The 72,089-nt window shown below is 42.9% G+C and overlaps 2 protein-coding genes and 1 long non-coding RNA gene across 6 annotated transcripts; 2 read left to right on the top strand and 1 right to left on the bottom strand.

Moving 5' to 3' along the window:
* Positions 1-13,911: 13,911 nt before the first annotated feature.
* fam13c (family with sequence similarity 13 member C) lies at positions 13,912-32,418 on the top strand. The gene is made up of 10 exons (XM_071393351.1): positions 13,912-14,600; positions 15,084-15,297; positions 15,490-15,631; positions 17,864-17,945; positions 18,204-18,409; positions 18,604-18,687; positions 18,807-18,914; positions 30,803-31,005; positions 31,120-31,221; positions 31,813-32,418. The coding sequence occupies exons 1-10, from the start codon at positions 14,408-14,410 to the stop codon at positions 31,934-31,936; spliced, it is 1,458 nt and encodes a 485-aa protein (XP_071249452.1). The 5' UTR covers positions 13,912-14,407; the 3' UTR covers positions 31,937-32,418.
* LOC139570968 (phytanoyl-CoA hydroxylase-interacting protein-like) lies at positions 31,243-69,250 on the bottom strand. 3 transcript variants are annotated; one of them, XM_071393352.1, is made up of 5 exons: positions 68,965-69,250; positions 41,449-41,645; positions 38,497-38,671; positions 38,226-38,343; positions 31,243-34,191 (listed from the first exon to the last, which is right to left on the bottom strand). In XM_071393352.1, exons 1-5 carry the CDS (start codon positions 69,068-69,070, stop codon positions 33,654-33,656), a joined length of 1,134 nt encoding a protein of 377 aa, XP_071249453.1. In that variant the 5' UTR covers positions 69,071-69,250; the 3' UTR covers positions 31,243-33,653. The 3 variants fall into 3 exon arrangements, with proteins under 3 accessions (XP_071249453.1, XP_071249456.1, XP_071249455.1); XM_071393355.1 differs by lacking the exon at positions 68,965-69,250 and adding an exon at positions 51,789-52,029; XM_071393354.1 differs by lacking the exon at positions 68,965-69,250 and adding an exon at positions 50,983-51,076.
* On the top strand, positions 50,154-54,289 carry LOC139570969 (uncharacterized). 2 transcript variants are annotated; one of them, XR_011674206.1, is made up of 3 exons: positions 50,154-50,391; positions 53,818-53,948; positions 54,029-54,289. It is a non-coding gene; the product is annotated as an uncharacterized lncRNA (long non-coding RNA). The 2 variants fall into 2 exon arrangements; XR_011674207.1 differs by lacking the exon at positions 50,154-50,391 and adding an exon at positions 52,111-52,571.
* Positions 69,251-72,089: the final 2,839 nt, after the last annotated feature.

Below are 72,089 nucleotides of genomic sequence, written 5' to 3'. Positions count from 1 at the left end.
CATCTGCTAAATGACAACATTTTTAATGGGAATTACATTTGACATTTTAGTTATGTAGCAGACACTCTTATCCAGAGCGACTTACAGGAGCAATTACACATACATTGCTCAAGGGCACATTGACAGAATTTTTGACCTAGTCGGCTCGGGGATTCGAACCAGCGACCTTTAAGTTATTTGCCCGATGTTCTTAACCGCAAGTCTACTTGCTGCCCCTAAATCTAAAATGTTTGATAACATAGTAAGGCTGAAGCATCTTATAAATGTATTGTGGCATCTGCAGTAAGAGATATTGGGGAGTAACATGTGTCATTGTTGTTCTGGCTGTAGCAAAGACGTGGGGGGTTCTCCCAGCATCTCTCGGTCAGAGGAGAGTAACAGTGTGGGAAGGTTTGACAGACACAGCACCACGTAAGAGACCAGAGGTCTTACGGCCAACACACCTAGCAAGGCATGGACATCATCCAACCTGAACAGGTGCAGTCCCCTGCATAGTATCACCTGACAGTCTCTGAAAGAGCCCATATGGGAGCCATTAGAGAGGTGGAATAATATTAAAGCATTCAGCAACAACAAAAGTGGTTATATGTTAAGAACAAGGCCAACATATACTCAGTATGTACAAAATTCCTTTCTAAATGGCCATGCCAGGAATGTACACTTGTGCAGTAATGTACGGCACAATCATGCCACATTCTCTATTCAGTGTTCTGGATCATTCAGTCACATGTCAGGTTATGCAGTAAATTAAAGCTTATAGCTTGTAAAGATCACACCTCTTAGAACATATAATTGGTGATAACTTGTCACTTGTCGGCTGAATCTCAAACATTGTTATTAGCAATAACTGTAAACAAGCATTTCTGAACTTTGACCTGACCTGAATGCACACTACGAACTGTAAAAAAATGTTTTGCTCATCCTTTTATGAAGTGATTCAATTTATGAGGACTTGTCCCAGTTCAGTTATGTACATTATGTAATTTCATGATTGTTTTGATAACTTTATTAGTGCAGTGTCTGCAGAAACCGAAGCCACTGCTGACCCTTTGTGTGTGTGTGCCTGTGTGTGTTTGTGTGTTTGTCATCACCAAGCTTGTTATGATGTCTGATGAGCAATCTGACTTTGTGGCCACACAAACTCAGTGAAACATTTGTGTGGTGTCAGTTGACTTGCTCTGACGTTCATCACAGAACATTTTAGAAATCCCGAACAGATTCTCTTCTTGTTAAAAATCCCTGAACAGATTCTCTTCTTGTTAATAGACAGTCATGCACGAATACAAGATGATAGCCAGGAATTAAGGACACTCCCTGCAGGGATGGGAGTACTGCCTCTGTCTGGACAGCTGTACTGTTCCAAGACTCAAGACATACAGTAAATTAGCCACAATGTGTCCCATTATTAGAATCCCAGGCAGTCAGTCCTCAAGTCCACGTCACAGTGGTAACTGAAAATGACACGCCACTCTGTGCAGTTCCAGAAACCAAGAGTGTGCAAAGCTGTCATCAAGGCAAGGGGTCACTACTTTGAAGAATCTCAAATATAAAATATATTTTGATTTGTTTAACACTTTTTTTGGTTACTACATGATTCCATGTGGGTTATTTCATAGTTTTGATGTCTTCACTATTATTCTACATTGTAGATAACAGTAAAAAATAAGAAAAACCCTTGAATGAGTAGGTGTGCTTCACTGTAGGGATGGTGCCAGGTTTCCTCCAGACATGACACTTGGCATTCAGGCCAAAGAGTTCAATCATGGTTTCATCAGACTAGAAAATCTTGTTTCTCATAGTCAGACTCCTTTAGGTGCCTTTTGGCAAACTCCAAGCGGGCTGTCATGTGCCTTTTACTGAGGAGTGACAGGTAAACAAAGTCAGAGTAGTCAATCCCGTCCACACCTGCGCTGGCCAACTGGTCGCCAGAGCCCTGCTCAGTGAAGAGGATCTGGCCACTCTACCATAAAGGCCTGAAAGGTGGAGTGCTGCAGAGATGGTTTTCCTTCTGGAAGGTTCTGAATACTTTTTTAATTTTACATTTGTATAAATTTGCAAACATTTCTAAACCCTGTTTTTGCTTTGTCATTATGGGGTATTGTGTGTAGATTGATGAGGAAAAAAGTAATTCAATCCATTTTAGAATAAGGCTGTAACATAACAAAATGTGGAAAAAGGGAAGGGGTCTGAATACTTTCCGAATGCACTATAAATATGAAGTCTTTACCTAATGACTGTTGGCTTTAGTTTTAGTGAGAAATCTTTTTGTGCTACAACACATTTATTTATAGAACTTTATAATAACTCCATGTTAATAAAGCATTTATAATAGATTAGTAAATAGTTGATTCATTTATTAATCATTACTTCCACATTTGTAAATGCTACTAACCTAGCTATTCACACGCTTCGGAGGTGGAACCTAAATGAGAATTTACTCTCTAGGACAGGAATTACTGTACGTCAAAATAGGGGCGGCATTGCGTTCCGGTTGGGGCCTTTTAAAGGTTATACATGTAACATTTCTACCTCAATCACATCAGTAGTAAAGAAGGAATAAAAATCCACTAGAGAAACACTGTCCGGTCCGGAATCAATGGGTATATATAATTAATTTGAAAGTCCTCAAGTATTTTGGATGCCGTGAGAGAGGTTCATTGACTATACTTATAATTTCTTTCCCCATGGCTCTGCATCGGACTCCTACGTGATTAATACACTACATGGCCAAAAGGATGTAGATAACCCTTCAAATTAGTGGATTCTGCTATTTCAGCCACACCTGTTGCTGACAGGTGTATAAAGTCTAGCACACAGCCATGCAATCTCCATAGACAAACATTGGCAGATGAAGGGCCCCTACTGAAGAGCTCAGTGACTTTCAACGTGGCACCGTCATAGGACGCCACCTTTCCAACAAGTCAGTTCGTCAAATTTCTGCCCTGCTAGAGCTGCCGCGGTCAACTGTAAGTGGAAACGTCTAGGAGCAACAACAGCTCAGCCGTAAAGTGGTAGGCCACACAAGCTCACAGAATGGGACTGCCAAGTGCTGAAGTGCATAGCGTGTAAAAATCGACTGTCCTCAGTTGCAACACTCACTACTGAGTTCCAAACTGCCTCTGAAAGCAACGTCAGCACAATAACTGTTTGTCAGAAGCTTCATGAAATGGGTTTTCATGGCCAAGCAGCCGCACACAAGCCAAAGATTACCATGTGCAATGCTAGGCGTTGGCTGGAGTGGCGTAAGGTTCGCAGCCATTGGACTCTGGAGCAGTGGAAACTCATTCTCTGGAGGGATGATTCATGCTTCACCATTTGGCAGTCTGACAGACGAATCTGGGTTTGGCGAATGCCAAGAGAACGCTACCTTCCCGAATGAGTTGAGCCCTGACCTCAACTCCATCGAACACCTTTGGGATGAATTGGAATGCCGACTGTGAGCCAGGCCTAATCGACCAACATCAGTGCCCGACCTCACTAATGCTCTTGTGGCTGAACGGAAGCAAGTTCCTGCAGAAATGTTCCAACATCTAGTGGAAAGTCTTCCCAGAAGAGTGGATTCTGTTATAGCAGCAAAGGGGGGACCAACTCCATAATAATGCCCTTGAATTTAGAATGAGAGGTTTGACGAGCAGGTGTCCACATACTTTTGGCAATGTAGTGTAGCCATGTGCGATTTTGGGAGCGTGTGCGAGTGGTGGGAGAGAGACCCTTGTTGTGTGTTTGTGCGTGTGCATAAGAGAGAAACTGAGGGAGTCTTTCAGCCTCTCTCTCACTCTCTCTCTCGCTTGCTGACATACATTGTGAGTGGATACAGAGGAGTACCACGGTTCAGTGCCCTCTTACTGAGGCCTTATAATGACATTATCCGATGGAAGCTTTACTCATAACATAGTTCCTTGTAGGGCTCTAATCGTCCTGTTGTAAAGACAACCGGTATGTACAATTCAATGTGCTACACCAGCGATGGTTCACTGATGGTTCACCTCTCAACTTGTGCCAATGTCAAAGTATTCACTGAAATCCCCTAAATCCCCTTAGACATGTTTTGGCAGAAATGTACAATACAAATATGTTGTTTATTCCCAGAAGAGATTATAAACCCTGTCATCGAGGATTTGATTTGTTTCTTAACTAATGTCTTCCTAGTAATAAGGCCAATTAAAGCCACATGTTTGTGAAATCATGTGTATCAGGGGCAATGTTCCCTCTAATCTTTTGCGTCACTGAGCAAATCTCAGGTCTGCTGAGTGCAGACTTGAACGTTGTGAAAATTCTGTGCAACTTCCGGCACACGTTTACTGTGAACACAGGCTGTACCTGCTTTAAGTTAGTTACTGGTCAAGTAGTCTACTGTGGCTATTTTATCATAATGTAAGGCTACCAGAGTGGCATACCATCAAAAACAATGTAGAAAATGCATCCCATAACATGTTAACATGGAAATAGCTGTTTTATCATTCAGTCTACAGTACAGTAGCAGCCAATGTGGGATGTTCAATGTAGGCCTACATTCCATGACACTTTTGAAAGAAACATGCAGGGCTTGACGTCCACATTATCCACTTGTCCTTCAGACAAAGAAGTGACTGAAAATGTTGTTGTTATTGTTTGATGCAAGAAACCACTTTACAAATTAAAATGCATCATTATTCCCATACCATTACTACAGAGAATCAAACTAATTATTCAACGCTCTGCCTATTGGCTACTTAGCTTATTCAAGCCTGTCTCAAAATAAAAAAACTGCCCCTTTAAGACAAAAGAAGCTCTTTACTTGACTGCTTTTCAAAGTTGTCTAGAAATGCACACTTTTTATGCTCTTGTAGGAAGCAATCTCTCCCCCATTGCTGACTACAAATGATCTACAAATGGGCTAATTACTCTTTAACTAGCAAACGATATGAACAAATGCACACGTCGCTACATGTAGCTCTCGCTTTGATCTCAAAACAAGCACCTCTACCCACGACGCTGATGCTGTAAAACAGTCCAGTTCAAAGTGAATGGCACAGAGCCATGCAATCTCCATAGCCAAACATTGGCAGTAGAATGGCCTTACTGAAGAGCTCAGTGACTTTCAACGTGGCACTATCATAGGATGCCACCTTTCCAACAAGTTTGTTTAACAGCAAGGGGGGACCAACTCCATATTAATGTCTGTGATTTTGGAATGAGATGTTTGACGAGCAGGTGTCAACAAACTTTTGGGCATGGGGGGGGGGGGGGGGGGGGGGTCGGCTGTCCAAGACCACTGCCACCTGCCACCCTCTGAGCTGGTTGGGGATCAGGTTGTCAAAGGACAATTTAGAGTCAGACAACACCGTCTGGATCTAGCTGGAATGACTCAGAGCTTGTGTTTGTGCTTGCTTGTTTGTGTGTGTGTGTGTGTGTGTGTGTGTGTGTGTGTGTGTGTGTATTTCCTATTGGCAAATCAGGGGATTTCACAGATGCCCCTCATTACACTGCGGAGAGAGGTTTTATAAATAGACAAAACATGTGGCAAATAAGATGTTGTGATGATGTGGATTTATGCCCACTCGTCACGAACCCGAAGACTGTCTAATCTACCACCAGGCCCTGTTTTTAGAATAGCGCATTACATTACCCTTATGCATTTATTTCTAGAAGGTATTTTGTATAATCGGTTCCACACATATAGAAATGCATTTAATGCTGCTATTAACTGTCTTTAGCCTACGAGAGTGAAATGTTGTTTCGGTACACAGAGTCATCGTAACACTCACGAGTTAGAAACTCTGTTTCATTCTGTTAATGCTTTCCTTTGTTCATTCTTCCCACGTTGTGACTAAGCTCCATGTGTCCTATCTTGTCTGTCATTTGGGCTGTGTTTTAGGATCGAGCACACCTTTGCGCATCGCGATATGCTATTGGGTTGCCGTCATTCGCCGGTTCGATTCATGTAAGATGTGCCCAATTTAAAGTGTACATGGAAGTGGTCACGTCTGTTTTAGACGGAATGTATACTGAATAAAAATATAAACGCAACATGTAAAGTGTTGGTCCCATGTTTCATGAGCTGAAATAACCAAAGTATGTTGCATATGCACAAAAAGCGTATTTCTCTAAAATGTTGTGCACAAATTTGTTTACATCCCTGTTAGTGAGAATTTCTCCTTTGCCAAGATAATTCATACACCTGACAGGTGTGGCATATCAAGAAGCTGATTAAACAGCATGATCATTGCACAGGTGCACCTTGTGCTGGGGACATTAAAAGGCCACTCTAAAATGTTCAGTTTTGTCACACAACACAATGCCACAGATGTCTCAAGCAATTGGCATGCTGACTGCAGGTATGTCCCCCAGAGCTGTTGCCAGAGAACTGAATGTTCATTTCTCTACCATAAGCCGCCTCCAACATCATTTTAGAGAATTTGGCAGTACGTACAACAGGCCTCACAACTGCAGACCATATGTAACCACGCCAGTCCAGGACTTCGGCATCCGGCTTCTTAACCTGCGGGATCGTATGAGACCAGCCACCTGGAAAGCTGATATTTCGGTCTGTAATAAAGCCTTTTTATGGGGAAAAACATCATTCTGATTGGCTGGGCCTGGCTCCCCAGTGGGTGGGCCTGGCTCGCAAGTGGGTGGGATCCCAGGCTCAACCATGGCTGCGCACCTGCCCAGTCATGTGAAATCTATAGATTAGGGCCTAATGATTTTATTTAAATTGACTGATTTCCTTATATGAACTATAACTCAGTCAAATTTTTGAAATTGTTGCATGTTGTGTGTATTTTTGTTTATATTTTTGTTCAATATATGTAACTGGGTAATTATGAGGAGGACAATTTAATTTGTATACCAGTTATGTGGTTACTTGTCATTGGACAAGTAACCATGTCCCAGGGAGGGGCTTAGAGAATATACAGATGAAGTCGTAAGTTTACATACACCTTAGCCAAATACATTTAAACTCAGTTTTTCACAATTCCTGACATTTAATCCAAGTAAAATTTCCCTGTTTTAGGTCTGTTAGGATCACCACTTTATTTTAAGAATGTGAAATGTCAGAATAATAGTAGAGAGAATGATTTATTTCAGCTTTTATTTATTTCATCACATTCCCAGTGGGTCAGAAGTTTACATACACTCAATTAGTATTTGGTAGCATTGCCTTTAAATTGTTTAACATGGCCCGGGTGGCACAGTGGTCTAAGGCACTGCATCGCAGTGCTAGCTGTGCCACCAGAGACTCTGGGCTCGAGCCCAGGCTCTGTCGCAGCCGGCCTTGACAGGGAGGTCCATGGGGCGACGCACAATTGGCCTAGCGTCGTCCGGGTTAGGGAGTGTTTGGCCGGTAGGGATATCCTTGTCTCATTGCGCACTAGTGACTCCTGTGGCGGGCGGGGCGTAGTGACCAGGTCGCTAGGTGTAAGGTGTTTCCTCTGACACATTGGTGCGGCTGGCTTCTGGGTTGGATGTGTGCTGTGTTAAGAAGCTGTTGGGTTGTGTTTTGGAGGATGCAGGGCTCTCGACCTTCGTCTCCCGAGACTGTACGGGAGTTGTAGTGATGAGACAAGACAGTAAATACTAACAATTGGATACCATGAAATTGGTGAGAAAAAGGGGGTAAAAAAATATATATATATAAAATATGTTTAACATGGGTCAAACGTTTCGGGTAGCTTCCCACAGTAAGTTGGGTGAATTTGGTTTCGGGTAGCTTCCTGTAACTGAGTCAGGTTTGTAGGCCTCCTTGCTCGCATATGCTTTTTGAGTTCTGCCCTCAAATCTTCTATAAGATTGAGGTCTGGGCTTTGTGATGGCCACTCTAATACCTTGACTTTGTTGTCCTTAAGCCATTTTGCCACAACTTTGGAAGTATGCTTGGGGTCATTGTCCATTTGGAAGACCCATTTGTGATCAAGCTTTAACTTCCTGACTGATGTCTTGAGATGTTGCTTCAATATATCCACATCATTTTCCCTCCTCGTGATGTCATCTTTTTGTGAAGTGCACCAGTCTCTCCTGCAGCAAAGCACCCCAACAACATGATGCTGTCACCCCCGTGCTTCACGGTTGGGATGGTGTTCTTCGGCTTGCAAAAATATATATATATAAAATATGTTTAACATGGGTCAAACGTTTCGGGTAGCTTCCCACAGTAAGTTGGGTGAATTTGGTTTCGGGTAGCTTCCTGTAACTGAGTCAGGTTTGTAGACCTCCTTGCTCGCATATGCTTTTTGAGTTCTGCCCTCAAATCTTCTATAGGATTGAGGTCAGGGCTTTGTGATGGCCACTCTAATACCTTGACTTTGTTGTCCTTAAGCCATTTTGCCACAACTTTGGAAGTATGCTTGGGGTCATTGTCCATTTGGAAGACCCATTTTTGATCAAGCTTTAACTTCCTGACTGATGTCTTGAGATGTTGCTTCAATATATCCACATCATTTTCCCTCCTCGTGATGTCATCTTTTTGTGAAGTGCACCAGTCCCTCCTGCAGCAAAGCACCCCCACAACATGATGCTGTCACCCCCGTGCTTCACGGTTGGGATGGTGTTCTTTGGCTTGCAAGCCTCCCCCTTTTTCCTCCAAACATAATGATGGTCATTATGGCCAAGCAGTTCTATTTTTGTTTCATCAGACCAGAGGACATTTCTCCAAAAAGTACGATCTTTGTCCCCATGTGCAGTTGCAAACCGTAGTCTGGCTTTTTTATGGCGGTTTTGGAGCAGTGGCTTCTTCCTTGCTGAGCGGCTTTTCAGGTTATTTCGATATAGGACTCGTTTTACTGTGGATATAGATACTTTTGTACCTGTTTCCTCCAGCATCTTCACAAGGTCCTTTACTATTGTTCTGGGATTGATTTGCACTTTTCGCACCAAAGTACGTTAATCTCTAGGAGACAGAACGCGTCTCCTTCCTGAGCGGTATCACGGCTGCGTGGTCCAATGGTGTTTATACTTGAGTACTATTGTTTGTACAGATGAACGTGGTACCTTCAGGCATATGGAAATTGCTCCCAAGGATGAACCAGACTTGTGGAGGTCTACATTTTAAAAAACATTTATTTTAAATTCCCCATGATGTCAAGCAAAGAGGCACTGAATTTGAAGGTTGGCCTTGAAATACATCCACAGGTACACCTCCAATTGACTCAAATGTCAATTAGCCTATCAGAAGCTTCTAAAGCCATAATTTTCTGGAATTTTCCAAGCTGTTTTAAGGCACAGTCAACTTAGTGTATGTAAACTTCTGACCCACTGGAATTGTGATACAGTGAATTATAAGTGAAATAATCTGTCTGTAAACAATTGTTGGAAAAATGCATTGTGTCATGCACACAGTAGATGTCCTAACCGACTTGCCAAAACTGTAGTTTGTTATCAAGAAATCTGTGGTGTGGTTGAAAAACGAGTTTTAATGACTCCAACCTAAGTGTATGTGAACTTCCAAATGCCTGTGTGGGTGTTTCTGAGTAGATTGGGTTTGGTGATAGAGTGGGCAGACTGGTTGAGGTACACACCCAACCTGTAATTTCTATGGAAGTTACAGGGCAATCAAATCAAATCAAATCAATTTATATAGCCCTTCTTACATCAGCTGATATCTCAATGTGCTGTACAGAAACCCAGCCTAAAACCCCAAACAGCAAGCAATGCAGGTGTAGAAGCACGGTAGCTGGGGAAAACTCCCTAGAAAGGCCAAAACCTAGGAAGAAACCTAGAGAGGAACCAGGCTATGAGGGGTGGCCAATCCTCTTCTGGCTGTGCCGGGTGGAGATTATAACAGAACATGGCCAAGATGTTCAAATGTTCATAAATGACCAGCATGGTCAAATAATAATAATCACAGTAGTTGTCGAGGGTGCAGCAAGTCAGCACCTCAGGAGTAAATGTCAGTTGGCTTTTCATAGCCGATCATTAAGAGTATCTCTACCACTCCTGCGGTCTCTAGAGAGTTGAAAACAGCAGGTCTGGGGCAGGTAGCACATCCGGTGAACAGGTCAGGGTTCCATAGCCGCAGGCAGAACAGTTGAAACTGGAGCAGCAGCACGGCCAGGTGGACTGGGGACAGCAAGGAGTCATCATGCCAGGTAGTCCTGAGGCATGGTCCTAGGGCTCAGGTCCTCCGAGAGAGAGAAAGAAAGAGAGAAAGAGAGAATTAGAGAGAGCATACTTAAATTCACACAGGACACCGGATAAGACAGGAGAAGTACTTCAGATATAACAAACTGACCCTAGCCCCCCGACACATAAACTACTGCAGCATAAATACTGGAGGCTGAGACAGGAGGGGTCAGGAGACACTGTGGCCCCATCCGATGATACCCCCAGACAGGGCCAAACAGGAAGGATATAACCCCACCCACTTTGCCAAAGCACAGCCCCCACACCACTAGAGGGATATCTTCAACCACCAACTTACCATCCTGAGACAAGGCCGAGTATAGCCCACAAAGATCTCTGCCACGGCACAACCCAAGGGGGGGCGCCAACCCAGACAGGAAGATCACGTCAGTGACTCAACCCACTCAAGTGACGCACCCCTCCTAGGGTCGGCATGGAAATGCACCAGTAAGCCAGTGACTCAGCCCCTGTAATAGGGTTAGAGGCAGAGAATCCCAGTGGAGAGAGGGGAACCGGCCAGGCAGAGACAGCAAGGGCTGGGTCCAGTATGCAGCTTGAAGGTTTAGAGGCCATGATTATTTTCATCATTGTGTCAAGAGATATAGTACTAAAACACTTAAGTGTCTCTATTGATCCTAGGTCCTGGCAGAGTTGTGCAGACTCAGGACAGCTGAGCTTTGGAGGAATAATCCTGTTTTAGTCTTAGTGCTGTTTGTTATTTTGTTTGAGTAGTAAGTCTATCGTCTACCTGTTTGTCTTATTCGTTGCCGGCTGTCACTATTGAACACTGAAAATACAAATGGAATTTTTTGCACCAGAACCTTCTGCCTCCTTCTGAATAACTGCTCTTAAGACCGCATTTCTATGTTAACTATTTCACAGATGTCAACCTTGTTTTCCTTTGTTTTGGAGCTCGCTGTATGTTTTCGTTCCGATCATAGTCATTTGCATAATAATGATGTGTCTAAATATGTGGACACTTCCTTCTTGGCAGCTCACTGATCTCAGTATGTAGTCTGAATCCTATCTATCAAATATCTCTAAGAGAATCTCTCTATAGACTAGATATTGAGACATGTCTTATCTCTTCTGTCCCTTATTACATTGCATTGAGGGTGGTACTCAGTGGGGATTTTTCTGCTTCATTGGGATGTCCTTATTGAGAAGTTCAAGGTTATCCACCCCAACCTGCCTGCTCAAGTCTCGGGTCATAATAGTAGATGACAGGCTTTTTGAAAAAGTATTGAAGAATGCAGTTCAGCTTGTATATATCTTCCTGAGCAGGACAAGGTCACAACAGGAGGAAGACCTAGTCACCTCCTTCAACGTAAAGGAGGAAGAGGACAAAGAGGAGGAGAGAGGCCCGTTTAGCCATCTGTGGGCTCATGGACCACAATAAAGAAGACTATTACCAGCACTAGCGGTTCTGGGGGGCAGGGGGGGGGGGGGGGGCAGTGCCCCTGTGACAACAATTGTGGACCCCCTTGTGGCCCTCCTAAATGTGGAGTATGAACACATTTTTACATAACTAATTTTGCTATCGTTCTTTTTTTACATCCATTATTAGGCAGTGGCAACGATGATGATTATGAACATGGTCTTTTGCCTGCTAATGCCTGCAATGCAGTGAAGAAAACGATATGACAACAATAATGTCTAATGTAACTGGCCCCTCTAACAGTACAACTGGCCCCAGCTTGGCCCCCCCCAGTTGAAATGGTCTAGAACCACCACTGATTACCAGGTGATCTCTCTCTATCTCTCTCTCTCACTCTCACACATCACTTTACTCATTATCAATGCAAACCACAATTGTCACAATATGATGATTCACCCTCTGTATTCAGTGATAGCCTAGATGTTAACATCATCATACATCCAGAGCTATTTCTAAACCACCATGTTTATTGTGACCTGCAACGAGGGTCCCTATGAAAAAGTTGTTAAATAAAAATGAAAAAAGCTAACGAGCAGAAGATATGTTTGTTAAAATATATGAATTGGTCCCAATAGTTGAATTGCAGCAAAAATTGATGTCAGTATTCACAAAGGTCAGCATGGTACAGTATGTTTCAATTGAAGAGTCGGTGTATGCAGAGTCTATTGATGAAGATATTGTATGCATTGCGTTTTAGGACATAAGGGATCCTGAGCATGACCCCGCCAGCTATGAGCGCTCCAGGTGTGTGTCAGTGAGCTGGCAGGCCCAGGACCCCCAGAACCTAGCTGACAAAACTCAACTCCATGCTGAAGGAAGTTTCTGATTCAGTTAAGCAGGGACTAGAGGTCTTCAGGACCCGAGGACAGTCATACCCGACCCAAATGGACTCAATAAAAATAAATAAATGGGAACACGGACCCAAGAACAATCAGACCCGAATGGACCCAAGGACAATCCTGCTGCTAGTGTTAGTGGTTCTGTAATGGCGAGGAGAGATCAAATTGGCGGCTGTACTGATCCTTCTGCTGCTCTTCTGGCCAGATCCAAATGTAGCATCTTGGATTTGGACTGAAACAATCTTTAGGCTGAAAACCTCTGCCATGAGGTGCAGTAGGCCTGAAAGACACAACAACCTTTTTGATATCCCTACAGTAGCAACAAGTTTTGTTCGGTGAGATAAGGGCAGTGGAAGGTAGGCCCCTATGGCAGGTAATCCAAGACTGATCTGCTCTCACCACGTGACCTTGGCTCTTTGCTCTCTCGATCAGCCTGATTTCCCACAGCAAGAGGTGGGCAGGGTCTTGGTCTGGTCTCTGGGTCACCAGGACAAGCTCAGGGCTGGTGCCAATCTGGACCATGGCCAGGGGCTGGTCCAGGTAAAGGAACAGAAAATACATTCTGGCCAGACAGAGATGCACAAGGACCATGTCAAATTAGTCAATTCTGTCTGTGCCTGAGGTATAGTCTGTCTGTCTGTCTGTCTGTCTGTCTGTCTGTCTGTCTGTCTGTCTGTCTGTCTGTCTGTCTGTCTGTCTGTCTGTCTGTCTGTCTGTCTGTCTGTCTGTCTGTCTGTCTGTCTGTCTGTCTGTCTGTGCCTGAGGTATAGTCTGTCTGTCTGTGCCTGAGGTATAGTCTGTCTGTCTGTCTGTCTGTCTGTCTGTCTGTCTGTCCGTCCGTCCGTCCGTCCGTCCGTCCGTCCGTCTAGCTATCTATCTATCTATCTATCTATCTAGCTATCTCAAATACAACAGCAAAAACATGTCAATATATAAGTGTTATAAACAGCCCAGAATAGAACCGTTTACTTCAGCTCTCATATTTAATGGTGAGTCATTAATTGCATTCCAATCAGGGGCAATGGTTTCATTTTAGATATGGGTCATTTTTATTGACACTGCGGTATTGATTTTAATATTTTGGGAAGTGGAATACATTTGCATTGGCTAATGGCTAATGTGTGCGTTCATACAGGTTAGCGTTTGTGCGTGTGTGTGTGCACGTGCGTGTGTGTGAGTAATAGCCCCCTCCCTTTCCTCTGTCTCCTGTCTGACGCACACAGTTTCTTTAAATGAATGAACAGCGAGAGGGAGGGGCTATAGCCTCACCAAATCATGATGTCAAACGAAACTGAATGAGCCCCCCTTTACCCTCTATCCCCCAGACTACCCCATATTTATGCATCAAAACCTATTTTATCCTATTTCGGACGCTCACAGAACAACCCATGTCAACCCCCTACTGCGGCTCACACTGAGCTAACAACGTCAGCCTTCCTGCTCTCCAATTAGAATGCTCAGCCTCACAACGTTACCACGGAGACCCCCCCCCCCCCCCCCCCCATCATAGTTCCACACGCATGGTTTTCCCGAACGTTGCCCTGACGCTATGAATAATCCATGTGGAGGTGAGCCGGAGCAGTGGAAGCATCCCTGGGAACGCAGACAGACCGGAAAAACTGGGAAAACACAGATATGTGCAGACACACATGGATTCTACTGAATCACTAACAGTGATACTATGACAATTACAGAACAGAGGGATTTCACCGTTCTGAGGAAGCTGAGTACGCTGTCACACACACAGGGATCTAACTAATGGGATCACATGTGGATCCAGGTCTGAGGAAACCTAGGGGAGAGCAGAGCCGAGACAAGACCCATTATGTGACTGCTAACGTCATGTCTTACGCCACCCTTTTATAACTGAGGTGTGGGGCACACGGACACAACACAAGATCACTTTCCCTAAGGACAAGCCCTCTTAGCGGCCATCATCAGGATTTTGCCACCCACCTTCAACCTCTACACCCCAGATAGGGGATCTGCATCCCTGTTTTACCTTCTCCAGACCCCTAATTCCGAAGACATGTTCTGCTTCTGTTTCCAGAGCCCCTCCCTGAAGCAGCAAGCCCTGGAGGCTGAGCTGTGCACCTCGCCCCCCGGAACCCCCCAGGAGGACCTGGAACTCCCCCCTTGTACCAATGACTACCAGAGCCTAACCCCATCTCTCCAATCCCTCCCAAAACAGGACCAGGACATCATCAGCACTTCACTGACAGGTAGGAGAACAGCACCTTCCCTATCCCTCCTTTTCTTTTATCTCTTCCTCCTCTCCTATCTATCTCAACCCTCGTCTCCTCGTAAGCAGATTGGTTATTCTCGTACTGTGTGATATCTTGTACACTATGATTGATATTTAGTGCTTTTTTTGTGAATCAATCATATGTCTCTTCATCTGTCTTATGTTTAGTGGATAATATAAGCTCTTATCAGTGTTAGCTTTGGGTGGGTATGTCTCATGCTTGCTTATCAAGTCACGATGCGCCAGGATGTTATAGATACAGTAGGAGCAGTGTGTGTATAAGGGCAGATATCGTTTGAGTATGTTCTGGATATGAAGTGAAGTTAGTTGTTTTTGACTAGTAGGACAGGTGCACAACTACACCACTAGCTTTGTTATAGTTTCAAACCTGTTAGTCTTCATTTCATTTCTGTACTTTGACCCCATTGTCTCTCTCCCTCCACCCTCTGCTCTCTGTCAGAAGCCAGTCCAGTCCAGAGGGCCCCCGTGTCTCTCTCTGAGGGGAGTAGCAGTGAGTGTCTGTTGACCGCTTGTCCTAGTCCTTTCCTACAGCGCCTCGCGGCTGGTGACTGTCCCATACCGTCCCCCCGCTGCCACAACCTCAGCCAGGGCCAGCGCTTCAACACAGACCCGGAAACAGCCCCATCCCCACCCTGCTCACAATACATCAGGATGTAAGAGACTGTGTTCAAGTGTTGTGTGTTTGTGTTCGGTTGTTGTGTGTGCATTCGGTTGGAGAGAGTATGTAGCTTTGTGTGTCCAAGGTTTATGCGTGTTAAGTGTGTGTTGTGTATTAGTGGGTGTGTCTTGGAAGCGTATGTGATGGATAAATGTGGAAACTTACCATTCTAGCTCTCCCTCACCAGGGCTCACTACACAGTTAGGACTGAACCAGCAGAGGGAGCTATCAAGACCCCATCAGTCACAATGCTAAACAGACACATCCAGAACCTGAGGAAGAGGATCAGACATTTTGAGGAGCGCTTTGAGCAAGAGAGACACTACAGGGTGAGACAGTAAAACCATCAAACATCAATGTTTATTTACAACCATATTATAGCCCAGAGGCCAACCTTTTAGTTTCTGAATAAATCCATGGTTTGACTGATGATAGCTTTAGTACACAGTGTCTCATAAAGACAAAGCCCACTGGACAAAAACTGCAGAGAAACGTTGTTTCAACATAATTTGTCAACATATTGTGACGTGGAATCTGCGTGGAAAATACATTGGATTTGAAAAAAGTAATCAATCTCAACTGTTGTTTTGATGGTGAAATTTCAACCACAGGATTATGTCATCATGGTAACCACATTTCAACATAGACAACCCTTGTATAAAATATGTTGAATTTGTACCATTAAAACAACGTCAGATCTACTATCAGGGGGATAAAACAATAGGGTAGGCAGCACCTCCTACTGGAAAATCTATCTATAGCTACCCTTTGGTCTCCCATCCAGGATTTTAACCAAGACCAGCCCTGCTTAGATATTTTTCACAGACTATTACCAATGTGCTATCGTGAGAATAAATGTTGAGAGAGCTCCCCTTAAAAATTAAATAGATTCATTGTTGCTATCGACGTCATTCCAGTGTAGTTTTAACAGAGCAAATGAAATGTCACTATACATTATCACTCAGATATCATCAATGATACTATTTAGGCCTATATAGATACCATTTGCAAAGTCATCAACACCTATTGTTTCAATTCAACCCAACTAAAAATAGACAATACAACAGGGCTAGGGTTTCAAGCTCTGGTTGATTTAAAATGAAATGATATTGTCAACACAACCAAATATCAACATTTGAAGGAGATGGATCTTCTGCTTTGATAGTTCTATGCCACTGACTTAGTCTGGCTTTAATGACAGTTTTTCTACAAAATAATAATTGATATGTTTGATTCACGTCTCTATCCCAACCAAAAATGTAACTTAAAGAATAGGACTAAATCAAATCAAACATTATTTAAGTGCATTTGTATTTTGATTTGATTTAGTCCTACTCTTTAGCTTAGATTTTTGTTTGAGATGAAGACGTGAATCCAACATATCACAAATACTGTAGCTAACCTCTCGCAGTTACAATAAAAGGGGAAGTTAGCATTTTTGGGGGTGTATGATATTTGTGCGTCTAACTTCCTCACTCATCATTATTCACGAATCATTCAGGATTATTCTGTAATCATGGTAGCATCCACATGAATGTAGAAGTGTTCAGAAACATATTCTTATTTACAATAAAAGTGACTCCAAAATGACACAGTACATTATTTACCATTCATTTCTATTGGGCGCACAATTATCTGAAACACAACCAAAACATAAAAGCAAATGCATCTAACAAATGTGTAGAGTCACAAGCTTGATGAAGCCATTGTGTGTTATGAATATGGGACCAAATACTTAACCTTTTACTAGTTTAATAAACAAATAAGTGCATTCTTCCCAATACTTTTGGTCCCCTAAAATGGGAGGACTGTGTACAGAACGTGCTGTAATTTCTAAACGGTTCACCCGAGATGGATGAAAATACCTTCAAATTAAAGCTGACAGTCTTGTGTATCTGTCATGTGTGAATGTTGCTGTTTATATGTTTACAATATATATCTTTATCTTATCCGATTTGCCACAACTGAAGTTCTTTCTGGGAAAAAATCAGCAAATCAATAACACATTGTAAATTCAACTAACTTTTGTCTGTCTTTTTGAGTGGGTGAATACAGGTTGTAATCTCATCGATCAACGTCTCAGCCAAATATTACCCAATTACCCACGTTGAAACAACATGGTGTGCCCAGTGGGAGGAATGTATTTCCTCCTGCTGAGTCAAAGAATCAAGGCCACAGACAGTCATATCTCCTCTCTCTCTTCCAGGCCAGTTTAGACTGGTTCAAACCGCTCTCTGTCTCTCACCAGACTCGACTTCCGTTTCCTTTTCTAACGTGCCAACTCAGCCCAACACCAGCTGCACACAGCGTTAGGAAAAAGTTGATGGTTTGGGAACAGAATAATCCAATTCAAAGAGTTCTCCTACTGGATGTTTTCCCACATTACACTTCTGTCTTTTCTAGTGCTGTAGTTCTCGTTCCAGTAGAACACATGAATTTAGTGTAGCTCCACCTAGTGTTTATGGACTGATAATAATGATAGGATATATTTTGCCATATATGAATATACCTCTTTCTATGTGTCATATATTCATGAGGTTTGTGTTGTTTTTCTGTGGCAGCCAGCATACAATGATAAGACTGCCCACCCAGAAATATCTAGACTGATGCGAGACCTCACTAAGTCTCGCAAGCAGCTCAAAGGTAAGTCCTTGACTTGTTGCAATCAGAGGCATTTAAAAAAAAACTGTGTGAACTGCAGCTGAAGTGAAAGAATGTAACACCAAGACACCATCTTGGTGGCTGTATAATGTATCATTATTATTTGAAAGGAAATGTTTATAATTATTTATGCCATTAAAAAATATATATATTTGGGGAGGAGGGACATGCACTCTGAATCTATATTGATATTTGTATGAGTGTTCTATATTGTCAAATGAAACCTCTGTGTATGTGTAGAGCTGAAGCTGAAACAGTGTGTGGAGGGGCTCAGAGAGCAGCAGAGAGGACTGAACACAGCTACATGCAGGTCCACCAGAGACCCCCAGGGGGCGATGGAGCACTACCAGAACAGTAACAACAAACCCTCACTGAAGGAGACTGTCGATAGCCTGAACAAGAGAATGATGGAGAAACGACAGGAGAGACTGCCAGATAACATCAAGGTAAAACTACACATCGTGAATTACCAGGTAATGCGCTGGAAATGTACATAGTTATGAAAGGACCTATTCTCATACCAAGATTACTCTTGATTAGTTGAGTGTGTTATACTGTCAGTGTAACTCTGCTATGTTCTATTACTCATTGGTTTGGCCTTGTGTCTGACTGTATTGCCACTGGTTGGTTCCTGGTCCAGGAGATGACTCCGGCTCAGATGGCTGTGGAGAAGGTCACCCTGCAGAAGTGTCTGCTCCACTTTGAGAGCCTGCATGGACGACCGGTAAGACTGCCCAGTGTGCCTTGTAAATGTCTATTTTAGTGTAGCTTCTGAATGAGTAGCCGTAATGTTTAATATGATTATATTTGTTTTTTACTGTGTATGTGTGTGTGTGTTTTCAGAGCACCAGGCAGGAGAAGACTCTGATGAAGCCTTTCTATGATCGCTACCGCCAGGTCAAACAGCAGCTCCTGTGTTCCTCCACCACCATCCCTTTCATCACCACCATAGTAAGTCTCTCTCACACACATACACACACACACGCAAGTAGTTTGGGGGTGGGGCTGTGTGAGGAGATGTGGCTTTTTTTGTTGATGAAATAGCACAGTGCAGCTGCCTTTCCTTCACATGTAATCAGGGGTGCAGTGCTGGGGGAGCTCCCTAGCTTTTTTCAATTTGAGAATACACAGAAAAAATGTATTCTCATCAACTCTAAAATAAATTATATTTAATTACCACAAAATTGCATGAAAATTATAGAATGACAAACCAAATAAATATCTAGGCTACAGCACCCTACAGGTAGGTAAATGGTGGTTTCTTCCCTGTCTTCTCTCTGGCGAATGATGAAGAACTGTAGGCTACATGTGTGCAATGCAGAGGCCCATTGGAGGCTTGTCAACTTCAGAACATAAAAAAAAAAAATCATCACCTGTCTGCCTTGATGTTCATAAAACTCCACCAACCTGCTCTTGCGCAGTGGAACCCAGAACAATACAGTGCATTCGGAAAGTATTCAGACTCCTTGACTTTTTCCACATTTTGTTACATTACAGCCGTATTCTAAACTGGATTAAATAGTTTTTCCCCCCTCATTAATCTACACACAATACCCCATAATGACAAAGCAATATCAGTTTTGTAGAACATTTTGCAAATGTATTAAAAATAAAAAACTGAAACATCACATTTACAAAAGTATTCAGGCCCTTTACTCAGTACTTTCACCGCATTCTTATTGGCAGACTCAATAGCCTTGGTTTCTCAAAAGACTGCCTCGCCTGGTTCACCAACATCTTTTTCTTTTCAGATCGAGTTCAGTGTGTCAAATCGGAAGGCCTGTTGTGCGGACCTCTGGCAGTCTCTATGGGGTGCCACAGGGTTCAATTCTCGGGCCGACTCTTTTCTCTGTATATATCAATGATGTCGCTCTTGTTGCTGGTGATTCTCTGATCCACCTATACGCAGATGACACCATTCTGTATACATCTAGCCCTTCTTTGGTCGCTGTGTTAACAAACCTCCAAACGAGCTTCAATGCCATACAACAGTCCTTCTGTGGCCTTCAACTGCTTTTAAATGCTAGTAAAACTAAACTAAATCAAATCAAATTTTTTTTGTCACATACACATGGTTAGAAGATGTTAATGCGAGTGTAGCGAAATGCTTGTGCTTCTAGTTCCGACAATGCAGTAATAACCAACAAGTAATCTAACCTAACAATTCCACAACTACTACCTTATACACACAAGTGTAAAGGGATAAAGAATATGTACATAAAGATATATGAATGAGTGATGGTACAGCGGCTGGCAAGGCGAGTGGTGGCGTATACGGGGGGCAAGCATGGGCAGTACGATCGGGCGTGCAGTAGAGTAGCAGTATATACATATACATATGAGATGAGTAATGTAGGGTATGTAAACATTATATTAAGTGGCATTGTTTAAAGTGGCTAGTGGTACATTTTTACATAATTTCCATCAATTCCCATTATTAAAGTGGCTGGAGTTGAGTCAGTATGTTGGCAGCGGCCACTAAATGTTAGTGGTGGCTGTTTAACAGTCTGATGGCCTTGAGATAGAAGCTGTTTTTCAGTCTCTCGGTCCCTGCTTTGATGCACCTGTAGTGACCTCGCCTTCTGGATGATAGCGGGGTGAACAGGCAGTGGCTTGGGTGGTTGATGTCCTTGATGATCTTTATGGCCTTCCTGTGACATCGGGTGGTGTAGGTGTCCTGGAGGGCGGGTAGTTTTCCCCCGGTGATGCGTTGTGCAGACCTCACTACCCTCTGGAGAGCCTTACGGTTGTGGGCGGAGCAGTTGCCGTACCAGGCGGTGATACAGCCCGACAGGATGCTCTCGATTGTGCATCTGTAGAAGTTTGTGAGTGCTTTTGGTGACAAGCCGAATTTCTTCAGCCTCCTGAGGTTGAAGAGGCGCTGCTGCGCCTTCTTCACAACGCTGTCTGTGTGGGTGGACCAATTCAGTTTGTCCGTGATGTGTACGCTGAGGACCTTAAAACTTTCTACCCTCTACACTACTGTCCCGTCGATGTGGATAGGGGATGCTCCCTCTGCTGTTTCCTGAAGTCCACGATCATCTCCTTTGTTTTGTTGACGTTGAGTGTGAGGTTATTTTCCTGACACCACACTCCGAGGGCCCTCACCTCCTCCCTGTAGGCCGTCTCGTCGTTGTTGGTAATCAAGCCTACCACTGTAGTGTCGTCCGCAAACTTGATGATTGAGTTGGAGGCGTGCATGGACACGCAGTCGTGGGTGAACAGGGAGTACAGGAGAGGGCTCAGAACGCACCCTTGTGGTGCCCCGGTGTTGAGGATCAGCGGGGTGGAGATGTTGTTACCTACCCTCACCCCCTGGGGGTGGCCCGTCAGGAAGTCCAGGACCCAGTTGCACAGGGCGGGGTCGAGACCCAGGGTCTCGAGCTTGATGACGAGTTTGGAGGGTACTATGGTGTTAAATGCTGAGCTGTAGTCGATGAACAGCATTCTCACATAGGTATTCCTCTTGTCCAGATGGGTTAGGGTAGTGTGCAGTGTGGTTGCGATTGCGTCGTCTGTGGACCTATTGGGTCGGTAAGCAAATTGGAGTGGGTCTAGGGTGTCAGGTAGGGTGGAGGTGATATGGTCCTTGACTAGTCTCTCAAAGCACTTCATGATGACGGAAGTGAGTGCTACGGGGCGGTAGTCGTTTAGCTCAGTTACCTTAGCTTTCTTGGGAACAGGAACAATGGTGGCCCTCTTGAAGCATGTGGGAACAGCAGACTGGGATAAGGATTGATTGAATATGTCCTTAAACACACCAGCCAGCTGGTCTGCGCATGCTCTGAGGACGCGGCTGGGAATGCCGTCTGGGCCTGCAGCCTTGCGAGGGTTAACACGTTTAAATGTTTTACTCACCTCGGCTGCAGTGAAGGAGAGCCCGCAGGTTTTGGTAGCGGGCCGTGTACTGCGGGCCGTGTACTTGCTTTGAGGACTGTATTGTCCTCAAAGCAAGCAAAAAAGTTATTTAGCCTGTCTGGGAGCAAGACATCCTGGTCCACAACGGGGCTGGTTTTCTTTTTGTAATCCGTGATTGACTGTAGACCCTGCCACATACCTCTTGTGTCTGAGCTGTTGAATTGCGACTCTACTTTGTCTCTATACTGGGACTTAGCTTGTTTGATTGCCTTGCGGAGAGAATAGCTACACTGTTTGTATTCGGTCATGTTTCCGGTCACCTTGCCCTGGTTAAAAGCAGTGGTTCGCGCTTTCAGTTCCACGCGAATGCTGCCATCAATCCACGGTTTCTGGTTTGGGAATGTTTTAATCGTTGCTGTGGGTACGACATCGTCAATGCACCTTCTAATGAACTCGCTCACCCAATCAGCGTATTCGTCAATATTGTTGTTGGACGCAATGCGGAACATATCCCAATCCACGTGAGCGAAGCAGTCTTGAAGCGTGGAATCAGATTGGTCGGACCAGCGTTGAACAGACCTGAGCGAGGGAGCTTGTTGTTTTAGTTTCTGTTTGTAGGCTGGAAGCAACAAAATGGAGTCGTGGTCAGCTTTTCCGAAAGGAGGGCGGGGGAGGGCCTTATATGCGTCGCGGAAGTTAGTATAACAATGATCCAAGGTTTTACCAGCCCTGGTAGCACAATCGATATGCTGATAGAATTTAGGGAGTTTTGTTTTCAGATTAGCCTTGTTAAAATCCCCAGCTACGATGAATGCAGCCTCAGGGTGTGTGGTTTCCAGTTTACAAAGAGTCAGATAAAGTTCGTTCAGGGCCATCGATGTGTCTGCTTGGGGGGGGATATATACAGCTGTGATTATAATCGAAGAGAATTCCCTTGGTAGATAATGCGGTCGACATTTGATTGTGAGGAATTCTAGATCAGGTGAACAGAATGTCTTGAGTTCCTGTAAGTTGTTATGATCACACCACCTCTCGTTAATCATAAGGCATACACCCCCGCCCCTCTTTTTACCAGAAAGATGTTTGTTTCTGTCGGCACGATGCGTGAAGAAACCAGCTGGCTGCACCGACTCCGTTAGCGTCTCTTGAGTGAGCCATGTTTCCGTGAAGCAGAGAACGTTACAATCCCTGATGTCTCTCTGGAATGTTACCCGTGCTCGGATTTCATCAACCTTATTGTCAAGAGACTGGACATTGGCGAGTAGTATGCTAGGGAGTGGAGCGCGATGTGCCCGTCTCCGAAGCCTGACCAGGAGACCGCTTCGTTTGCCCCTTTTTCGGCGTCGCTTAGGGTCGCCGGCTGGGATCAGATCCATTGTATTGGGTGGAAGGCAAAACACTGGATCCGCTTCGGGAAAGTCATATTCCTGGTTGTAACTGCATGCTCTTCAACCGATTGCTGCCCGCGCCCGCCCACCCGACTAGCATCACTACTCTGGACGGTTCTGACCGAGAATATGTGGACAACTACAAATACCTAGGTGTCTGGTTAGACTGTAAAATCTCCTTCCAGACTCACATTAAGTATCTCCAATCCAAAATTAAATCTAGAATCGGCTTCCTATTTCTCAACAAAGCATTCTTCACTCAAGCTGCCAAACATACCCTCGTCAAACTGACTATCCTACCGATCCTCGACTTCGGCGATGTCATTTACAAAATAGCCTCCAAAACTCTACTCAGCAAACTGGATGTAGTCTATCACAGTGCCATCCGTTTTGTCACCAAAGCCCCATATACTACCCACCTCTGCGACCTGTATACTCTCGTTGGCTGGCCCTCGCTACAGATTCGTCGCCAAACCCACTGGCTCCAGGTCATCTATAAGTCTTTGCTAGGTAAAGCCCCACCTTATCTCAACTCACTGGTCACCATAGCAACACCCATGTGCTCCAGCAGGTATATTTCACTGGTCATCCCCAAAGCCAACACTTACTTTGGCCGACTTTCATTCCAGTTCTCTGTTGCCAATGACTGGAACGAATTGCAAAAATCACTGAAGCTGGAGAGTTATATCTCCCTCTCTAACTTTAAGCATCAGCTGTCAAAGCAGCTTACCGATCACTGTACCTGTACACAGCCAATTTGTAAATAGCACACCCAACTACCCCATATTGTTATTTATCTTCTTGCTCTTTTGCACCCCAGTATCTCTACTTGCACATCATCATCTGCACATCTATCACTCCAGTGTAAACGCTAAATTGTAACTATTTCGCCTCTATGGCCTATTTATTGCCTTACCTCCCTACTCTTCTACATTTGCACACACTGTACATAGAAAAAATCTATTGTGGTATTGACTGTACATTTGTTTATGTGTAACTCTGTTGTTTTTGTCGCACTGATTTGCTTTATCTTGGCCAGGTCGCAGTTGTAAATGAGAACTTGTTCTCAACTAGCCTACCTGGTTAAATAAAGTTGAAATAAAGTTGAAATAAATAAAACTTTGTTAAAGCACCTTTAGCAGTGATTACAGCCTCGAGTCTTCTTGGGTATGACGCTACAAGCTTGGCACAACTGTATTTGGGGAGTTTCTCCCATTCTTCTCTGCAGATCCTCGAAAGCTCTGTCAGGTTGGATAGGGAGCGTCGCTGTACAGCTATTTTCAGTTCTCTCCAGAGATGTTCGACCGGGTTCAAGTTCTGTCCTGGCCACTCAAGGACATTCAGAGACTTGTCCCAAAGCCACTACTGCATTGTCCTGGCTGTGTGCTTAAGGTCGTTGTCCTGTTGAAAGTTGGACCTTTGCCCCAGTCTGAGGTCCTGAGCACTCTTGTGCAGGTTTTCATCAAGAATCTCTCTATACTTTGCTCCGTTCATCTTTCCCTCGATCCTGACTAGTCTCTCAGTACCTGCCGCTGAAAAACATCCCCACAGCATGATGCTGCCACCACCATGCTTCACCGAAGGGATGGTGCCGGGTTTCCTCCAGACGTGACGCTTGGCATTCAGGCCAAAGAGTTCAATCTTGGTTTCATCACACCAGAGAATCTTGTTTCTCCTGATCTGAGAATCCTTTAGGTGCCTTTTGGCAAACTCCAAGCGGGCTGTCATTTGCCTTTTACTGGTCACTCTATCATATAGATCTGATTGGTGGAGTGCTGCAGAGATGGTGTTCTTTCTGCAAGGTTCACCCATCTCCACAGAGGAATTCTGAAGCTCTGTCAGAGTGACCATCGGGTTCTTGGTCACCTTCCTGACCAAGGCCCTTCTCCCTCGATTTCTCAGTTTGGCAGGGCTGCCAGCTCTAGGAAGAGCCTTGGTGGTTCCAAACTTCTTCCATTGAAGAATGATGGATGCCTCTGTGTTCTTGGGACCTTCAATGCTGCAGAATTTGTTTGGTACCCTTCCCCAGATCTGTGCCTCGACACAATCCTGTCATGGAGCTCTACGAATAATTTCTTCGACCTCATGGCTTGGTTTTTGCTCTGACATGCACTGTCAACTGTGGAACTTTATATAGACAGGTGTGTGCCTTTCCAAATCATGTCCAATCAATAGAATTGTCCACAGGTTGACTCCATTCAAGCTGTAGAAACATCTAAAGGATGATCAATGGAAACAGGATGCACTTGAGCTCAATTACGAGTATCATAGCAAAGAGTCTGAATACTTATGTAAATAAGGTATTTCTGTTTTTACTTTTAATTAATTTGCAAAAATGTCTAAAAACTTGTTTTGACTTTGTCATTATGGGGTATTGTGTGTAGATTGATGAGGGAAAAATTATTTAATCCATTTAAGAGTAAGACTGTAAAGTAACAAAATGTAGAAAATGTCAAGGGGTCTGAATACTTTCTGAATGCACTGTATGTGACCACTTAGATACAGCAACACCGTTCTGCTGAGGACACCCAAACCAGAGTGGCCACCGTAAAGCCCAAGAGCCTGACCCTCTCTGGATGTTGCTGTAGCCCTGCTTGGGATCTTTAGCCTATATTGACTATTGGTTGAGACACAGGGCCTTTTAGGGTAGGCTATTTCAGGGTGGGAAATTGGAAATGTGAATTAGGCCAAGATGGAGGTAATAATGCATTTAGGTTTATTGCGTGTCAATATAGTTTATTGAGATGCATGAATACACCACACCAAAATGTTGATTGTATGGCCGTTTTAAAACACATTTCTTGCAATTTTACGTAGTAATGATTTATGTTCACTACTTGGTCAATTGATTTGATGATTAAATCTCTGCAAATAAATTATATGAGTTGATAGTTCTGGCCTTTGTTTTCTTTTATTCTGTAATAGGGTATATTGTAACCATGTGTTCAAACTAATCAAATCAATGTTTATTTAGCGCTGTCCTTTTCCAACCACGAAGAGCGCTCCAATCATTTACAATAACACTTATAGTCCTACTCATCATTACTATTATTATTATTATTATAAATTATCACTTCTCACAATGGTGTTCATTTAGTAAAGTTAGATCAAAGCTGAATCAATGTCTTGTATTTTATATAACTGAACCGAATAGCATAGCTGGCCTTTAACATTACTGTTACACCAAAAACACCTACAGTTGAAGTCGGAAGTTTACATACACTTTAGCCAAATACATTTAAACTCAGTTTTTCACAATTCCTGACATTTATTCCTAGTAAAGGTTCCCTGTCTTAGGTCAGTTAGGATCACCACTTTATTTTAAGAATGTGAAATGTCAGAATAATAGTAGAGAGAATGATTTACTTCAGCTTCTATTTCTTTCATCGCATTCCCAGTGGGTCAGAAGTTTACATACACTCAATTAGAATTTGATAGCATTGCCTTTAAATTGTTTAACTTGGGTCAAACGTTTCGGGTAGTCTTCCACAAGCTTCCCACAATAAGTTGGGGGAATTTTGGCCCATTCCTCCTGACAGAGCTGGTGTAACTGAGTCAGGTTTGTAGGCCTCCTTGCTCACACGCACTTTTTCAGTTCTGCCCACATATCTTCAATAGGATTGAGGTCAGGGCTTTGTGATGTCCTCTCCAATAACTTGAATTTGTTGTCCTTAAGCCATTTTGCCACAACTTTGGAAGTATGCTTGGGGTCGTTGTCCATTTGGAAGACCCATTTGCGACCAAGCTTTAACTTTATAACCTGATGTCTTGAGATGTTGCTTCAATATATCCACATCATTTTCCATTCTCATGATGCCATCTATTTTGTGAAGTGCACCAGTCCTTCCTGCAGCAAAGCACCCCCACAACATGATGCTGCCACCCCCGTGCTTCAAGGTTGGGATGGTGTTCTTCGGCTTGCAAGTCTCCCTGTCACGTTCCTGACCTGTTTTCTGTTGTTTTGTATGTGTTTAGTCGGCCAGGGCGTGAGTTAGGGTGGGCATTCTATGTTATGTGTATCTATGTTGGTTAATGGGTTACCTGATATGGTTCTCAATTAGAGGCAGGTGGTTTACGTTTCCTCTGATTGAGAACCATATTAAGGTAGGTGGTTTCACATTGTTTGTTGTGGGTGGTTGTCTCCTGTGTCTGTGTCGTTATTGCACCATACGGGACTGTATCGTTCGTTCGTTCATTTATTTGTAGTCTGTACTTGTTCGTGCGTTCTTCATTGTATGTAAGTTCGTAAGTCAAGGTCTGTCTACTTCGTTTGTTGTTTTGTAGTGGGTTAAAGTGTTTCCGTGTTTTTTCGTCTTTTCTTTAAATAAATATAATGTCAAATTACCACGCTGCGTTTTGGTCATCCGATCCTTCTCGCCTCTCCTCGTCTGATGAGGAGGACGAAGTAGAAGAGCGTTACACTCCCCCTTTTTCCTCCAATAATAACGATGGTCATTATGGTCAAACAGTTCTATTTTTGTTTCATCAGACCAGAGAACATTTCTCCAAAAAATATTATCTTTGTGCAGTTTCAAACCGTAGTCTGGCTTTTTTATATGGCGGCTTTGGAGCAGTGGCTTCTTCCTTGCTGAGCGGCCTTTCAGTTTATGTCGATATAGGACTTGTTTTACTGTGGATATAGATACTTTTGTACCTGTTTCCTCCAGCACAAGGTCCATTGCTGTTCTGGGATTGATTTGCACTTTTTGCACCAAAGTATGTTCATCTCTAGGAGACAGAACTCGTCTCCTTCCTGAGCGGTATGACGGCTGTGTGGTCCCATGGTGTTTATACTTGCGTACTATTGTTTGTGCAGATGAACATGGTACCTTGTGATTTGTGAAGGTCTACAATAATATTTCTGAGGTCTTGGCTGATTTCTTTTCCCATGATGTCAAGCAAAGAGGCACTGAGTTTGAAGGTAGGCCTTGAAATACATCCACAGGTACACTTCCAATTGACTCAGCATCTCGGCATTCATCTCAGCAACGTGACATTCAAGAAGATTGAAATGCATAGGCTATTCCCATGAAACTGATTGAGATCAATCAAATGATTGGCATGGAGATGCAGTTTCACCAGTAAAACTTGAATAATTATAATTCATGATTGACAGTGATGATGGCCTATTTAGAAATTAGGTATGCCTAACTTGGTGTTTGAGGGTATTAAAAATATAACATTTTCTTGAGACAATATGTGTGGGCATAGGCGAACGTTGCAATTGGAGGATGCATTTTAGGCATCATTTTTTATAACAGGGCTCTCCAACCCTGTTCCTGGAGAGCTACCATCCTGTAGGTTTTAATTTTCAAGCCTATTTTAGGACACCTGATTCTAATAATTAGCTGGTTGATAAGATTAATCGAGTTAGTTACAACTGGGGTTGTAGTGAAACCCTACAGGACAGTAGCACTTCAGGAACAGGGCTGAAGTGCCATGATAGGCTATTCAATAGGCTACATCTGTCAGTACAAACTTTGATTGAGGAAATGTTGATGTCATTTACATATTTTTTTGCGCTCCCTCATCTAAAAAAAAATTGCAATACACCACTGCAAGTAAGATCTTTGGTAGGTCTGTAACCGGTGGTGTCTGTATGTGTTCCCTGCTGGCTTCATCCATCTGAGCAGAAACCAAAATGCAACCGCCCCATGCTCATTATGAACAGGGTAATAAAGGACCTAGAATGACAGCACCATGGACAACTCCTCCATTCACCTGCTATTTTGATCTGCCACTGACCACGTTTTAGCATCCTTCTCCATGTACATTGTCGTAGCCTATGGATTAGTCTACACTGTAATTCAATAAACTGGACTGGATTATTTTACCGCACCAGCATTGCAATCCAATGCATTCACAATTTATGCAATAAACTGAGATATATTGCTATGTTTTACATTTGGGCTATGCTATAGAAGGCTATAATACAGGAATAATAAAGGCCCAGTGAAAGATTGTGAAAGATTAAAAAAATAATACAAAACTATATACAGTACCAGTCAAGTTTGGACACACCAACTCATTCAAGGGATTTTCTATATTCCATAACACATATGGATTCATGTAGTAACCAAAAAAGTGTTAGACAAATCAAAATATATTTGATATTTGTGAATCTTCAAAGTAGCCACCCTTTGCCTTGAAGACAGCTTTGCACACTTGGAATTCTCTCAACCAGCTTCATGAGGAATTATTTTCCAACAGTCCTGAAGGAGTTCCCACATATGCTGAGCACTTGTTGGCTGCTTTTCCTTCACTCTGTGGTCTAACTCATCCCAAACCATCTCAATTGGGTTGAGGTTGGGTGATTGTGGAGGCTAGGTCATCTGATGCAGCACTCCATCACTCTCCTTCTTGGTCAAATAGCCCCTACACACCTTGAGGTGTGTTGGGTCATTGTCCTGTTGAAAAACAAATGAAAGTCCCACTAAGCCCAAACCAGATGGGATGGCGTATTGCTGCAGAATGCTGTGGTAGCCATTCTGGTTAAGTGTACCGTGAATTCTAAATAAATCACAGACAGTGTCACCACAAAGCATCCCCACACCCTCACACCTCCTCCTCCATGCTTCACGGTGGGAACCACATATGCGGAGATCATCCTTTCACCTACTCTGCCTCTCACAAAGACATGGCGGTTGGAACTAAACATCTCAGATTTGGACTCATCAGACCAAAGGACAGATTTCCACCAGTGTAATATCCATTGCTCGTGTTTCTTGGCCCAAGCAGAGGATAAGTTCATTAGAGTTACCAGCCTCAGAAATTGCAGCCCCAAAAAATGCTTCACAGAGTTCAAGTAACATACACATCTCAACATCAACTGTTCAGAGGAGACTGCGTGAATCAGGCCTTCATGGTCGAAGAAACCACTACTAAAGGACACTCTTCTTATTATTGGTGTCCTTTAGTAGTGGTTTCTTCGACCATGAAGGCCTGATTCACGCAGTCTCCTCTGAACAGTTGATGTTGAGATGTGTCTGTTACTTGAACTCTGTGAAGCATTTTTTTGGGCTGCAATTTCTGAGGCTGTTAACTCTAATGAACTTATCCTCTGCAGCAGAGGTAACTCTGGGTTTTCCTTTCCTGTGGCGGTCCTCATGAGAGTCAGTTTCATCATAGCGCTTGATGGTTTTAGCGACTGCACTTGAAGAAACTTTCAAAGTTCTTGAAATTGACTGACCTTCATGTCTTAAAGTAATGATGGACTGTCATTTCTTTTTGCTTATTTGAGCTGTTCTTGCCAAAAGATGGACTTGGTCTTTTACCAAATAGGGCTATCTTCTGTATACCACCCCTACCTTGTCACAACACAACTGATTGGCTCAAATATATTAAGAAGGAAAGAAATTCCACAAATGAACTTAACAAGGCACACATGTTAATTGAAATAGATTCCAGGTGACTACCTCATGAAGCTGGTTGAGAGAATGCCAAGAGTGTGCAAAGCTGTCATCAGGCAAAGGGTGGCTACTTTGAATAATTTGTTTATCACTTTTTGGTTACTACATAATTCCATATTTGTTATTTCATAGTTTTGATGTCTTCACTATTATTCTACAGCCTCTGTGCTCTGATTCCCTACAGGAAGAAGAGGAGTGTTCTGATGAAGAGTATGTGAAGGACAGCCCCTGTCTACCTCATACAGCGTTGCACTGTGTGTCTTCAGAAGAGTCACTGTGTCTACCGCATAATGAGGTAGCCAACACACCTCTCGTGTCACCTCTGGAGGAGATCAAAAGTCTACAGCCACCCAGCGTCACCACAGCAACACTGCACGAGGCATCAAGGTATGCCCCTGGTTAACTTCTCTTGCTAGTGCATAGAGATTATTTTGGGAGCGAGACCTTGCTGTATGAATTCTTGTCTCACTCCTCTTTGTGACCCCTCCTACTGTACTGTAGATCAGAGTTACTGGAGCAGCTGAGGGTGACACGAGCAGAGAAGAAGAGACTCCGTTCAGTACTCCGAGACTTTGAGGACCACTTCTACACACAGACCGGCAGGTAATACTCGTTACACTTCACTGTTTGCTTTTTCTTTAATTTTCTTTTAACAAACTGGAACATTTGGTATCCATAGTTCAACAATGCCTTGTGAAAAATAAAATAAAACATCCACCAAAAGAATTCAGCAGAATGATACAACAGCGTGATGCACACTCACGTTTAATACGACACATAGAAGTACTCAGGAGAGAGACGGAGAGATAGACAACTGCTCTGAACTACAGTATACACATATTTTGTACATGTAGCTGTTTTTTTAAGTAGGGCTCTATTCAATCTGTAACACTGAAGCATTACAGATTCTCCAATAGAAATGTAAAGGTCATTTCCGATTGAGCCGACATAAGCAGCGTTTACCATGAATGCATTCTCCACTTAAGCGGGAACATTTCCTTTCAATTTCAATCACGCTGTAAAGCTGAATTTTCATGATGCAGATTGAATAGAGCCCTAAAATACAATGCTTTAATTACAATACTTACTGTACAATGTTATCTGAATAAGGCAACACAAGGACTATACCAGTAAAGGAAGCTGCAGCTTGTCTAAAATGTTAAGTTAGTATGTTTCTCTTCCTCGTCTTTAAAGGAATGCCCAGAAAGAGGACCGCGGGCCCATGGCAGAGGAGTACTGCGAGTACAAGAACCTAAAAGCTAAACTCCACTTACTGGAAGCCCTGCTCAGTAAACAGGATACTTACAAGACTGTCTAAGCCTCCTTCACAGTGGGACTTTTATTTTTGAAACACTTTTTTACTCATTTATAGGACCTTTATTTTCAGAACAATTTTCAAAGTGAAATACCGGTACTTCTTGTCATGTTTCATGCCATGGTTACATGGTGATGCACTTTAAATTACTTTGATGTTGACTGACTCTCACTTTGGTTAAGAGTGATGGCAAGATGATTCAAGAGTTGCTGGGCGACATCCAGCAATTTTTTGTCCCTTAACAAGTACTTTGTTATTTATGATAACGAATGATATTTTATGCAACTGATGGAATTATAATATTTTATGCAACTGATGTAGCGAGTGTAACAGTTTAATTTTAAGGAAACAAAGAGAACAAATATAACACGGTTGATGTTAGATACATGTTATCAATTTCTAAGCTATTTTATGACACTATTGTTACTTGCATTTTCTTCTGGCAAAACTATTCTCAGTATAACAGGTGGTGTACTATGTTCAAATGTGGCACTTTGAAAAGTGCAATCTTGGCAAGGAGGATATGTCATCCAAATATACAATCCGACAATCCTGTAGAATGTTTGTGTATGTCAATCCGTTTTCAGTCCCACATTGTACTATGATATGTTTTAGTTAATAGTTGACATGATGCATTGTGGCAATTCAAGTTATACATTACCTTGAAAAAAATGTGTGATTGTTGGCATAGGGAAAGTTACTCCTGCAGCCAAATGTGTTTTTCATCCCAAAATGCCCATCTTTACTATGATCAGATCTCTTGACATTGTGCACTTCTGGTTTCTATATATATCAGTAAAAAATAAATATTTTCACATTTACTTTGCTAAACACAGTTTATGGTTTCCTTATAACTAGAATAAATAAAACATAACATTTCAGTTGACAGCATCATGCTCTTAAAGGCTACCAAGTAGTAGTTACCAAGTTGATCTCAGAGTTAATTTGCTTTTTAGTGGCTGTTGCATTAGTATTGTTATTCTACAGCAAGTTATTTCCATTTGTGTTACCTTTGGCATAAAGATGATGACACTGCAGCCCTAAATTAGTACCAGTCTCTGCCAATAGAGGGAGGGAGGTATGGAGTAACTTGGATCTGTTTGATATGAAACCAAACTAACACCTTCCAGAAGAGACAGAAAAAGAGGAACACAACCACCTGTCTACCTGGACTGAAGTGAACAGAAAAGGTCAAAGGGAGAAGGAGATGTTTGAAAAACAACAGAAGGGAAAATCTATGAGAAAAGTTGTGTGAATAAATGCAGGCAACAATGAACGTTTGGTTAGAACATTTAAAGGGATCAGTCAGTTAATTGACCAGTGTTGGCTAGCCGGTTTGGATGATGCTGACAAAGGGTTGTTAGGGTCCCACACTTAAGCTGTAGATCTTTCAGTTGGGGCTCCTCCCTCTTTTGCATTGTTTCTCTTCTCATGGGGTTGACGGGAGGCTGGAATAGAGTTCCACACTTTTGGGAGGGTGGTCCTTTGAGGATGTAAAGGGTTATGGATGATGTGTTTTGTGTTTTGTTTATGTGTATGTTTGTGTGTGTATGCTATTGGATTGTGAATTCTAGCACCGCACCCTGTTGTTACATTTCTTTCAGTCTGGGTCCCTCTTTTGCACTGCTCTTCTTTTGGGAGGGTGGTTCTTTGTGGATATAGAGGTGTGTAAAGGTTGGGGTTACATGTGTGTGTAGCACAGGTCCAGTCCAGTCTCCCACTAGCGTCCCACGCTGATGTTGCAGGTCTTGCAGCTGGGGTCCTTCTTGGCGTTGACAGTAGAAAGGCTCATAAGCTGGTGCCCGCTGATCTCTGCCACCGTGCCCAGCGCCAGGTCGACGGGCTCCGTGTAAATCACCTCCAGGATCACATCCTGGGCGTGCCGGAACACCAACGCCCCGTCCTCGTCCAGCGTGCACGTCAGGAAGTGGTTGTTGGTGACGTCGAGCGCTTGCAGCCTTGCCTTACAGAAGTCATCGCCGGGCGAGCCCTGTGGGGCCAGCACCAGTATGACGTAGTGGTAGGCTGTATACATGCAGTAGAAGTCCCCAAAGTAGAGATTAGTCTTGGGGTTGAACAGGGTCTCAGCCTGGATCTCAAAGCGTGTGCGGCCGTAGGGGGAGTCCTGGGGGGGCTTGCCTGTGTTGAACTCTGTGTTGCAGCTGAAGTAGAGGCCCTCCAGCTTTCCGCTGATAGGTGAGCCGTGGCTTCCACTGTTGTCCTTCACAGCTGGCAGCATGCGGTTCCCATGCACCTCCCTGGAGAGGAAACATGGACAACTTTCTGAGTATTCACTATACTATAGATTACAATGCATCATCAATACAACCAGGGATTAGGGTAGTAATTGGATCCTATGAAAAGCTTGTCGATGTGTCTCTTGATAATGCAAACAAGTTCCAACTGCTCTTAAACGCTAGTAAAACCAAATGCATGCTTTTCAACCGTTCGCTGCCCGCACCCGCCCGCCCGACTAGCATCACCACCCTAGACGGTTCCGACCTAGAATATGTGGACAACTATAAATACCTAGGTGTCTGGTTAGACTGTAAACTCTCCTCCCAGACTCATTAAACATTTCCAATCCAAAATCAAATCTAGAATCAGCTTTCTATTTCGCAACAAAGCCTCCTTCACTCACGCCGCCAAACTTACCCTAGTAAAATTGACTATCCTACCGATCCTCGACTTCGGCGATGTCATCTACAAAATAGCTTCCAATACTCTACTCATCAAACTGGATGCAGTCTATCACAGTGCCATCCGTTTGGTTACCAAATCACCTTATATCACCCACCACTGCGACCTGTATGCTCTAGTCGGCTGGCCCTCGCTACATATTCGTCGCCAGACCCTCTGGCTCCAGGTCATCTATACGTCTCTGCTAGGTAAAGCTCTGCCTTATCTCAGTTCACTGGTCACGATAACAACACCCACCCGTAGCACACGTTCCAGCAGGTATATCTCACTGATCATCCCTAAAGCCAACACCTCATCTGGCAGCCTTTCCTTCCAGTTCTCTGCTGCCAGTGACTGGAACGAATTGCAAAAATCGCTGAAGTTGGAGACTTTTATTTCCCTCACCAACTTTAAACATCAGCTATCTGAGCAGCTAACCGATCGCTGCAGCTATACATAGTCCATCTGTAAATAGCCCACCCATTCTACCTACCTCATCCCCTTACTGTTTTTATTAACTTTTCTGCTCTTTTGCACACCAGTATCTCTACTTGCACATCATCTGCTCATTTATCACTCCAGTGTTAATCTGCTAAATTGTAATTATTCACTCCTATGGCCTATTTATTGCCTGCCTCCTCATGCCTTTTGCACACACTGTATATAGACTTTCTATATATTTTTTTCTACTGTGTCATTGATTTGTTTATTGTGATATTGGCTTGTTTATTGTTTATTCCATGTGTAACTCTGTGTTGTTGTCTTTGTCACACTGCTTTGCTTTATCTTGGCCAGGTCGCAGTTGTAAATGAGAACTTGTTCTCAACTAGCCTACCTGGTTAAATAAAGGTGAAATAAAAAATTCAAAAATTTAAAAGTTCTCAGAAAGGCTCCATTTCGGAAACAATGAGTAAAAAGACAGAGCTAGGGCTTGATTCAATCCATATCATAAAAATTCTGTGTTTCTAGCACGATGAAATGTCATGGTAATTTCAGATTTAAGCCAACATATGCTGTGTTTACTGAATGCAGTCTCCTTAAAATGTATATCTCGCTGTATCTCAGATCTTCAGCACAACGGATTGAATCGAGCCCCTGATAAATGTAATCTAGGGCTGAATTCAATTCTTATCACAGAAGTATCACGGAAGATCTGCGTTATAGCTCAATTTAAATTTAAAGGCAATGTTCCTGCGTTCGCGGATACTGCATTCACAGTAAACACTGCATATGTCAGCTCAATTGACAATACCTTTACATTTTAACACAGATCTTCTACGATACATCCGTGATACGGATAGAATCCAGCCCCTAGTTAATGCAAATTGCTCCTCAGTTTTCTGCTTGGTAAACAGACACCTTCCTTTGCACTAGACAGAACTCAGAAAAAACAACAGACACACGGATTGTATTCGGAAAGATCTCTGGATGCCTACAAATTAATAGTAGAAACTTGAAAAAAGCACAGTGCTCCTGAGGAACGTATAAATTGGCAGTCAGATCTCCTACGACGCAGTTCCGAGCTCCAAATGCGTCAATTATTGGTGTAATTACATTGGTAACACTTTAAAAGGTTATCATGATAACCATAATTGTCTCTGTCATGGTAATTATCAAATTATTCAGGTCCCACCCGGGTCATCATAGCAAAGGCCTCATTTTACGGTCCTTCACCATGCTACACCACAGAGAAATGAAAATAAGAGAAGATAAAACTAGAGAGCAGAAATATCTCTTATCTCCCCCCTCCCAAAAAATACATAATCGCTTAAGACACATCAGCAAACATTTTAAAACACAACAGAATCATCTCCTCTCAGTCTCGTTCACTCCATTTCTCTCTCTCTCTATCTTGCTTTCCAGTCATGTTAGTCTGCCAGGTGTTTGCTACACACTCCGATTCCTCTTTCGTCAGAATATACTTTAAAATGCTTTGCTTCTCCGAGCACAATGCTTTTTCTTCATTTATTCCAGCAATTACAGCGGTAGGTTTGAAATTATTTGGGGAAATTAATCCAAATCCAATGCATGCGATCATTGGGAAGGTAATTTGTTCCAGCATATGCGCAAATGGAAAACATTTTTTAAAATGTTATACTTAGCTTGTGTAAGCTGCTGTTTTGTAAAATAGTAATTTGGAGGTTTTGTGACCATGTTACTCTTCTAGTTCAGAATGCAGAAAAAACTACAAGTAAATAGATTTCAGAACTGTTATGTTACTGAACTATAATCTGCTAACCAGGGTACTTTACTTTTTGTATAATGCAATGTAGCAGAGTTTATGAATGGATTTGGAGAACTAATACGAATACTGTCAACATTTATTTTGCAATAATACCCTTCTGTTGAGCTTGGGCAACTTTAATGGGGGCCACAAAAAATCAGAACTCATCGTGAGGGGCCACAGTGGCTCGCGGGTCTGCATACCCACATCCATACCCACACACGCAGTCAGAGGCGGCCTTAGCCTTTTGGGGACCTTGCAAGCAAAACATTTTAGCTGCCCCCCTCTTAACAGAGGAGAGAAATAAAACATTTTAGAGTTAATTTCCTGCAATTCTACGCATTTGTCCATGGGGAGGAGAGAAGATTTAGCAACTTTAGAACTAATTTCATGCAGTTCTATTCATTTTGCCGTTTTTAATATGATATCTGAGTGACAGTAACAAAAAAAATCATTGGGGGCCCATGGTCGGTAATTCGAACATGATTACTACAAGTTTAGATATACACTATGGCTAAACTAACTTACCAATCAAAAATGGATTTGCTGACATGGGCTAATTGAGTGACTGTCAGTGACATAACAATAAAAAAAACTGCTGATTCACAATCAAATTTCAATTGTACCATTTTGGGGGGAGGGGGATTGATCCACGGGCCTACAAAAGGGGGGGCTGCCAGTTGCCCATCCCTAACTTCCCAAATACTGAACTAGCCCTACACATGCAGATATTTTTTGTTGTTGTACTTCTACCCCTTTTTCTTCCCAATTGGTAGTTACAGTCTTGTCCCATCACTGCAACTCCCCTACGGACTCGGGAGAGGCGAAGGTCGAAAGCCATGGGTCCTCCGAAACACAACCCTGCCAAGCTGCACAGCTTCTTGACACACTGCTCGCTTAACCCGGAAGCCAGCTGGCGACCGAAGTCAGCTAGCAGGCGCTCAGCCCACCACAAGGAGTCACTAGAGTGAGATGAGACAAGGAAATCCCGGCCGGCCAAACCCTCCCCTATCCCGGACGACACTGGGCCAATTGTGCACCGCCTCATGGGTCTCCCGGTCACAGCCGGCTGTGACACAGGCTGGGATCAAACCCGGGTCTGTAGTGACGCCTCAAGCACTGCGATGCAGTGCCTTAGACCGCTGTGCCACTCGGGAGGACCCTGCACATGCAGATCTGAGCATATAAAAAATGCTTCAAACCATAACATCTGGACCCTTTCCCTTGAGCTTTGAAGAAAGCATATGACCATTTCAGTTGAAAGGGAAGGCGGTAATAGCAATGTGCAGCCCTATTTATCTCCATATTACGTGATTCCGCTTGAAATTGTTTACGTACAGTATCATAACATCAGAATACATTTTCTGGTTGTTGTGCAGACATATGTACCTGGCCTGGTCAAAGTACTCTTTGTTCTGGTTCCTGTAGAACACAGAGAAGCGCAGCATCCTCCCTGCGATGACCTCAGCCTTCTCCAGCAGTTGGGTTAGATGTACCGTGGAATAATCTGGAAACAGGGTTTCGGATAAGCCATTAGACAAATATATGAGAGAATATAGCATGTCCATCATATAAAAGGCAGAAGGTTTTAGAGATAGATCTAAAAAAAAAAAAATATCAAAGAGCTGTTTCCCTGCCCCTCTTCTGCTCCTTGCCTCACCGGCGGTGGTGAACTCTATGATCTCGCTCCACTCTGACACAGCGTAGTCTCCGTCAGTCTGTTTGGAAGCTGTCTGGACGGCCACAGTGTACTCTGTACGCGGGCTGAGGAACCAGTGACCCCTCACCGTCATGGGCAGAGGAACTGCCTTCGCCACCAGCTTAGTGGGGACATCCTGGACGGGGACACAGACAGAGTGCTTACACCTGACATACACAAAGCTTACAACTCTACACACAAACTCTGCATTAACACATTGTTCACTGTTCAGCTGCACAAGCAACATATCATATGTTTCAATGGCAGTAGGGGCCGGGGCCTCCTTATTATACAGTGGGGCAAAAAAGTATTTAGTCAGCAACCAATTGTGCAAGTTCTCCCACTTAAAAAGATTCTCCCACTTCAACTATGACAGACAAAATGAGTGAAAAAAATCCAGAAAATCACATTGTAGGATTTTTTATGAATTTATTTGCAAATTATGGTGGAAAATAAGTATTTGGTCACCTACAAACAAGCAAGATTTCTGGCTCTCACAGACCTGTAACTTCTTCTTTAAGAGGCTCCTCTGTCCTCCACTCGTTACCTGTATTAATGGCACCTGTTTGAACTTGTTATCAGTATAAAAGACACCTGTCCACAACCTCAAACAGTCACACTCCAAACTCCACTATGGCCAAGACCAAAGAGCTGTCAAAGGACACCAGAAACACAATTGTAGACCTGCACCAGGCTGGGAAGACTGAATCTGCAATAGGTATGCAGCTTGGTTTGAAGAAATCAACTGTGGGAGCAATTATTAGGAAATGGAAGACATACAAGACCACTGATAATCTCCCTCGATCTGGGGCTCCACGCAAGATCTCACCCCGTGGGGTCAAAATGATCACAAGAACGGTGAGCAAAAATCCCAGAACCACACGGGGGGACCTAGTGAATGACCTGCAGAGAGCTGGGACCAAAGTAACAAAGCCTACCATCAGTAACACACTACGCCGCCAGGGACTCAAATCCTGCAGTGCCAGACTTGTCCCCCTGCTTAAGCCAGTACATGTTCAGGCCCGTCTGAAGTTTGCTAGAGAGCATTTGGATGATCCAGAAGAAGATTGGGAGAATGTCATATGGTCAGATGAAACCAAAATATAACTTTTTGGTAAAAACTCAACACGTCGTGTTTGGAGGACAAAGAATCCTGAGTTGCATCCAAAGAACACCATACCTACTGTGAAGCATGGGGGTGGAAACATCATGCTTTGGGGCTGTTTTTCTGCAAAGGGACCAGGACGACTGATCCGTGTAAAGGACAGAATGAATGGGGCCATGTATCGTGAGATTTTGAGTGAAAACCTCCTTCCATCAGCAAGGGCATTGAAGATGAAACGTGGCTGGGTCTTTCAGCATGACAATGATCCCAAACACACCGCCCGGGCAATGAAGGAGTGGCTTCGTAAGAAGCATTTCAAGGTCCTGGAGTGGCCTAGCCAGTCTCCAGATCTCAACCCCATAAAAAATCTTTGGAGGGAGTTGAAAGTCCGTGTTGCCCAGCAACAGCCCCAAAACATCACTGCTCTAGAGGAGATCTGCATGGAGGAATGGGCCAAAATACCAGCAACAGTGTGTGAAAACCTTGTGAAGACTTACAGAAAACGTTTGACCTCTGTCATTGCCAACAAAGGGTATATAACAAAGTATTGAGATAAACTTTTGTTATTGACCAAATACTTATTTTCCACCATAATTTGCAAATAAATTCATAGAAAATCCTACAATGTGATTTTCTGGATTTTTTTTCTCATTTTGTCTGTCATAGTTGAAGTGATGATGAAAATTATAGGCCTCTCTCATCTTTTTAAGTGGGAGAACTTGCACAATTGGTGGCTGACTAAATACTTTTTTGCCCCACTGTGTGTGTGTGTATATATATATATATATATATATATATATATATATATATATATAAGGAGGCCCCTACTGCCATTGATACATATGATATGTTGCTTGTGTGTATATATATATATACACTTTAATGCCACATACACACCAAAACAGAAACTCAGCATAAATACACCTCTCAGTGTTAAACTGCTCAAACGACACATGTATTGACTGTAGCATTCCCTTAACCCCATGTCCTCAAAATGTATTCACTGTATACTATGGAACCTAGTATTATACTTCCTATCTCCTCCATCTATGCATTAGCTGCAGGACATTGATTGGGCCTGCACACCCTGCAGTATTACACCAGCCCCTGTGTAGCGACAACAGCAGTACATTAATGCACAACATCGTCCCTGCATGCTGTAATGAAAATAACTGCATGCGGTCTATATTCACACAGAGAATGGGAAGAAAAACACTTCCTTTAGGGGGGCTTTTATGGTCACTACACCCATAATGTGAGCTGGGAGACTGATGAAATAGGTCTGTAAGATTTTACATTAGATCCATTCGATTAACGGCTGAAACAGCAGCCATCTTGTGCAATTAGTCTCTGCTAGCGTTATGTGATATCGTTACTGCTCAGAGATAAGTCTGCTAGTAGAGTACACAAGGCTATCTGGTGTTAGAGAGTGTGTGGGAGTGTCAGTTCTGAGCACAGGTAAAAGGTTACACCTGATACACTTCTTGTTTGGAGTAGAAAGGTTATGCTGTGGGTAGATACTGGTTGGTGTTCTAGCTCTAACTAAATGACTTCCCTCATCATGTAGAAATAATTTGATAGACAACTTCCCGCTCGAGGGAGTTTTTCCCTAGCCACTGTGCTTCTGCCTCTGCATTGCTCACTTTTTTGGGGTTTTAGGCCAGGTATCTAAAGCACTTTGTGACAAATGCTGATGTGAAAAGGGCTTTATAAAATACATTTGATTGATTGATTGTATTACAGAATTAGGAAATGTCTGAGCTATTCCTTTGAAATAGCCTAGTTGTTGTCGTCGTGTGATTGGTTACCTTGTGTTTGAACTTGTTGGAGTTCTTGTTCTCCTTCTTATTGAGGTCAATGAAGTAGTGAGTGATGCGCTCCTTGACACGGGGCTCCATGTCCCAGCAAATCTTGAAAGAGTCACATGTGATGTTGCTGATCTTGATGTTCTGAGGGACAGGAAGCTCCTCCATCTCTACGATGCCGCTGTCCTGGGATTTATTACCTGTGGCACAGGGACAAAAGGAGTGGTTAGGTTTTAATGCTTTCACATTTTACTTAACTACTGACGTTTATTTTTTTGAGACAGCAAATACATCAGATATGGCTGGCCCTACAGTCCCCTGCACTATAGGGTGCACTTCCAGCACTCAGCTGCCTCTGTGCTCTGTGGAGCACTTACCATAAAGCAGGGAGCTCCACCGTGTATCTGTTGTCATGGCAATGCTGCAATCCCTTCAGATTACAAGCACATACAGTATTAAATATTTCAAACGCTGGTGATTATCGTGACTCAACCCCACACAGATGGATCTCTTAATAAAGCCTTGCTTATTTCTTTCATGGGGGACATTTTAATTTAGTCACAAAGAAAACGTAAGTAAGAGGTGCTCTGATAAGCCTTTCAGTCAGGGTCTGTCAGACCATGTTCTAGTCCAGCACAGGTGTACGTGGCAAGGATTGGACAAATTCATAATTTCCTAATTAAATGTATTGTCAGACACCTTTTGGTGCTATGTTTATGTGTTTATGAAAATGTAATAACACAAATACTTCTATATTTCTTGATTCCATTCTTTAGTGTGTATTGTTATATATTACTGCACTGTTGGAGCTAGGAACACAATAATTTCGCTACACCCACAATAACATCTGCTAAATACTGTGTGTATGTGACCAATAATACTTGATGTGCGTGCATTCTCTCTCTCTCACACACACACACACACACACACACACACACACACACACACACACACACACACACACACACACACACACACACACACACACACACACACACACACACACACAGAGAGAAATACAAATAGCCCTATACACCAAAACAAGTGAGTGAATAAGAGCTTTGTAACATGGCCATGAGCTTAGAATCCACTACACACAAAAAAGAAACACTCTTGGCATGGCAACAATATGTTTTCTGTGCAAGCTCTAAATACAATAACTAGATGCAAGAATGTGGAATTCTGGGTTAATGCACAGGACACAATAAACAATGGGAAAAGCAGCAGACCATGGAACTCCTATCTCTGACCATGAGCTCTGAGGCTGGATGATAATTGAGTATTTCCACAAATTGGGTCAGGTTTTTCTCCCTATACACAAACACCATGGGTGAAACAGTTTCACCATGTTAGATTGACCATTCATATGGATTATTTACAATCATGTCAAATGAATCATTTATACTGAGGTTATTGAACTAGGCATGAATAAATGTGTTTCTGCCAAGGGCCACCTTTCAACCTAGGTCGTCTGTTCTGTGCTAAACAAACGTCTGCCAAGCCAGTTGAAGAGTAGATATTTTCCAGAAAAGTAGCATATTACAATAAAACTTAGACACACTACTGGGACAACATACTCCCTTGACAAACGAAAGCAGGGGGGTGTAACTCACAATAACCCTTGTAGAAACAATTGTCTATTTTTCCTGTAGGCCCCACCCACTTTTGTCCTAAAGAGTGTTTAGCTGATTAACAGGAACAGTGATCTTTACCTCACAGAGAGGTCTCCTCTCCTTAGTGCCTAAGCTGCTCAATGAAAGAATGTACAGTAGTACCAAACAAAATGAATGAACCTGCCCCTAGGTAGAGTAAAGTAGCGACAGGTTGTAGACGTAGCAAAGTGGGTGGCAGGTAGCCTAGCAGTTATAGCGGAAGTCACTGGTTTGAATACTTGAGCCAACAAGGTGAAAAATCTGTTGGTGTCCTTCAGCAAGGCACTTACAGACTCAAACATGGAGAGGTTGAACATGTCAGTGAAGACACCTGCCAGTTGGTCAGGACATGCTGGGAGTACACGTCCTGGTAATCCGTCTGGCCCTGCGGCCTTGTGAATGTTGACCTGTCCTTCTGGACAGACTGGAGAGGTGGGTTGGCCTCCAGTCCAGTTCTAAATTGGTTTAGGACCTATTTAAAATCGGTCAAGAGTTTTGTCACCCTTGGATAACATAACTCAGAGAAAATAGATATCACGTGGCATTCCACAAGGTTAGATTTTGGGCCCGGTACTGTTCAGTTTTATATATGTTACCCCTTGGCAGCGTTATCAGAAAGCACAGCATTGATTTTCACTGCTACGCAGATGAAACACAACTTTGCATATCTGTGTCATCCGAGGATTCTAAACCTATATTTTCTATTGCCTCTTGGGAGAGGCTGCTGACATCAGCCTTGCTGCTACTGATTCTTCACTCTTCTCTGTCACTGCAACCTGACTGACTGCTCTGTATTGGCCTGGCTCATCAGCTGTGTTACAGATCCCTGATCCATCTATTGACTAAGATCATGAGTGCTTTCAGAAAATGTACTGTAGCCTATCTATAGGCTGCTCACCTACACTTGTTGAGGGATACACAATGAACGGTCATATACAAACGCATTCCTTAAAGCATAGATAAGTAGAACGCTGAGCTGTAGTCAATGACTAGCATTCTCACATAGGTGTTCCTTTCGTCCAGGTGTGAAAGGGCAGTGTGGAGTGCAATAGAGATTGCAATAGAGATATACGTTTGGGTCTTTGCGTGTCAAAAAAGATACAGTAGCACTGTCAAAGCTGTACAAAAAAGTGTGCAAACAAGCAAACAACAGCCACAAACGATGTGTTTACAATACCACATTGGTAATATAGCATAATTTGTTCGACCGCAACTTCTGGGGTAGCTAGCTTTAGCTTGGTGCCTAGCTAGACCCAATACAACCAGCCTGAAAACAATGACCAGTCGAAACTCCAGTCATTTTCATTATTCTTAGCAATGATTTTGGAATCCTTGTGAGTAAGTATTAGCTAGGTTAGCCACTTGTTGTTAGCCAATTGAAATGTAACTTCAGTTCATGATAAATAGCTGGCCAGCTACCTAACCCTGTTGCCCAAAGCTAACATTATAAGCAGCCAGCTACCTTCATCTGGCTAGTGAGGCTCGACCGGACCGGGTTATGTGTTGTGAAGCTAGCCACAATATGGATTAGGCACAATAGCGGAATATGCAGTTTGCGTTCAAAATAAAAGTATGTGATTGACAGTGATGCAAATAAATACAAATAGTAGAATTATGCCATACTTTTATTTTAAAGGCTAACCACAAAGTCCACTATTGTGGCTAATCCTTATTTTGGTCAGTGTGGTGTGTGTGTGTGTGTGTGTGTGTGTGTGTGTGTGTGTGTGTGTGTGTGTGTGTGTGTGTGTGTGTGTGTGTGTAACCTTTATTTAACTAGGCAAGTCAGTTAAGAACAAATTCTTATTTACAATGACGGCCTACCCCGGACGACGCTGGGCCAATTGTGCGCCGCCCTATGGGACTCCCAATCACGGCCGGATGTGACACAGCCTGGATTCGAACGCGAGACTGTAGTGACGCCTCTTGCACTGAGATGCAGTGCCTTAGACCGCTGCGTCCATGTGTGTGTGTTAACTATTTAACTGTACTAGAATGCTTAAAAGGACGCTACATATTTTTTATATCAGTTATTGGTATTGGGTTTTTTGGCAAGGAAAATATCAGATATCGGTATCGGCCAAAAATGTAATATCGGTGCATCACTACTGGAATATGTTCCCGGGATTCTTCCGATGGCATTGAGGACAACACCACATCAGTCACTGGCTTCATCAATAAGTGCATCGAGGACGTTGTCCCCACAATGACCGTACGTACATGCCCTGACCAGAAGGGTAGAGCTGCCGCTTTCAAGGAGTGGGACTCTAACCCGCAAGCTTATAAGAAATCCCGCTATGCCCTCCGACGAACTATCAAGCAGGCAAAGCGTCAATACAGGACTAAGATCGAATCATACTACACCGGCTATGACGCTAGTCGGATGTGGCAGGACTTGCAAACAATTACAGACTACAAAGGGAAGCACAGCCGAGAGCTGCCCAGTGACACGAGCCTACCAGACGAGCTAAATAACTTCTATGCTCGCTTCGAGGCAAGTAACACTGAAACATGCATGAGAGCATCAGCTGTTCCGGACAACTGTGTGATCACACTCTCTACAGCCGATGGGAGTAAGACCTTTAAACAGGCCGCAGGGCCAGACGGATTACCAGGACGTGTACTGCGAGCATGTGCTGACCAACTGGCAAGTGTCTTCACTGACATTTTCAACCTCTCCCCATCTGAGTCTGTAATACCAACATGTTTCAAGCAGACCACCATAGTCCCTGTGCCCAAGAACACTAAGGTAACCTGCCTATATGACTACCGACCCTGCCATCCAGGACCTCTATACCAGGCGGTGTCAGAGGAAGGCCCTAAAAATTTTCAAAAACTCCTGCCACCCTAGTCATAGACTGTTCTCTCTGCTACCACACAGCAAGCGGTACCGGAGCGCCAAGTCTAGGTCCAAGAGGCTTCTAAACAGCTTCTACCCCCAAGCCATAAGACTCCTGAACAGCAAATCAAATGGCTACCCAGACTATTTGCATTGCCCGCCCCTCCATATGCTCATGCTACTCTGTTATTATCGATGCATAGTCACTTTAATAACTCTCTCTACATGTACATATTACCTCAATTACCTCGACACTGGTTCCCTCGCACATTGACTCTTTACCGGTACCCCCTGTATATAGCCCCGCTATTGTTATTTACTGCTGCGCTTTAATTATGTGTTATTCTTATCTCTTACTTTTCTGGGGGTATTTTCTTAAAACTGCATTGTTGGTCAAGGGTTTGTAAGTAAGCATTTCACTGTAAGGTCGTCACCTGTTGGATTTGATTTGATTTATTAGGCCTAGGTCTAGAATGAACTGTGATACTGTAGCTGTGCTAAATGGTCAACTATGTCTAAGGGACACACACAGCTTGTTAAAATATCATATCTTTGTTTCCAAAGAGGGTGATACTAGTAGGTAGGTAGGTAGGTACTTGCTTAGCCATATTAGATTATTTTACACCTGCTAGACTAAATGGGCTACCAACTGTGTAGTCAACCATGAAACTACGTAGGGTATTTCCTTCTGACAAATAATAGGCCAAAATGCATGATCATTTTCATGCGATTTTCACAGTCTGTGGAGCTTCTTTACCCTCTCTGGCCCTCTCCCCTGAGAAATAGAGAGAAATGGGAGCTGGAAGAAAGATGGCTCGGGCCTGTTAGCTAGCTAGCCATACGCTATCGAAGCACTTGCACAGGTACACATCTGCATAGCTACTTGAATTAGCTAGGCTGTTAATGAGAAGTGTAGTAATTTACCCCGCAGCTAGCAAGCTTGTGGCACAATCATGTTTTGAGCAAAACACTTTGGCATTCAATAACATTGATCCAGAGAGCTAAGGGAGTGCACGTTGTTTATTATAATCAAATCAAGCTTTATTTATATAGCACATTTCAAACATGAATGCAATGAAATGCGCTTCAGAGGAAAAAACGAAAAAACTATGAAAATACATATAGAAATATTTACTACCCAACAAACAAAAGAGGATAAAAAACAAAAGAATAACAATAAAAACTGAAAGACTAAAAAGTACTAAGGAAAAGCAAAGCTAAAGAGGTGTGTTTTAAGATCTCTTTTAAATATATCCACAGGAAGTTGTGAACCATCCAAGTATTTAACTCACTAATACAGTATAATTTATCTGTGGAGCTAAAATCCTCTGATGACACAGAAATGTAAAGTTGTGTATCATCAGCGTATCAGTGAAAATCAATGCCGTGCTTTCTGATAACGCTGCCAAGGGGTAACATATATAAACTGAACAGTACCGGAACCAAAATCTAACCTTGTGGAACACCACATGTGATATCCATTTTCTCCGAGTTATGTTCACCAAGGGTGACAAAAAAAACTATCGACCGGTTAAATAGGTCCTAAATCATTTTAGAACTGGACGGAGAGGCCAGCCCACCTTTCCAAGCCCTAATTTATGGATTTCACATGACCGGGAACACAGATATGCATCTGTTGTTCACACAAAAAGTAGACCTGGATCAGGATCAGAAGCCCAGTCAGTACCTGGTGTGACCACTATGTGCCTCATGCAGCATGACACATCACCTTCGCACAAAGTTGATCAGGCTGTTGATTGTGGCCTGTGGAATGGTGTCCACTCTTCTTCAATGGCTGTACGAAGTTGCTGGATATTGGTGGCAACTGGAACACTCTGTCATACACGTCGATCAAGAGCATCCCAAACAAGCTCAATGGGTGACATGTCTGGTGAATATGCAGGCCATGGAAGAACTGGGGAATTTTTAGCCTCCAGGAATTGCGTACAGATCCTTAAGACATGGGGTTGTGCATTATCATGCTGAAACATGAGGTGATAGCAGTGGATAAATGGCACGACAATGGGCCTCAAGATCTCGTTACTGTATCTCTGTGCATTCAAATTGCCATTGATAAAATGCAATTATGTTCATTGTCCGTAGCTTATGCCTACCCTACCCATACCATAACCCCAACGCCACCATGGGGGCACTCTGTACACAATGTTGACATCAGCAAATCGCTAGCCCACACAACGCTATACACAATGTCTGTCATCTGCCGGTACAGTTGAAACCAGGATTCATCTGTGAAGAGCATTCTTCTCCAGCGTGCCAGCGGCCGTCGAAGGTGAGCATTTTCCCACTGAAGTAGGTTACGTTGCCAAATTGCACTCAGGTCAAGACCCTGGTAAGGACGAAGAGCACGCAGATGGGCTTCCCTGATACGGCTTCTGACAGTTTGTGCAGAAATGATTCAGTTGTGCAAACCCATTTCACTAGCTGTGCAGGTGGCTGGTCTCAGACGATCCCACAGATGAAAAAGCCGGATGGGCTGGCATGGTTACACTTGGTCTGCGGTTATGAGGCCGGTTGGACGTATTGCCAAATTCTCTAAAATGACGTTGGAGGTGGCTTATAGTAGAGAAATTAACATTAAATTCTCTGGCAACAGCTCTGTTGTACATTCCTGCAGTCAGCATGCCAATTGCACGCTCCGTCAAAACTTGAGACATCTGTGGCAATGTGTTGTGTGATCTGCACATTTTAGAGTGGCCTTTTCTTGTCCCCAGCACAGGGTGCACCTGTGTAATGATAATGCTGTTTAATCAGCTTCTTGATATGCCACACTGGTCAGGTGGATGGATTATCTTGGCATAGCAGATATGCTCACTAACAGGGATGTAAACAAATGTGTGCACAAACATTTTGAGAAATAATACATTTCCAGGAACTTTTACTTCAGCTCATGAAACACGGGAGGAACACTTTACAGGTTGCATTTATATGTTTACAAATGGATTGCCCTTCCTTCAGCAAAATATATTTTACCTAAATCCTCTCTGAACACTTGAAAAAAATACAAGTGACCCTCCACTATATCTACCGTCTACTGTTTACGCTCACTTCTTGGACAGACCAGAGAATTAGAGATGCAGTTTTAGATACTGTTCTTTAGAAACTGTTCTTTGTCCTTTAAGCATTACATGGCAACGCAGGAATTTTGATAGCGCACATGGCTGCGGGCCGGAAGTTTGTGAGTTTTCAGACCACGGTGGAAAGATCTATTTTATAGTAAAAGCATTGAATGAATCTATCATCGTTTTTGCAGTTCCGAGGAAAAAATTTAAATGTCATGCAATTCTACATATTAGCATAAGCTTTTTAATACCACACAAATTACCGAAATTACAGGCTAAGAATAGATCAAGAGATAGGCCTGTGTTCATCTTATCATATTTATCCAATGCCTCCTAGGCCTACCGACACAGAAAAATGTAAGCTGGTTACTCTTCTTCCGAGGTAACAAGTGTTTCCCAAAACAACAACCTCTCACAGTCTCATGTCAGAATTAAACGTTCACCCAAACATCAAATTCCGAAGTGTTTAAGGTTAAGTTTAGAAATTAACTCAGAATTTGTATGCCTGTCCCTAAACGCTGTCTGGGTTTAAACATATTCGATTGTACAGAAAGTGAATACCTTAATCAATGAATAGTGACAGTATAAGATTACTTCCCAAGCAAGTCAATTGTTTGTCTCCTCGGCTATAGAAGGTTTTGGCTCAGCCTCGATGTCAAAGAAACATAACAATGATATTCTCGTCTTTCCCGAGCATTTTACAGCTTGTTTCTAGCACCGCGGACCAATGCGCTGTTATAGATCACTTCATATAATCGGATGTTTTTTTTTATATACACTACCATTCAAAAGTTTGGGGTCACTTAGAAATGTCCTTGTTTTTTAAAGAAAAGCTATTTTTTTGTCCATTAAAATAACATCAAATTGATCAGAAATACAGTGTAGACATTGTTAATGTTGTAAATGACAATTGTAGCTGGAAACGGCAGATTTTTTATGGAATATCTACATAGGCGTACAGAGGCCCATTTTCAGTAACCATCACTATTGTGTTCCAATGGCACGTTGTGTTAGCTAATCCAAATTGATCATTTTAAAAGGCTAATTGAGCATTAGAAAACCCTTTTGCAATTATGTTAGCACAGCTGAAAACTGTTGTTCTGACTAAAGAAGCAATAAAACTGTCCTTCTTTAGACTAGTTGAGTATTTGGAGAGTTGTGGGTTCGACTACAAAACAAGAAACTGAAGATCTCAGTTGGGGTGTGAGTGGCTCTGCAGAGATGGACCAGGCTGCCTATCTACCTCCATCAGGCAAGAGGAGCCAATAATCTGGTTTAAAACCTTCAGGTTCTGTCATGGGCAGAGGGGTGTGAAGTCCACCATTGGGGATTTCTATCCACCTGGGGATACCAGCCCACGTGAGGTGGCCCTGCCCAGGTAAGGAGACCCATAAGTGCAACAAGATAGGCTACACTGTCTAGGATTTCTTCAGAACCCCAAATAATAGACCTGCCTGTCTTGTCTGATAACTGCATATAACCTCGCTACTGTTATTTTACTGCTGCTCTAATTATTTGTTTAAAAAAAAAAATTACTGTACGTATTCGGCGCATGTGAATAATACGATTTGATTATATCGCATAGTATGCATTTGTTGATGTAGCTCCCTCCAGTAACCACGAGCACAACCGTTCCTTGATTTTAACTGGCGGCTTTATTCTGTAGATTTAGTCAGAATTATCACCTTCCGTGAGAACTATAAAGTAAATAAATATAGTTAAGCACACTCTTACAACCTCCTTATCTTACGAGTGACGTATTAGCTTGGTATAACTCTGAAGTGCTTACATACACAAACAGTTTTGCCGGCGCTATAACAGTATCAGATTAAATACATGAATAAAGGAAAAATACCTCATTGGCTGCTTATTACAGAATGGAGGAAATCAAACTTCACACTGATTATTCCTGGCATGAATTCACACTTCATTCTTAATTATTATAACTTTACCATCCTAACATACTTACGAACTACACCTGATGACATGAACATTTTGCTAACACAGCGCGGGATTGCCTTCCCTCCAAAAGTGTGTTGCTACAATAAGGATCCCCGTTACAACAGTTATTAGCTACGTAGTTCCGCTCGTCTTATCATTTCCCCCGCAAAGCGAACACGTAAACAATTCAAACAAAAAACAACGACATAACCTGTAAGTCTAACTGTCAGTTACAGTTGAAGCTCAATTTTTAAATTCAAAACTCCCTACCATCATGTCTAAGCCAATATGACGCCAATGTTGATAAACATTTGCAAATCAATTGAGTTACACAACACACTAGCCGCCTCATTACCGAGAACAACTATACCGGATTTTTGCAAGTTCGTTAGCATTAGGGTTGTTAAATGTTTTGCCCAAACCTAGCTCATATTCTAGACATTGGATTAAAACCAGGCTACTGCGTCCATTAGGTGACCATTTATATTTAGATCCATTTGGACTGAATACGTTTGTAGGTGCAACAGTTTTTATTATATTCACAATTTACCGCTCACATGCAAATTTTTGCCTAGTAAAAACCAATGATGTGCTGAATATCAGGTAGCTATGTATATTTAGCTATGGAATGTTTCCATATGGCTGAAGTCATCTGCGTACACTTGCGTGTAATCAGAGCACAAGCTAATAAATTAGCTAACGTCCTTGGCTATTACGGGCCCGTTGGATTCAACGAACTTTGGGGACACTGCCACGCTGCTAATGTATAATACATGCAAACACCAAAACAGACGTGTCGCTGTTAGAAGATCCCGAGAAAATTCTAGCCCTTACCTTATGCATTAATTCAGTACACTCCATTCTCTGTCAATGCAAATTTATTGTCATTATAATCCACATTTGCGCTGACTGATCAAGTGTCAAGTTACTTTTCAATGTGTTTCCGAAAAGCTGAAGTCGCCATCCACAAGTAAAAAGCAGCAGGGTTGCTCAAGAAGCATCCAGGTAACGTTAAAACAACGCCATCATAATGATCATTGCTTGCTTGTGCGACCTGTGCACAAGTCAAAATAAAGCGCCTTCTTTGCTAACTTGGTTGCCTATGTGATCAAATGAAACTGTTTTCAACATATCAACTGTTTCATAAAAAAAAGCATGTTTAACCAAACAAGATAAATAAACGTTCAATCAGTACTTAGTGAATGAACCAACATATTTTGGAATGGCCTATTTAAATTGTGTCTATTTGAAGTATCTGTAACAGGGTTCGTAGTGTAACGGTTAGCGTCACTGGGATTTGAAAGATATTTTGACCATTCTCTTTCGTGTATAGTTTGACACCCGCTCCCATTCCGGACACCGGCGCATGCACGCACGGCGTGTGCTTATTTTTTAAAATGTCTTAGATGTATGTAAAATAGACTTTGGGCTCATTAGGAATCGTTGAGTGGCAAGGAACAGGGAGTGTGACGTGTACTAGTAGTTGTGCGCGCGTCTTGCTACTACGGAGGAGAGAACCGTGGCGAGACCAGCTCTCAATTTCTCAAGACGACGTTGCCCCCATTCATCAGATGCACGCCATCCCTACCGTACAAATGCATGCGATAAATTGCACAGGTTGTAAACGTTTATCCTTTTCAGGCGCAACTTTCTGTCATTTGAGAAGCTATGACTTACGCTTATTCATATGCACACAGTACATCGCACACTATCAGTAGCATTTATGTATGTTCTGTTCCAAATCTGAGTACTCCCGTCTGTTTTCATATTTATACATTTGTAATGTGTTTGTTTTTTTACTGGAGTTGGACAGCTGTGTACAGCTTTATTAAGAACATTGGTACCTAAAGGATTTAGAACACCTATCCAATGTCAGATTTATAAGAATGTATTCTTAAGTGTTTTGTACTTGTTGAATTTCTTTGTATTTTACAGGTGTTTCTCAGCAGTTTGTCATTTGTAAACAGTGTTTGTAAACAGTGTTTGTATCAGCACTTACCAAAATTGCTATTGATGAGCTGAAGGGTTATGCAGGCTTTTGTTCAAGCCCAGTGCTACCACACCTGATTTTACTGCTCAACTATTCATCAATACCTCAGCTGCTCATCAAGACCTTATATAGTAGAAGGTGTGGTAGACCTAGGCTTGAACAGGAGAGCCTGCATAACCCTGTAGCCCATCGAGATATAATGGCCATCCCTGAATTGTATGTACAAAGTTTACTGATGAATGTACATTGATCAAAAATGGTCCACCTCTGAGGAGCCTCCAATTGCTGAAACAGGACCATGTTTGCAAAAGTGTTTCTGAGCTTATGTCAATATTACATAGGTAAGCTAACGGTTACAGAAATCAAGAATGCAGACAGGCTCCATAGACCTATCTATATGAGTAGCTGTCGAACCCAACGTAAAAGGTGGTGTGTATCTACTGACTAAAATTGGGTAATGCCTTAGTGTGGGGTGGGAAGAATGCAATACATTACCTTGTATGTGGTACAAATCACATTATTGTGGGAGCACCTCTAAGAGTATTAGGCTGTTTGAGAAGGTTTGAATCCTAAGCAACGTGCCCAAACATTGTTTGATGTACAATAGACCAACATACTGTAGCTACTGTAGTAGGTCAAAGCTGTGAGCTGGAAAACCTTGGTAGAGCATGGGTGAAGTACGCGGTGCTCATGTGAATTTATTTTGTTTTTTGGCTTCAGACCAATGGCTACTTCTCACTTAAAATAGGCCTATAACATATGTTTTGTGTAAGTTTGTGATCAGCAACATGCTCTGTCTATCAGTATATACATAAGGAAGAGGCATTACTCATCTAATTTCTATCTTCCCTGTGTCTCTCTCTGTCTTATCAGGGGCAGTATGTATTTCCTGTCGCCTCATGCCACCGGCCCAGAGCCACACTACTTTGCGCTTTTGGAAATCCAAGACCCTGTCTGCCTCCTGCTGTGGGTCATCAGGCTCATAGAGTGTGAGAGATCACATGGTGAGAGCACATCTGTCAATAAAAGTGTATTTAATTTCCTATCTTGACCTGTTGCTTAGCATCTGACTTTTTTGTTTCAGGTGTTCTTCATGGATAGTAATAAAGGCATGGTGGGGTAAGCAGAACCAAGGGATGGGTACACCTGCCTGTTCTCTCTTTTTTTGCTATAGGAAGAAGACCACTACTCACCGCTGACGCTCCACCTTCATTCTATGGATGCGATTGTTTTTTTTATTTTCTATTGTCTGTTTGTGTTCAGTGTTCACTATTAATAAGAAAAGTTTGCTCAAGTTAATATTTTAATGGCACACCTAATAAAACAGTCGAGCATTGAACATTCATTGTTTTGTTGTGATCATTTTACTATACTGTATGAGTCATAGAAAGTTTGCTTTACATTAATGGAGCTGTTGGCCTGTTTGGCCCAGGCCTTGTGATACTGTAGATGCGTATGAGTCAGACATGACTGCTTTTCATGGTATTGTAGGTCTTCTCCCAAGCTAACCTAGTGTGATGACGATCCTTGCCTGAGGCCTAGAACGTGTTGGCTCACATAACTAGCACCAAGCAATGGTCACAGACAATTCAAGTTCAAGGCCTGTTCCATTAGATCGGCTTCGAGGTCATTGTTGTCAATATGCCCGTTAGATAATGGAGGCCGTGAGGTCCAGCCCTGACAGACTTATGGTAAACTAACAGTGCGTATAATGAGGGTAAATGTTACGTCATTAAAAATACATTTACCAATGCAACATAGCTCAAGAGCTCATCAAACCCAAAAGAAAGGATGCAGTGGAAAACAGAATTTTGCCTGGGTGGGAGACAGGGAGTCCATGGAAGTACATACTGTATACATTATTTGCATTTCTGAAATGGCATGCAATATATTCCAATTTAATTTCAGAGGATTAGAAATGAGCCTTGTCATACTGAATGCTTTAAGCCAGCTGTCTGGTGTGTAAAGACACTGAGCTCACAGTTATGTAACTAGCTTATTCACACAATCCCACGGGTGCAGTGGGGTGTTTATCCTTGTCACATTTTGAAATAAACATTGGCATGATACAGGTCTGACTTAAATCTGCATTGCTGTTTTTATGCAGTTGCTTTCCCAATGAAATGTGTGTGAGCTCTGTAAATAACATATTTTGTAAATATGATACATAAACATTGGCATAGCAGGTTTCATTCAATGATTGAATTCATGGCTTACAATCTCATCATTTACGAGCTACAGTATGTACAGGGAAGGCCAAGAATCGCAGTTTGCTGCAAATGTGTCCTTTACCTTAACCTTGTCAAATGAAACTAATCGAGTTTAATATAATTTGAGCACTAGGGTGAAGTTAAACAAAATCAATATCAACCTAGTTAACATACATGGCGTGTCTTGTGACTTGAGTGGAGTTTTCCTGAGTGTCGACATGACCCATAGGCTATGAATACAAAGTCGAACCATTTGGAAATCTGAATGTTGTTGTAAATCCGTAGGTGCTGCCTAGGACCATTTGTTTTTGGTCCATTCTTACTCTAAAAGACTCCAACACAACACTACAAACACCAAGTGGGATTCAGGGCAGGCCTTTGAAAATCACTGTTTTGTCCTTATACACTGGCAAGAGAGCACAAGCTGAGAGTGAAAGACGTTGCCAGAGAAATAACATCCTACTAGTAGCGAAACAAAGCTCTGTTCATACAGCTCCATACAGTTACTGTGTGTTACGTATTATTCCAATCACAGGGTAATTGATCAACAAAGAAAACAACATAAAAACAATGTCTAAGAATTCTGAGTGATGGACTAAATAAAACCATGTATATCACAAAAGACGTCCGCTGTAAATATAACCAGCTGTTCTAGCAAACTAATTCAATCCAAAATGCCTCTTGGGGAAGGACGATAAGAGCGTTCATTCTTAACTTGTCAAAAAATAGATGAGTCATTGTGTTTCATTAGCATAGAATTTGTTAATGACACCAGAGTGAAATGAAATTAGGCCTATGTTAAATCCCTCAACAGAATACTTTGGCTTAAAAATCAATCCATTATGGAACTTTTTACATAGCATTGTTGATATACATCATAATTTTGATCAATAATACCCTTTTACCTAAATAATCATTTCGATTTCAACATAATTTTGTCCTCCAACTAGGTTACACATTCTGTTCACAAGAAAGGGTTAAATCTGCAGAGAGCTCTAAGAGCAGTGTCTGGTCTGGATGAGGTGGACAGCAGCAGTGTAACTGACATGGATTACTCTTCCTGCCAGACACACTCATGGGTCAACTGCCCACACAAAATAGGGTCTCTGAGTTGTCAGAGAGCCAGGACAATGAATCAAATCACATATTTGATATGATTTGCTTACACCACTGGTATGGAGAGTATGACTGATCTCTATTGATCTCTCCATTTCCCCATAAAGTTCCTGGAGTTATCGCTTAAAAGGTTTCTCCATTATTTCCACTGGCTTTTAGGGGATTTGAGTCTAAACCTCTCTTGTTAGTACATTGTAGAAAAACAAATGGCAACAGGCCTGAGCTAAAGTTTGATAAAATTGGGCTCTTGGGGAGGGGCTTTACTGTTACTGTTCATGTAGTTGTTGCTACTGCAAGACAGATGGTAGGCTCAACTCACACACTCGGCCTGTATCCGACAGTGAGGCTGGCTCTGATGGTGTCACAGCTGGAATGGCGGTTGGGAGGTCTCTCAGAAAACTGACACAGTACTTGGTTAAATGAAGTTCACCCATCCATCATGGACCACCCAGTAACCTTCCCTGAACCTTAGACACTGTCACTAGCTGGCTAATACTCGGCACTCTACCTTGCACCTTAGAGACTGCTGCCATATGTACATAGATTCATTGAACACTAGCCACTTTAATAATGTTTACATACTGTTTTACCCACTTTATTTGCATATGCTGTATTATAGTCATGGCTTATCCTATATAACTACTGCTGTACAGACCTTTTCTATTCACATACTGCCCATTCTGTCTATACACACCCTTCACATATGTACAATATACTGTATATTTATATTCCGGACTATGGTCCAGAAGCTAATTTTCTGCAATTCTATACATTTGTCCTTGTGGTTTTGTACTGTCCATTTAAATACTGTTTTCACAACAAAGTTCATTCTAATATTTCTATTACTGTACATTGTATTTTAGTTACACTGTTTATACACACTGCATATTTATTTATATACTGGATTCTTGACATAGCTCACTCTAATATACACTGAGTGTACAAAACATTAAGAACATCTGCTCATTCAATGACAGACTGACCAGGTGGATCCAGGTGAAAGCTATGATCCCTTATTGATGTCACGTGTTAAATCCACTTCAATCAGTATAGATGAAGGGGAGGAGACGGGTTAAAGAAGGACTTTTAAACCTTGAGTCAATTGAGACATGGATTGTGTATGTTTGCCAATCAAATCAAATCAAATGTTATTTGTCACATGCGCCGAATACAACAGGTGTAGTCCTTACACTGAAACGCTTACTTACAAGCCCTTAACTAGCAATGCCGTTTTAAGAAAATACATAAAAAAGTAAGAGATAAGAATAATAAATAATTAAAGAGCAGCAGTAAATACCAATAGCGGGGTTATATACAGGGGGTACCGGTACAGAGTCAATGTGCGGGGGCACCCTGTGTCGAGGGAATTTAGGTAATATGTACATGTAGGTAGAGTTATTAATGTGACTATGCATAGATAATAACAGAGAGTAGCAGCAACGTAGAATGGGGGTGGGGGGTGGCAATGCAAATAGTCTGTGTAGGCATTTGATTAGATGTTCAGGAGTCTTATGGCTTGGGGGTAGATGTTACGGATCCCTCCGGAACTTTCATTACGCACACCTGTCCCCTATTTCCACTGATTAGTACTTGTATAAGTGTGCCCTTTGGTTTCCGTTGGGCTGTCCATTATTGTTACAATGTCCGTTGGTCGTGTGAGTACCTGTGCTATGTTGTTTTGGCTTTCGTGCCACGTATATTGTGCAGATGATTACGGGTCTCGTCCCGTGTGATAATCATTGTGCAATTGTTTATTTATTCGAGGTACTCCTCCCTCTTTTGTTTGGGTTTCTCCCCTGTGTTTTGTATTCGTGTTTGTTTGGTCTTCGTCCCCGTGCCTTTACACGGCACGCTGTAAATTGGGAAATAAAAACCCCTATTACGCATTCCTGCGCCTGTCTCCCGACCCCTTCATACCGACGTGACAGAATAATCAACCCTTTTGTGAGACAGCGGGAATGGCCCGTCCGACGACGCTACGACTGGTCCGTCCAACGCCGCCGCAACTTCGGCAGCTGCAACTGGGCCGTCCGAGGTCGCTACAACGGGTCCGTCCAATGATGCAGCTTCTGCAGCTGCAACTGGCCTGTCCGACGCCACCACAACCGGTCTATCCGAATGGACCACTGCAACTGGTCCATTCGACGCAGCCGCAACTTTGGCAGCGGCAACTGGCCCGTCCGACGACGACGCAACTTCGACAGCTGCATCGGTTCCTGATCGACCTGCACTGCGTTACTGTGATCGCCCTCGAGGCCGGTGTCGTTGCGCTGCTAATGCAGCGTGTCAAGGGGGTACTGTCACGGATCCCTCCGGATCTTTCATTACGCACACCTGTCCCCTATTCCCACTGATTAGTACTTGTATAAGTGTGCCCTTTGGTTTCCATTGGGAAATTATTGTTGATTATTGTTACAGTGTCCGTTGGTGCGTGTGAGTACCTGTGCTGTGTGTTTGGGCTTTTGTGTCCTTGTGGATTGCACAGATGATTATGGTTCTCGTCCCGTGTGATAATCATTGTGAGCATGTGTCATTTATTTGAGGTACTCCTTGCTATTTTGTTTGGGTTTCAACCCTGTGTTATTGTTTGGTCTTCGTCCCCGTGCCTTTACATGGCACGCCGTAATTTGGGTACAATAAAAACCCTTATTACGCATTCCTGCGTCTGTCTCTCGAATCATTTATACCAATGTGACAGTAGAAGCTGTTTAGAAGCCTCTTGGACCTAGACTTGGCGCTCCGGTACCACTTGCCGTGCCGTAGCAGAGAGAACAGACTATGACAAGGGTGTCTGGAGTCTTTCACGATTTTTAGGGCCCTCCTATGACAGCACCTGGTATAGAGGTCCTGGATGGCGGGAAACTTGGCCACTGTGATGTACTGGGCCGGACGCACTACCTTCTGTAGAGCCTTGCGGTTGGAGGTCGAGCAGTTGCCATACCAGGCAGTGATGCAACCCGTCAGGATGCTTTCGATGGTGCAGCTGTAAAACCTTTTGAGGATCTGAGGACCCATGCCAAATCTTTTCAGTCTCCTGAGGGGGAATAGGTTTTGTCATGCCCTCTTCACAACTGTCTTGGTGTGCTTGGACCATGTTAGTTTGTTGGTGATGTGGATGCCAAGGAACTTGAAGCTCTCAACCTGCTCCACTACAGCCCCGTTGATGAGAATGGGGATGTACGCGATCCTCTTTTTCCTGTAGTCCACAATCATCTCCTTTGTCTTGATCGCGTTGAGGGAGAGGTTGTTGTCCTTGCACCACACGGTCAGGTCTCTGTCCTCCTCCCTATAGGCTGTCTCATCGTTGTCGGTGATCAGGCCTACCACTTTTGTGTCATCGGCAAACTTAATGATGGTGTTGGAGTCATTCCTGGCCGGGCAGTCTTGAGTAAAAAGGGAGTACAGGAGGGGACAGAGTACGCACCCCTGAGGGGCGACCGTGTTGAGGATCAGCGTGGCGGATGTGTTGTTCCTACCCTTACCACCTGGGGGGGGGCGGCCCGTTAGGAAGTCCAGGATCCAGTTGCAGAGCGAGGTGTTTAGTCCCTGGGTCCTTAGCTTCATGATAAGCTTTGAAGGGACTATGGTGTTGAACGGTGAGCTGTAGTCAATGAATAGCATTCTCACATAGGTGTTCCTATGTGGGAGGAACACCTATGTTTGGGAAGCTCTTCCTTTTGTCCAGGTGTGAAAGGGCAGTGTGGAGTCAAATAGACGTTGCATCATCTGTGGATCTGTTGGGACGGTATGCAAATTGGAGTGGGTCTAGGGTTTCTGTGATAATGGTGTTGATGTAAGCCATGACCAGCCTTTCAAAGCATTTCATGGCTACAGACGTGAGTGCTATGGGTCAGTAGTCATTTAGGCAGGTTACCTTAGTGTTCTTGGCCACATGGACTATGGTGGTCTGCTTGAAACATTTTGGTATTAGAGACTCAGACAGGGAGAGGTTGAAAATGTCAGTGAAGACACTTGCCAGTTGGTCAGCACATGCTCGGAGTACACGTTCTGGTAATTCGTCTGGCCCTGCGGCCTTGTGAATGTTGACCTGTTTAAAGGTCTTACTCACATCGGCTGCGGAGAGCGTGATCACATAGTTGTCCAGAAGAGCTGATGCTCTCAAGCATGTTTCAGTGTTACTTGCCTCGAAGCGAGCATAGAAGTTATTTAGCTCGTCTGGTAGGCTCGTGTCACTGGGTAGCTCTCGGCTGTGCTTCCCTGTGTAGTCTATAATAGTTTGCAAGCCCTGCCACATCCGACGAGCATCAGAGTTAGTATAGTACGATTCGATCTTAATGGTTTGTCAGAGGGCAGAGCGGGATTTCTTATAAGCTTCCGGGTTAGAGTCCCGCACTTTGAAAGCGGCAGCTCTACCCTTTAGCTCAGTGTGAATGTCGCCTGTAATCCATGGCTTCTGGTTGGGGTATGTACATACAGTCACTGTGGGGACGACGTCATCGATGCACTGATTGATGAAGCCAGTGACTGATGTGGTGTACTCCTCAATGCCATCGGAAGAATCCCGGAACATATTCCAGTCTCTGATAGAAAAACAGTCCTGTAGTTTAGCATCTGCTTCATCTGACTACTTTTTTATAGACCGAGTCACTGGTGCTTCCTGCTTTAATTTGTGTTTGTCAGCAGGAATCAGGAGGATAGAATTATGGTCAGATTTGCCAAATGGAGGGCGAGGGAGAGCTTTGTACGTGTCTCTCTGTATGGAGTAAAGGTGGTCTAGAGTTTTTTTTCCCTCTGGTTGCACATTTAACATGCTGATAGAAATTGGGTTAAATTGATTTAAGTTTCCCTGCATTGAAGTCCCCGGCCACTAGGAGTGTCGCCTCTGGATTAGCGTTTTCTTGTTTGCTTATGGCGGTATACAGCTCATTGAGTGCGGTTTTAGTGCCAGCATCAGTCTGTGGTGGTATGTAGACAGCTTGTTCAATGAACCGTAAACAATTAATGAACATGCACCTGTGGAACAGCTTACAGACTAACAGCTTACAGACGGTAGGCAATTAAGGTCACAGTTATGAAAACTTAGGACACTAAAGAGGCCTTTCTACTGACTCTGAAAAACACCAAATGAAAGATGCCCAGGGTTCCTGCTCATCTGTGTGAAAGTGCCGCAGGCATGCTGCAAGGAGGCATGAGGACTGCAGATGTGGCCAGGGCAATAAATTGCAATGTCCGTACTGTGAGACACCTATGACAGCGCTACAAGGAGACAGGACAGACAGCTGATCATCCTCGCAGTGGCAGACCACGTGTAGGCTGAGAGAGGCTAGACTGAGGGCTTGTAGGCCTGTTGTAAGGCAGGTCGTCACCAGACATCACCGGCAACAACGTTGCCTATGGGCAGAAACCCACCGTCGCTGGACCAGAGAGGACTGGCAAAAAGTGTTCTTCACTGACGAGTCGCGGTTTTGTCTCACCAGGAGTGATGGTCAGATTTGCGTTTATCGTCGAAGGAATGAGCGTTGCACCAAGGCCTGTACTCTGGAGCGGGATCGATTTGCAGGTGGAGGGTTCGTCATGGTCTGGGGCGGTGTGTCACAGCATCATCAGACTGAGCTTGTTGTCATTGCAGGCAATCTCAACGCTGTGCGTTACAGGGAAGACATCCTCCTCCCTCATGTGGTACCCTTCCTGCAGGCTCATCCTGACATGACCCTCCAGCATGACAATGCCACCAGCCATACTGCTCATTCTGTGCGTGATTTCCTGCAAGGCAGGAATGTCAGTGTTCTGCCATGGCCAGCGAAGAGCCCGGATCTCAATCCCATTGAGCACGTTTGGGACCTGTTGGATCGGAGGGTGAGGGCTATGGCCATTCCCCCCAGAAATGTCCCTGAACTTGCAGGTGCCTTGGTAGAAGAGTGGGGTAACATCTCACAGCAAGAACGGGCAAATCTGGTGCAGTCCATGAGGAGATGCCACACCAGATAGTGACTGTTACTTTTGATTTTGACCCCCCCTTTGTTCAGGGACACATTATTCCATTTATTTTAGTCACATGTCTGTGGAACTTGTTCAGTTTATGTCTCAGTTGTTGAATCTTGTTATGTTCATACAAATATTTACACATGTTAAGTTTGCTGAAAATAAACGCAGTTGACTTTGAGAGGACGTTTCTTTTTTTGCTGAGTTCATGTAGTGTGGTTTGTCCTCCCACTACGACTCGGAAAACCATGCAGTTTATTAGGCAACAGATTCAATAAGTCATCATGAACTTCACAGGGTGGTGAAAGTGCACTTGATATGCTTGATCCAATAAATATTGAGGGTCTTATTCTGGTCACATGATGATCGATGTTTGGCTGCCGTTTGAAAAATATAAATAATATCGCTCTTATCCATAATAATCTCATAATGTAGGTAGCCTACCCGCACTGTATCTGCCAGCTGTTGGCTAGAGCGCACGTGCCAAGACCAGAGTGGGCACGTTTGTGAAAAAAACATCACAGTGTTGAAAATGTGATGGAAACCCTTTTAACTAGCATTTTTCATTCGGTACAGATAAATGTAACCACAAAAGTCATTTTTTCTGTGTACTATGTCATCACGCACAGACTTTTATCCACAATAAGTTAGTTTGCTGGAAACCCATCTCTGGTGGTAAAATGTGCATATTGTTTAGTGCAGATTTTTGAATATTCACATGAAAATCTGGATAGAAACCTAGCTACTGTTGAAGTGCTATTTGGGTTGTTAATTGGAATCGTTCTGATATTTCTTGATTTCTTGTAATATTGCTTTATTGGATTATTTGTGTACTTGTTTGACATTTTACTGCATTGTTAGGAGCTAGTAACATAAACATTTTGCTGCATCCACTATAACATCTGCAAAACTGTGTAAGCGAGCAATAAACTTTGATTTTATCAAATCAGATCAAATGTTATTGGTCACATATACATATTTAGCAGATGTTAATGCGGGTGTAGCGCAATGTTTGAGTTCTTATCTCCAACAGTGCAGTAGAATCTAACAATTCACAACAATACACAAATCTAAAAGTAAAAGAATGGAATAAAGAAATATATAAATATTAGGACGAGCAATGTCAGAGTGGCATTGATTAAAATACAGTAGAATAGAATACAGTATATACATATGAGATGAGTAAAGCAGAAATAACACACAAAAAAAATGTAAATACTGCAAAGTTGCTTAGTAGCTAGAAGCAGAGCTGTCATGTCTGTCTGCACCATCTTGCCAACATGGTAACTAAACTGAACTGGTAACCACTGGACATAGACGTGATACATGTATATTGAGATTAGTCCTAGTTGGCACACATTTGAAGTGTGGCTGAATTTCTTATACAGTTTTTAAATAGGATGTCTGTCTTAAACATTAAAATTGTAATGGGTCCTTCAAATGTTGATGTCAGTTCCAGTTATTTTATTTCTCTATGCAGTTCCCAGAGCTATTCTTGAGACAGAGGGGAAAGGCTCAGTCACATGTGCCTTCTCAATGCTGAAAACCCCCACCACTTTATACACATCACAATGCTAAAATATTGATGGGCCTCTGACAAAGCCATTTTCTAGTCTGGGTTGGCTTGGGAATTCTCACGTTTGTGTGAACAATTAAATATTGATATTTGCTAGATATTTTTAGACAGGGTTGTGATACTGAAATTAACATTAAATTAGCAATTTTATAAATACATTGGAGAAAATCCAATACATTTCCAAGAGAACTAAATGTATTGTATTGCTAGACAGCAAACAATTCGTTAAAGGGCACAGTCCCTACATTTCGACAAGCCTAGCAGCGTAAAAAGTAAAACACAGAGAACATTAATTAAAGTGACACCAACCCATCAAAACAACTTGCTGCCAGCTTTAGTCTGTCAAAGCAGGATAAACTATCAAATCAAATTGTATTTGTCACATGCGCCGAATACAACAGGTGTAGACCTTACAGTGAAATGCTTACCTACAACCCCTTAACCAACCAAGTTTTAAGAAAATACAAAAAAAAGTAAGAGAGAAGAAAAACAAATGATTAAAAAGCAACAGTAAATAACAATAGCGGGGCTGTATACAGGTGGCACCGGTACAGAGTCAATGTGTCAATGTGCGGGGGCACCGGTGTCGAGGTAGTTGAGGTAATTATGTACATGCAGGTGTGGTTATTAAAGTGGCTATGCATAGATGATAACAGAGAGTAGCAGCAGTGTAGAATGGGGGGGGGGGGGGGGGGGGTGCAAATAGTCTGGGTAGCCATTTGATTAGCTGTTCAGGAGTCTTATTGCTTGTTTAGAAGCCAGTTGGACCTAGACTTGGCCCTCCGGTACCGCTTGCCGTGCGGTAACAGAGTGAACGGTCTGACTAGGGTGGCTGGAGTTTTTGACAACTTTTAGGGCCTTCCTCTGACACCTACATGTGAAGTTGAGGAAACCTGTCTGTGGTGTTAGTGAGAATGCATTTTCAGGAGATGATCCTGTCCTACACTTGATTAATTCTAAAAACATGGTTTAAACTGATTTCATGTTTAGATGGGCTGTCAATAGGCATGGTTTTATTGTTATTATCATGATGTTGGACCTATCATCAATGACATTGGATCAGATATATTGTAATCTACATGCAAATAGGAGTGCTCAACCCCAAAACACACACAGATGGTCATAGGCTACATCAAGCATCATCAAAGCTAGTGAACAAATCAGCCTGTCTTGGGAAAGGAGATTCATACTCAACATACAATTATAATGTTTGGTAAAGAATGCAGGCGCTTTTTATTACCCTGTCATTTCATTTCCCCTCAGGATCTGTAAAGTAATGACAGAGATTGTTGTGCTGTTGTACTACAAACAGTGGGCAGCTCAAGCACACTTATCCCTTATTTACCCAGTATTGACTGACAAATTGGAGAGTGCTTGTTTGCTGCAAAGGGGCCAATACAAGCCCAGTAAACCCACAGTACAAAGCACAGAGCTGGCACCAACAGCAACATCCATAAGAAAGTTCAGCCTATACCTATACCTATATATACTAAAATTTGAGTTTTAAAATCAGGCCAGAGTCGTAAGGGGATATAAAGAGCATCCCACTCCATTATATGATCGGCAGCCGCCCCAGGAAATGAGAAATAGAACCAGAGGTACAATTGGTGCACTGTGTTGGCAGGGTCTAACTGCCCTGCTTGTGTGGCCTAATGAAGACCACCATTGACTGGATAGGGCCTAGACAACAGCCCCTATGTACAAATCAAAAGACACATTATCAAGCTCAGTTTGAGCATTCACTTTCAATATCTTTCTAAATGCACATCTGTAATATTTCTGTGACTAGGCCATAGATTATAGTTAGTTGATTATTGTCTTGCAATAAAATGTACAGTGCCTTTGGAAAGTATTCAGACCCCTTGACTTTTCCCACATTTTGCTACGTTACAGCTTTATTCTAAAATTGATTAAAAAAAAAAAATTCTTCATCAATTTATTACAAATAAAAAACTGAAATATCACATTTACATAAGTATTCAGATCCTTTACTCAGTCATTTGTCGAAGCACCTTTACCACAGGTGGACTTAAAAAAAAAAAATTCTTCATCAATTTATTACAAATAAAAAACTGAAATATCACATTTACATAAGTATTCAGATCCTTTACTCAGTCATTTGTCGAAGCAACTTTACCACAGGTGGACTTAAATAATACTCTCATGAGAGACCTGAAAATTGCTGTGCAGAGACACTCCCCATCCAACCTGACAGAGCTTGAAAGGATCTGCAGCATCATACCCAAGAAGACTCAATGCTGTAAATGCTTCATAATGACAATTACAGCATCGAGTGTTCTTGTCATTATGTGCATGTGATATTTCAGCGATTACAGCATCTAGTCTTCCTAGGTATGACGCTACAAGCTTGGCACACCTGTATTTGGGGAGTTTTTCCCATTCTTCTCTGCAGACTTGCACCGAAGCTACTGCTGTGCTGTCTTGGCTGTGTGTTTAGGGTCATTGTTCTGTTGGAAGGGGAACCTTCGCCCAAGTCTGAGGTCCTGAGCACCCTGGAGCAGGTTTCCATCGAGGATCTCCCTATACTTTGCTCCATTCATCTTTGCCTCGATCCTGACTAGTCTCCCAGTCCTTGCCACTGAAAAACATCCCCACAACATGATGCTGCCACCACCATGCTTCACCATAGGGATGGTGCCAGGTTTCCTCCAGATGTGATGCTTGACATTCAGGCCAAAGAGTTCAATCTTTGTTTCAACAGACCAGAGAATCTTGTTTCTCATTGTCTGAGAGTCTTTAGGTGCCTTTTGGCAAACTCCAAGCGGGCTGTCATGTGCCTTTTACTGAGTGGCTTCCGCCTGGCTATTCTACAATAAAGGCCTGATAGGTGGAGTTCTGCAGAGATTGTTGTCCTTCTGGAAGTTTCTCCCATCTCCACAGTGGAACTCTAGAGCTCTGTCAGAGTGACCATCGGTTTCTTGGTCACCTCCATGACCAAGGCTCTTCTCCCCCGATTGCTTAGTTTGGCCGGGCTGCCAGCTCTAGGAAGAAGAGTCTTGGTGGTTCCAAACATCTTTTATTTAGGAATGATGGAGGCCACTGTGTTCTTGGGGACCTTCAACGCTGCAGACATTTTTTGGTACTCTTCCCCAGATCTGTGCCTTCACACAATCCTTTCTCTGAGCTCTACGGACAATTCCTTCGACCTCATGGCTTGGTTTTTGCTCTAACATGCACTGTCAACTGTGGACCTTATATAGACAGGTGTGTGCCTTCCCAAATCATGTCCAAGCAATTGAATTTACCAGGTGGACTCAAATCAAGTTGTAGAAACATCTCAAGGATGATCAATGGAAACAGGATGCACCTGAGCTCAATTTCGAATCTAATAGCAAAGGGTCTGAATACCTATGTAAATAAGCTATTTCTGTTTATTTATTTTTATACATTTGCAAAAATGTTTAAACAGTTTTGACTTTGTCATTATGGGGTATTGTGTATAGATTGCTGAGGAGTTTATTTTATTTAACCAATTTTAGAATAAGGCTGTAACGCAACAAAATGTGAAAAAAGTCAAGGGGTCTGAATACTTTCTAAAGGCACTGTAATGCAATATTGCACTGAGTATGTGTCATCCAGCGTATTATGTAGCAAATTAATTTGTCCATGTTCTCTCACTCTATTGTAAAATTATCTGAGTAATTAGAGTGAAGGGTGTGGATGCTCCATCTTTAGCTTTGTTTATACCTGGCACCTCTTTGGTCCTGATTTTGTCCACATTCTGATTATGCCCACATTTTCAGATATGTGTCTACACCTGGTATTAAAATGTGTCTCTTATCCATCAACTGTTTCCACATTGTGACCAGATTTCCTGGTCCCTCCCTGTATGCAAATTATTTAATGGATACTCTTTCAAAATAATATTCATTTATTTATTTTAAGCCACATATTGATGTCATAAGTCAATGGTACCACCTGTCAATGATTTTAGAAGATGGATAATGATGATTTAAATAGTTTCACTGTCCAGAGCCATCTACAATTGTGAGATAACCAGACACAATGTTTGCCTGACTACCTCTGGAGGGGGAAAGAAGATCTGATCACAATCTGATCACAATGTGTCTTTTGAACATCCACACCTGTCTACAAATGTGGGCACAATTAGGACAAAGGACACATGTTAACACCAGGTATAAACGGGGCTTCTGTCTGCAGATGTGTGCAGCCATCTTTGAGCCCAGTCCCCCATTGATGATGACTTGCTATTTTTTCATTCAGATCAGCCAACATAGGCTATACATCGAAAGAGTAGCCTAGGCTGGGCCTAGGAACAGCTGGTCTCCATTTGCATGTATTTCTCAAAACTATCTTAATGTTGCAAATGTTTTAATAGGCCTGAAATCGAAATGTAAACTTCAACAAAACCTTTTAATGATCAGACCATAATGTTTTAACCATTGTACAGTGATTCCTCTGTTGCCTACCAAAATAGTTGTATTTTCAAAATGCAGCTGAATCCTCAAAGATAGTAGCTTTTCTTAGTCAGATCATGTTAAATAATGTAGTTCCAATCTATCTTTGTATCGGCTTGTGGATGTGGTTTCTGACTTAAAACAGCTCTAACTGTAGGCTACTTCAATATATACTATATATTTGTAATGTCAAGCTTTGTTCAGAGCTGCACCAGGCATGAATAGCGTTAGTTTCCCCTTTTCATTGAAACCTTTGCAAAAGCGATCGACCGGCTGCTGTCCACGTCCATGGTTCTGAAATGGTGAAACTCAATTTTCCTGAAATGCCATCATGTGGAATTTATGCCCGTTTCATAGTGAAACCCTAAATGCATATGATGCATACAAAAGATAGGTTATGTGAGGAAAATGCATTGATGTCCTCAGCTATTCCGCGCACGCAGCAGCGCACCAGTCGCCGTCCAAATCGGATTAACTGTAAACCTGCCGTATTATTACATTTTCATCATAAAATAAGGGACAAACAGAAACCCTAGCCACTATTTGGACCCTTATTCAGTCATTCTGGCACCACTATAGATGGCTAGTAGAGCGTGGCTGTAATCTTTCATTAGCTGATGGAAGGGAATATTCTAATGCACACAAAATGAAATTGGTGGAGTGGATGGGGGAAATCCCTGGAATTTCAACGCCTAGGCTACATGACAATCCAAAATGCAGTTTATTGTGCGCTTACCCTCTCGCTCGCATAACTGTATACCGTCCAAGCTGAGGTTCTTTATCATGCCCTCACACGGACTCATCGGGCTGGTTAAGTTGTGTCCCAATCTTGGAACCTCCATTTCTACAACAGAGCCGGGATGCCTCTCCTGGTATCGGTGGAATTTCGCTCGTTTTGCCGCAGGACTTGCTTTCTTCACATTCGATCAAGAAAGAGAGAGATAGAGTGACCGGTTCCCAGCCCCTTCGCTCCCTCGCAGCATCTCTCTCCAGGGTGGTGGGGCTAAAGGCGCGTCAGCAAATCGTCACGAGCGCATAGCACACTGGCAATTTGACGCTGCAACGTGAGAGGCATACATACTGCGAAGATATGCCAGTCCTTATAATGTATTGTCTATATTACACTTTTCTACTTAATAGGTCCCAGGCGCGCGCTATCGTACATGTAAGCCACAAGTGTTTCCCCTATTCTGCCGCAGGACAGTGGAACACGAATACCCGAGATTGAGCAACAATTTATGTAGCCTAACTTCCACCCCCACCGGTTTAACTCAATTTTAACCTACATACACATTGTTTATTTTGCGTTTCGTTTCTGCTAACGTCATCCAAACAAGATGGTCCATAGGCCTATAGCCTTATTTGGAGATATCTGCGCGTCTCGCGCTCTCTCCACAGGAGCGCAGGTGCAAGTGGCCCACGCATTAATGAAGCGGGAACGACCCATCTCACCTTTCATAACAAGAAGAATAATGTATTTTGAACAGCTGTGGCCTATCTCTGCCACAATCCTTTAGCCATGGGCCTTTTCTTGAGTCTAACGTGACACAGAAAGTCTATTCACATGCGAGATTTCACAGATGGCTTCATTCTAAACGTATGAAAGACCACAAACTATAAATGTATTTATCCATGAAATTGCCTTGAGACGATTAATACTGACCTCATAGTTAGCTCTCTCTCTCTCTCTCTCTCTCTCTCTCTCTCTCTCTCTCTCAGTCTGTCTGTCTGTCTGTCTGTCGCGGTTATCTCTCCCCACACCAGGTCTATCACTCCGCCACAATGACCAACACAGTCTCACATTCAATTCGCGCATATATGTACAAAATGTATTTCAGCAGATTTCGTGCGTTTTTGTGCATTTTTTGTGCATTTTTTGTGTGGTTCAATTCGTTTGAAAATACACGAATTTCTGTGCTACTTAATTCGTGCGAAAAGACACGAATTTAACCAGTAGGCGACACAAGCCGTTGCAACAACCATGTAGACGCGATAATTTGTATTTCATTTTTGTTCTTCTTAATGGCTAATTCAACGTGAATATACAGAAATGTACAGAAATGTTGTCTTTGTTTAACCATGTTTTAAAATGTGTCGTTGTATGCCTATATGTACTGTTTTAGACTTGCTGAACAGAATTTTTGAGAAAAGACGCACATTTAAGTGCGACTTAATTCGTGGGAAATATTGTTTTATTAATGCCAATGCTGTTTTCTGTGCTTGATTTCGCTTAATACTTTGGATACTGGTGCACTTGTAATCAGAACGCCTTTTTGTCATGTAGGCAACCATACACGATTTTCTTCATAACCCATTTCATATTTCGTGGAGCCTAAATTACACCATTTTCTTCATAATGCATGTATTACATGTTAATGTAAAAATAATGAATTGTGTTGGCTTACACTTATGGCCTTTCCAAGGCCTTTCCATACCTTAAGGGAACATTTTAGCACTCACCATATGGTTAGTGAGAAACGCCACATTGCAAATGTAAGGTCCCTTACTAGACGTCCTGCAACGTTTCTAAAATTCGTGGACGGCGTCGGGCCGTGCGCGGGGGAGAGATCTTTCAGGAAGTCATCAAACTAAATCTCTCGGACGTTCGGTTTCCGTTTTATAAAAATAACACATTTTGGTCATTTTTCCGCAGTCTCGGAAATTCCCACCAGAGGGAAAATAAATAATATTGCAAATGCACAAGCACATTGCAAATGCATGTGGCCTTTTCTCCTAAACGGAAAATATTTCGAAGACGTAATGGACAGTTGGCCCCGAACAAGATGGCGTCGAGGCCTCAAAGCTTTTTGAAATATGGCCATTTTTCTGGGATTAAAGGTCAAAAACGCAAAGTAGGGTGCTAATTTGACCGCTTCACGTCAAAGTACATAAGCATACGGTGTCAGGAAAAAAAGAACCAGCCATTTATCTATCGTAATTTAAGAGAAATCGTACATTGACAAATTGGTCATGTTCACAAAAAGGAGTTAAAAAAAAAAAAAGTTACAGATCCAGTTGCAGTGTGTTCAGACAAAAATTTTTTAAGTGGGTCTCGAAGCTCTGCCAGAATTCTGTGATTTTATGTGATTTTATGAAATAACACACACTCATTTAACCCTCTGTAAATAAGTCAGTTCTTAACATAAAGACTTAAAACTCAATATTATATAAGAACCTACCCGAAGGAGGATATGTGTTCACTTTCAGCTTCCTATGTCAACCGGAAGTACCTTCAAATGGTGCCATAGGTCAGTTTCGAAGGGTTAAAAAGGTCAGATCTGCCTCCCGGGTGGCACAGTGGTCTAGGGCACTGCATCGCAGTGCTAGCTGCGCCACCAGAGTCTCTGGGTTCGCGCCCAGGCTCTGCCGCAGCCGGCCGCGACCGGGAGGTCCGTTGGCCTAGCGTAGTCCGGGTTAGGGAGGGTTTGGCCGGTAGAGATATCCTTGTCTCATCGCGCTCCAGCGACTCCTGTGGCGGGCCGGGGGCAGTGCGAGCTAGCCAAGGGGGCCATGTGCACGGTGTTTCCTCCGACACATTGGTGCGGCTGGCTTCCGGGTTGGAGGCGCGCTGTGTTAAGAAGCAGTGCGGCTTGGTTGGGTTGTGCTTCGGAGGACACGTGGCTTTCGACCTTCGTCTCTCCTGAGCCCATACGGGAGTTGTAGCGATGAGACAAGATAGTAATTACTAGCGATTGGATACCACGAAGAAAAGGGGATAAAAGGATGGAGTGAAAAAGTACGGTGCTTAAAGACACACAAAGCCTGCAATGGCATTGCCATTATCTCCAGGCCGTGCCGAGTTCAACGAGATGCCCCGCTTGACCGTAGCTAGCTCGGTCTGAGTGCAGCGACAGGGACAAG

Source organism: Salvelinus alpinus, chromosome 3, assembly GCF_045679555.1.
Source record: "Salvelinus alpinus chromosome 3, SLU_Salpinus.1, whole genome shotgun sequence".
Taxonomy (NCBI): Eukaryota; Metazoa; Chordata; class Actinopteri; order Salmoniformes; family Salmonidae; genus Salvelinus; species Salvelinus alpinus.
Note: the sequence above shows the minus strand (reverse complement) of the source record. Positions and strands in the feature narration are given on the sequence as shown.

Coding starts and splice junctions, on each gene's coding strand:
- fam13c (XM_071393351.1), top strand. CDS start 14,408: ATGTTCTGCTTCTGTTTCCAGAGCCCCTCCCTGAAGCAGCAAGCCCTG. Junction 17,946..18,203: donor GTCTCGCAAGCAGCTCAAAG/GTAAGTCCTTGA, acceptor GTGTATGTGTAG/AGCTGAAGCTGAAACAGTGT. Junction 31,006..31,119: donor ACACTGCACGAGGCATCAAG/GTATGCCCCTGG, acceptor ACTGTACTGTAG/ATCAGAGTTACTGGAGCAGC.
- LOC139570968 (XM_071393352.1), bottom strand. CDS start 69,070: ATGGAGGTTCCAAGATTGGGACACAACTTAACCAGCCCGATGAGTCCG. Junction 38,672..41,448: donor CCAACAAGTTCAAACACAAG/GTAACCAATCAC, acceptor GTCCCCGTCCAG/GATGTCCCCACTAAGCTGGT. Junction 38,344..38,496: donor CATAGAGTTCACCACCGCCG/GTGAGGCAAGGA, acceptor CCCTGTTTCCAG/ATTATTCCACGGTACATCTA.